This window comes from Carassius gibelio, chromosome A20 (genome assembly GCF_023724105.1).
Source record: "Carassius gibelio isolate Cgi1373 ecotype wild population from Czech Republic chromosome A20, carGib1.2-hapl.c, whole genome shotgun sequence".
NCBI classification, from domain to species: domain Eukaryota; kingdom Metazoa; phylum Chordata; class Actinopteri; order Cypriniformes; family Cyprinidae; genus Carassius; species Carassius gibelio.
Window position 1 is genome coordinate 25,008,468 of NC_068390.1, and position 72,089 is coordinate 25,080,556.

The 72,089-nt window shown below is 36.1% G+C and overlaps 4 protein-coding genes across 5 annotated transcripts; 2 read left to right on the top strand and 2 right to left on the bottom strand.

Moving 5' to 3' along the window:
* The first annotated feature begins 7,329 nt into the window (after positions 1 to 7,329).
* LOC127938502 (trichohyalin-like) lies at positions 7,330 to 11,527 on the top strand. 2 transcript variants are annotated; one of them, XM_052535166.1, is made up of 5 exons: positions 7,330 to 7,509; positions 7,729 to 7,775; positions 7,867 to 7,960; positions 8,374 to 10,055; positions 11,035 to 11,527. In XM_052535166.1, the coding sequence occupies exons 1-5, from the start codon at positions 7,464 to 7,466 to the stop codon at positions 11,086 to 11,088; spliced, it is 1,923 nt and encodes a 640-aa protein (XP_052391126.1). In that variant the 5' UTR covers positions 7,330 to 7,463; the 3' UTR covers positions 11,089 to 11,527. The 2 variants fall into 2 exon arrangements, with proteins under 2 accessions (XP_052391126.1, XP_052391125.1); XM_052535165.1 differs by having other exon boundaries at positions 7,331 to 7,509; positions 8,362 to 10,055.
* Positions 11,528 to 11,536: 9 nt separating this feature from the next.
* On the bottom strand, positions 11,537 to 17,786 carry LOC127938503 (tRNA (adenine(58)-N(1))-methyltransferase non-catalytic subunit TRM6). The gene is made up of 11 exons (XM_052535167.1): positions 17,491 to 17,786; positions 16,862 to 16,992; positions 16,666 to 16,775; positions 16,131 to 16,222; positions 15,959 to 16,042; positions 15,082 to 15,206; positions 14,480 to 14,805; positions 13,533 to 13,618; positions 13,139 to 13,241; positions 12,799 to 12,885; positions 11,537 to 12,075 (listed from the first exon to the last, which is right to left on the bottom strand). Exons 1-11 carry the CDS (start codon positions 17,598 to 17,600, stop codon positions 11,911 to 11,913), a joined length of 1,419 nt encoding a protein of 472 aa, XP_052391127.1. The 5' UTR covers positions 17,601 to 17,786; the 3' UTR covers positions 11,537 to 11,910.
* Positions 17,787 to 18,603: 817 nt separating this feature from the next.
* On the bottom strand, positions 18,604 to 34,228 carry LOC127938501 (fermitin family homolog 1-like). The gene is made up of 15 exons (XM_052535164.1): positions 34,101 to 34,228; positions 32,295 to 32,464; positions 29,447 to 29,680; positions 28,893 to 29,015; positions 28,205 to 28,394; positions 25,200 to 25,302; positions 24,992 to 25,099; positions 23,545 to 23,676; positions 22,865 to 22,914; positions 22,397 to 22,521; positions 22,208 to 22,314; positions 21,270 to 21,494; positions 21,010 to 21,134; positions 19,492 to 19,633; positions 18,604 to 19,312 (listed from the first exon to the last, which is right to left on the bottom strand). Exons 1-15 carry the CDS (start codon positions 34,202 to 34,204, stop codon positions 19,139 to 19,141), a joined length of 2,112 nt encoding a protein of 703 aa, XP_052391124.1. The 5' UTR covers positions 34,205 to 34,228; the 3' UTR covers positions 18,604 to 19,138.
* Positions 34,229 to 66,247: 32,019 nt separating this feature from the next.
* On the top strand, positions 66,248 to 71,048 carry LOC127938505 (bone morphogenetic protein 2-like). The gene is made up of 3 exons (XM_052535168.1): positions 66,248 to 66,697; positions 67,832 to 68,205; positions 70,038 to 71,048. Exons 2-3 carry the CDS (start codon positions 67,845 to 67,847, stop codon positions 70,910 to 70,912), a joined length of 1,236 nt encoding a protein of 411 aa, XP_052391128.1. The 5' UTR covers positions 66,248 to 66,697; positions 67,832 to 67,844; the 3' UTR covers positions 70,913 to 71,048.
* The last annotated feature ends 1,041 nt before the right edge of the window (positions 71,049 to 72,089 follow it).

Genomic DNA, 72,089 nt, shown 5'->3' on the forward strand with positions numbered 1-72,089 from the left:
ATCAGATTATCTGAAAGACTGGAGGCCGAGATTATGAAATGTTTTTAAAATACAGAGTTATTTTCGCATGGTTCTGCAGAATGGATTGCAACTGTTTCTGTTGCTGCATGTTTGCAGATTTCTAGTGTGACCAAATTAAAATACTTCTAAAATAAAATCTGGCATAAAAACACTCAATCTACTTCAGCTAGTTGTCCAGGCAACATTTCACATCTTCATTTAGAAACTTGATGTACTTAAATAATTAAAACTGAAAAATTTAAAAATATAAAAATGACAGAACACAGCAATATTACTAAAATTACAATTGACACAGAAAAATGTTATTCACATACTGTATGTATTTGTTGATTACATGAATATTAAAAATATAGAAAATCAACTGAAAGAAGTTGAGCAAAGATATTTAGCATTTTACTGCATAAAGTACTTTACTGCACTATTATTGCATTGTCAGTTTGCTGATAAAATCCTGTCTGCTGTGCATAATAATCTAATACCTGAATAAAAATATCAAAGATTCAGTTTTAGTGACGGATTGGCACTTAGTCATCTCTGCTGAAAAAGTAAAAGATACTATAACTTTTTAAAGATTTCTGGATATTCTGACAGTACAATTTAGATACATTATAGCATGCAAATGTTGTTTGTATATGTATATATAATTTACTTGTTTTGGCAGCATTTATTTCCGCCACTGTATATGACTGATCCAAAACTATCTAAAAAAAATATTTTTTTCTGAGATAAGAAGTTCCTTCTTAATGAAAAACCCTCTTTATTGTAATGTTGCCACTTTTGTTCCCAAGTGTCAAGTGTCAAAATGTGTATTTAATTAAACCTCCACACACTATTTCTCTCTGGATGCTCATGTACTGCACCAAAGTAAGTTTGCAGTGAAAAAAACTGCTGCCTGCATCTTGGATAAAATTTAAAGCGAGTTCAAGGAAAAATAACTTTTCTACCAACCAGTTCTACTGTCTACTTCAGTTTCTCTATAGTAGTCAGCATTATCTAGTCTGTCTGAATGCTTCAGCTCTCACACATATTCCTCCCAGGGGCTTTGATAATGAGAACAGGACTCAAGGCTGGAAAAGTGCAGATGTTTGCAGTCTTTCGGCACCTGTCTGTCTCACTTTGCCACTGTATATCTGCTTACTGTATGTATTTCTCAGATCAGATGCTGTGGTACATTTATTAATAAACACACAATTGCCTGCATGATCAATTGAAATACTACTGTAAAAGTTTTTTTTTTTATAATAAATAAAATTTTCAAATTAATGGTGTTCTTTTGAACTTTCTATTTGTCACAGAACCCGTGTCTTGGTTCCCATAATTTCTTGAGCAGCAAATCGACATATTATTATTATGATTTCTGAAGGATCACACGACACTGAAGACTGGAGTAATAATGCCGAAAATTCAGCTTTGATCACGTTAAAATACTTTCAAGTAGAAAGCAAGTATTTTAAATTGCAATAATATTACTTATAATGTATATTATTGTTTTACTTTATTCGTGCTAAATAAAAGCCAGCCTAGGTAAGCATTAGCATACAGCACACTTCTTTAAAAACACTGAAAATTATAGTAACCTTGTACAGTAAGAAAAGTCAAAATCACCTCTGAAATGTATAGTAATTGATTGCTGTTACGCTGATGTAATAAAATACATCAGGGTTTGTTCTGGCAGGGATATCTGATGAGATCCTGATCCATGTTAAAAAGGATGCTATATTTGTGTGTTATGGGATAAAAGAGTTGATTCAGTCCCAGATGATCACAGAGCAGGTTTCAGTAGCTTCTCATCAGTTAATGCACAAAAGAGCAGTGTTTTCTCTGCACACCTGCAGCAGTGCTTGTACTATAACAGACTGCACACAGGTCTTTTTTTGTTGTTGCACCATTTACCCTGTAAAAACACCTGGACTCTCTAAACCTGCTCAAAGACCTATTGTGTTCACGGCTCCTTTTACATAATTTCTCCCTGTTTTGTTTGTTGGATATCCATCTGATGTAGACCAGACACCCACAAGAAGAAAATGATTTGTGTCTCAAATATAAATAAAGCCTGAGGGTGCCATGTTGGCATATAAAATATAGGCTACTATTTGATATTGTAAATCAATGAATAACTCTTACCTGTGGCAGTTAGCTGTTCTTAAATATTAAATGAGTTAAAACAAACAAATAGAGAATGCTATCTTTTACATGTATTATATCTGAAGCAGTTTGTGATATAATCCTAATTTTACTTGAAATATGAGTTTTAAATGTAAGTTTAGTGAGCTTATGGTGCTCCTGTAGCTCAACTGGTAGAGCAAGCAATCAAGCAAGCGCAAGGTTGGGGGTTCGATTCCCCGGGAACACATGATATGTAAAAATTGATAGCCTGAATGCACTGTAAGTTGCTTTGAATAAAAGCGTCTGCTAAATGCATAAATTTAATTTTAATTTAATTTATGGCAGCAACAAATGCACATCTACAGCTGAACGCTGTAATTACTACAGTTAATTCTGAAGTCGCAAAAATACACAAAACTACATACAAAAAGTAATGCACGTATAGCATTTGAGTGTATGTACAATATTTTCATAATTTGTATTTATTTAGGACAAAACAGGAGCTTCTCCTGTGCCATATTGTTTTAAAGGATGTGACATATAATATCTGACATATATGTGGTGTATATGCTGTCAAAGCGCTTTGGAGTTTCATGAGGGAGCTGTCACACAATAGACTACCACCCAGCCTCAGACCACAGACAATATTGAATATTAATTCAGCAATATAGCTTGTTTTATGATGCAAAGGATGTAAAAAAGAAATAAAAAAATGGAGAAGTTTGAAGCCAAGAATCTTATGCCTGCCACTGTCTTTTGTTCCTGCATGCAAATGTCTTTGATTAAATCCAAACAAACCTGACAATATTCGGGGGACCCATCTGAGCTCAACTCAATTAGCAAATCAGCTTGTATGCACTAGGTATCCTTCACTTTGCACCCTGCATCTTATCCTCCCTGTTTATCGTGTCTACATATGACTCCAAAAGCTTCATGCTTTTTTGTCTGAATAAATTATGAGCAGGGATTTCGGCTGTAGAGGAAAGATGCCTGTATAATTGATTGCATTCGAGCTTCACAAGCATGATGGATATGTTGTGTTTTTTATTTTCTATGCGTGCCAGAGATTCGGATTTCCCCAGGGAGGGAGAGAGGTGACAATAAATACGATAAATACTGGGATGCTACAGACATTACTTGCTTCGTGTTCCGGTTTCTAACATAAAACAATAGTGCATGTTGAAATCCATTGGCTATGTAAGTATCACTTATTTATTCATGAGACTCATTATGCTGTCTTTAATTAAAATACATTTATCAGTGCTTCTCAGAGTCCGCCTGATAGTATCATAGCTCAGACAGATATCTAATTTGTCAAATGCAATGCCAAGCAACTAGTTGAGTTTTATTAGAAACACTTTTGAGTTTTTGATTCTTAAGAAAATGTTTAGTTTAAACATTAAACTGAAATTATGTATATATATATATATATATATATATGTATGTATGTATATATCATACAAGCAGTCATTATCTGAGTCACTTCTGACAAGTGGACAAGTTCTGACACTTAATAATAACAGCTGTACTGTAATAAATGTAACTAATGACTAAACTCTAAGTCAACACCAAACATCTTAAAGAAACATTTAGAAAACGAAAGACGCACTTTAAACGTGAATATGTAAACAGACTAAAGTGATGATATGACATTTTTTTGCACCCTGTAACCCTTATGGGTTACAAAAATATTACTCTGAAACAAATTAGACATTTTGTCAGATAGAATGAAACATCACTTTTGGAGGAGTTAGAAGACTAAAATGTGCATTTTTGAGGGTAACAATATATTTTACCTACTGTCAGTTACTTAATTGAATTTTCTCACATGAACATTTAATGCCAAATTACCTTTACTTCTCGTGCGTGAGCCAGAAAACATCGCCACTAGATTCCCTGTCGGGGTTTGACAGACTAAAATGTGGCCCTTTCCTTGTTCTGCTTGTGTGGATGATAAATTAAAGCTTCTTTTTAACATTTCAAAACTTCGACTGCCCCGTGACGGTCCCGTTACCAAAGCAACCACAGCATCCCAGGAGCAATCCTTCTACTGAAACCAAAAATGAGTTTGTATTTTCACAATTCCCTCATGACACACACCATCTATAAACAGGGGCGGATCTACCGGGGTGGCATAGGGTGACAGATGACACATTAAAAGAAAGCCTTGCCACCCCTGCTGCCACCCCAGTTGGGAGCAACGAATTAAAGGTTATGGCCAATTTGAAAATTTACGAGCGAATCTTTCGTGATTCGTGATCCCGCTCGGAACTCCCAAACTGATTCAAATGATTTGCGATCCCCAAACTGACTCAAATGATTCGCGAACCCGCTACGAACTCCCGAACGGATTCAAATGATTTGCGATCCCCAAACTGACTCAAATGATTCGCGAACCCGCTTTGAACTTCCGAACCGACTCAAATGATCCGCGAAACCGCTACGAACTCCCGAACTGATTCAAAAGATTCGCGATCCCGCTCCATACTCCAGAACTGACTCAAATGATTCGCGAACCTGCTCCAAACTCTCGAATTGATTCAAATGATCCGCGAAGCCGCTCCGAACTCTCGAAATGATTCAAATGATTCGCGATCCCGCTCCGAACTCCCAAATTGACTCAAATGATTCGCGATCCCAAAAACTGACTCAAATGATTCGCGGTCCCGCTACGAACTCCCAAATTGACTCAAATGATTCGCGATCCCCATAACTGACTCAAATGATTCGCGATCCCGTTACGAACTCCCGAACTGATTCAAATGATTCGCGATCCCCAAACTGACTCAAATGATTCGCGAACCCGCTCCGAACTCCCGAACTGATTCAAATCTTTTGCAATCCCCAAACTGACTCAAATGATTCGCGAACCCGCTCCGAACTCCCGAACTGATTCAAATGATTTGCGATCCCCAAACTCTAATAATTTACAAAATATTAATATACTGTAATATTTTTTTGTTTGTTGTTGTTGTTGCTATAAAAACAGACCTAAGCCATCATTATCCTTTAAAATGGCTTAAAATGCATTATATAAAAAAATTATGAGGCAATAATGATTGGTTAATAATAACACTGTTAAAATACATAATGTAGGCAAATACAAAATAAGCTATTTACATGTTATTACAAATTTCATGTGATTGCTGTTACACTTACAGGACAATCAAATCCTTGTTTAGGCTACTGACCAAACATTTAATTCAAATATTCACTTAATCTTTCATTTTTGGCCACCTTTTTGCTATAGATGACACAGGATTTAGAATTTCTTCAACAAAAAAAACGTGCATATCTATAAAATAAATTAGAGTCATAATAAAGTTATAGCCACAGGTAAATGTCAAGAGCTACAATTGTGATTTGTAAATTATACAATTTATTCATTTAGTTTTTTATTTGATTAAAGTTATTTTTTCACCCCTATAGTAGTTTTTTTTTTCCATCATCATATTTGAGGAAGGGGGCACAACAATAAATCCTGCTTATGGGAACCCTTAAGGTGTTGTTATACACGTCTCTGGGAATGTTCTCTACAAACACACACACACACACACATACACACAGAAGCACGCGTGGTGTTTTCAGCTCTTCACTATATTGATGCATGATGTATGCTACACATGTGTACGTCAGTGCGCTATGAGAGGATTTCACCATTTCATTTGATAAAACTATCGTCATTCATTTGTATCGTATACACAGACTGACAGAAACGGCAATGTCTTTACGACAACCTGTCAAAATAAAATTTCGGTATAACTTGAAGAAATTCAAACAGAAATATAGTACTATTGCACAGTAGAGTATGCTATACTTCCTATTAGCTAATAATAATAGTTAATTAAAAAACGCAGAAACTGTGGTTACAATCCACCAAAATAAAAGTTTGGTCTAACTCAAAGAAATTATGTAAGAAATTGCTTAGTAAAATGTACTTTAAAAAAAAGATATACTAAAACATTATTTTAAAGGAATATCAAATAAGTTTTCATAGAAGTTTTAATTTAAGCTTGCCAAAACAATAACACCATATTTTTCAAAAACACATTTGTTTTTGTGCCTATAATGTTTATTTATTTATTATTATTGTCAGCTATGCTTCAGAGTCAGAGTCAGAGACCATATTCATATAACATCTAAGGCTAAATGTAGCTCTTGACTGGTTGAGTTAGATGATGATTAACACTAAACAGTAGAAAATCAGTTGAGTCTCCCCAGCTGGAAATGTCATTGGCTGTTAAAATCTTGTGTTACTTATGATAAATTGACATATTGATAACACTGAACCTTTTATAATGCTCTTAATTACATGTTGATGCATACTGCATGCATTAGTGAGTGTGGTGGTGCTTATGGAGTATGGTCACTTATTCCTTATACGTTTGTAATGTTTGTTATAACTGTTTCAAATGCAAGACATTGATTGCATGAGATTAAGTTTGTAAATGAGAGCCTGTGTCCTTTTGTAGTGTGCACATATATTTATCATCAAACTGTGATAACTGTGACTAAATTCAGTATATATACGTCTTCCATATGTTGCCACCCCTCAAAAATTCCTGCCCCCTTCCCGCCACCCCATCAATATTTTTCTAGATCCGCCCGTCTATAAATAAAGTGGGCGTCGAGAGTTGCATAACATTCTGTTCGATTTCTAAGGAGATTGTTTCTTATTATGTACGATAATTTACAATTAGGCTATCATTATTTAGATATACGACGAACAATTAATTAAATTAATAATATTGCGCTGCAGGATCTCAAAGGGATTTAATGTCATTATTAAGGCGATGGTTTAGTGGTAGAGCATTGCGTTAACAGCGCAAAAGGTCATGGGTTCAATCCCCGAGCACACAAATGTATAGCCTAAATGCCCTGTAAGTCGCTTTGGATAAAAGCGTCTGCTAAATGCGTAAACGTATCTTTTTTTCTTGTAACTAAATACACAAGATCAATGTCCTGAAATATCACCAATTACTGAAAGGTCGATTTTATGTAATTCAACACAAACTCCTGGGCTAGATGACACAGCTGAATATAAATAGAAAAATGTAAATAAACATGACAGCCTACTTTTCAATGCCATGCCTAGGCTAGAGTGATTTTTTTAATCATTAAAGCGGGGGTGCTGGGGTCTCATTAAGGATTCACTTTAGTCGTGACGTAAGCAACTCACGAGCTCAGACCCTGCGTGTCCCACCGCGAGCTCAAAACAGACGCAGCGCGCGCTCCTTTCTGCAGCACGCGAATCGGAGGTCCTCTCTGCTGTTTGAGACTGTACAGGCAAAATCAGTTTCGGATAACATCAAGAGTCGAAAACATCTGTGTGCATCATGAAGTTTGCAGCTTTAGTCTGCTTCGTTGCTTTCTTCGCTGCAGGTAAGTGTACACAAATACTAATTGAATAAATGATTTCAGCACCACGGTCAGCGACAAGACAGTTTGCTGCGGAACAAATAGTAGGGCTACATCACGATGGAAATTTTCTTTAAGCGGCCTTTGCACGAGTAAAACGTACGGATAATTGGTGATATCGAGATGAATAAGCTTTTGCATTGCGATTTGCACAAATATAATTCAAGGCTTTTACTATCCCAGATGGAGGGTCCAAACCAGTTGAACAGCAGAGCCAAAGAGAGGACCTGGTATGCTGTAGCTTCTATGTCTATAAGAGAAAAATAACCAATCCATTTATTGTTGTACTCCTTTTGGTTAAAGTATATATTTTAATTTCAGCTTACCCAGTGTTTAGTTCACATCCTTTCAAAGGCGCTGTATAAGAGTGATGATACTCCGCTGGATCCAGAATGCAAAAACATCCTTACATCAGGTATGTTACTTTGCACTTTCCCACTGTGTTACTTTATTGTGTTATTGAGGAGAACATTTGATTTATAAGTAAATGAACTCAAATGGAGAATTTGTATCGAGGTTATTTTTAGCATAACTCTGTTTGATCTTACGTCTAAATTCATTAAATTTATCCTTTGGACATATAACGTGAGAACAGTCAGACAATATTATCGTCACATGCAGTTTCTAACCTCAATACATTGTGCGAGGTGGATGAGACTGTTATGGGTCAGTGGTTTCACTCTAAGACTGTGGAATAATAATTGGATGTATTCATGCCATGTATAAGCAATGGAGTGAAAATGAGTTATGACTACGAATCATTTGCATGAGTGTTTTGTGTCCATTTTTTTTATCTCTCCATGAATCTTGGATAAGGTCATTCCTTAGTTGTGAAAAAGGAGGAAGACACTCTAAAACCAGCTCAAGAGGAGCTTAAAAAACTAAGAGGAGAGTCTACAGTCAAGGAGGAGAAACTCATAGAGGATCTTCTCAAAGCTGACAAACGGGAGGAGCTGGATGACGAACGCAGCCAGGAAGAGTTCCCAAGTTTTGTTAAAAGAAGAATCAAAAACAGCCGTGAGGAAATGGAGAATGAACGTAGCCAGAAAGAGATCCCAAGTTTTGTTAAAAGAAGAATCAAAGACAGCCGTGAGGAAATGGAGAATGAACGTAGCCAGGAAGAGTTTCCAAGTTTTATGAAAAGAAGAATGGAAGAAAAACGTGATGAACTGGATGATGAACGAAGCCAGGAAGAGTTTCCAAGTTTTATGAAAAGAAGAATCAAAGAAAAACGTGATGAACTGGATGATGAACGAAGTCAGGAAGAGTTCCCAAGTTTCTATAAAAGAGGCAACAAGCATAAAAGAGAAGATCCTGATGATGAGAGAAGCCAAGAAGAATTTCCCCAAAAAAGATATTTTTCCGTCCTCTACAAACGGGATAATCCTGATGAGGAGCGCAGCCAAGAGGAATTTCCTGTATATGAATATAAAAGGAGTCATCTTCTGACCAGCAGAGAAAAACGTGAAGAGCCGGACTATGATAGAAGCCAAGAAGATTTCCCAATTTACACCCACAAAAGAAACCATGGGGATGGAGAAGAAGAGGATGAGGAGAGTGAGGAAAGAGAGAAGCGGACCTGGAAGCCATCACATAGATACCACCACAAGAAAAAGCACCACAAACGCAATGAGAATGAGGATTTTGAAGAACCAGACTATGATAGAAGTCAAGAAGACTTCCCAAGCTACAGCCAAAAAAGGAGTCAATGGGATGAGGGGCACATCAAGCCAAATAAACACCTGCAGAATGAGCAACTTAATGAGGACTTAAACTCCCAGGAAAAGAGATCTGAAGAATCAGAAGAGGTAGATGAGGATATCGCAAAGCGATACTGGAAACCCACCCATAGATACCACCATAAGAAACACCACAAACGGGACTCATCTGAAGAGGATTATGAGGAAAGACCCCTGGAAAAAAGGAATGAGGACTCAGAGGAGAGTGAGGAAATGGACAAAAGGATCTGGAAGCCCACACACAGATATCATCACAAGAAGCTTCATCACAAGCGTGGCGACTCCATAGAGTCTGAGGACGAAAATGAACCCATCTCAGAGAAGACTCAGAGTCTCCATGACTCAACAGATGCCGCCTTCAAGCACCATTCACCTAAAGAGGAAAAACAGGAAATTGCCCACGAGCTTAATGAAAAGAGGCATCCATTAACCACCCAAGAGGAAGAAGATGAGCTGAAGAAAGGACACCAGAGTTCAGCAGAGGAGAAGCAGGACAGAGATGCTGCATTGAGGTACCTAACAAAAAAGAAGAATGAGTTACAGGAACGTCTCCTTAACAAAGGTGACGTCTATGAGAAGCGTTCCCCATGGATTAACAGAGAATACTATCATCCAGCCTGGTACAAAAGAGGCCATAATGTGGGTGAGAGCACTGACCAGCACCCCTACCATAAACTAGAGGACCTCGCCGAGACTCTCCGGTACAAAAGAGGCATACTTACTCAGGAGGAAGAGGGTGTCCCCCAACAGAAGCTAATTACACCAGATGAGGTATGGTCCGATGTGTCCTATTGACCGTACACACAGTTTTTGAACATTTTGTCTGACAACACACATATTTTTGGGGTCTCCTTATTCTAATTCAACTCATAAACTTGTTTGTAGAGACACCAGGTCCTGAACGGGTGTGTCAGATAAGAGATATTCATAATCAGCACTGTTAGGGAATTTTTGGGAATGGAAATACACCTGAGGATTGTTTAAAAATCACAGGTGGATGTGTTGTAGGAGGTTGGAAATACGCTGTCAATTGCACTAGGTTTCACAATCCCAATTTAACAAATGGCCCCACTGAGCCCTAAAGTCTACATGTTAAATTACAAATTTGAATAAAGAAAGCATTCGCTAACCAAAGTCGATTATTACTAGACAGGGATGTATTGGAAGCAACAAACAACATTAACACAGTCAAGATTTGCTTCATGGAGTTCTTGAAAAACAAGGCCATATTTTTTCCGCTTCAGGGAACTTTTCTGTATCTCTGCTTGCTAGACTACAACATGGATAAGTTGACTGAGTGGACGTGGGTAGACTGTAATTCTCCTTTCAGTTCTTCAGACCATTAAACTCTAGCTGCACCAAAAAGCGTTAACAACCTCCTATCAACTCTCAGATGACTACTTAAGCCAAATGTTGTGCTATTACAAGGACATCAGAGTTATCTGATATACATGCAAACTACAAAGTAATATTGCATTTACTTAAGGGTGTAGAGGGATAGGCTAAGAGCATCATTCCTCTTCATGACAGGGATACTGAATAACTAAAGGTACTTCTCTATGACTTTCCAACTGGGAATGTGGAAACAGGATATTTAATTGACTAGAGCAACCAAATTTCTATCAATCATAAAGAAACAACCCAATTTATGCCAGACTGCAACAATGGCAAAAACAGCACAAAACAACTCTGGGGACTGATTAAGGCAATTGTTTTTAAGAATCACTTAATTCTTGTTCTTTTCTTTCAGTTAAAAGAACTTGAGAAACTGGCCTCTGTGGATCAACAGAAGGAGGCAACTTAATCATTCCTAGGATCCGCTGAAACATCATCTTCTTACGCTGCCTGATTTGATTTGCCATGTGTGCTTACTTGGGCTGCTTTAGATGAATGCATTACTATATGTTGTACCCTATTACAACTGCATTAGACTTTTGTTATTGTGTATATCAATGTTTAACGTGAGTCTTAGAAGCAAGACAGTCTATAAAAGGAAGAAAAAAAAAGATTGATGATGTTATGTGCATCATTTTTCTCTTTATTACATTCTAAAATAACATAAAAAAACAAAATGATCATGTACTATTGACTGCAAATTTGACTGAATTTTAGAGCATGCTACTTTACAACTGTGAAAAAAACACAGTATGTTGAAACATTTCTGTTGTTCTTTATGGCCTTCAACAGAGCCTCTGCTTACATGATTGTTTGTGTTTAATAAAATGTGTAATTATGGGACCAAAGCCGATTAATGCATTTATTATTTGTGTTTTAATGCGGGAAACCTTTTGAAAATGATTAAAAACAGATATATATATACACAGTCTACTTGTGCAATGATGCATTTTGTAAGCAAAACTTGGTTATTCGCCAAGTGCAGAGGATGCCGAAAAAGCAGCATATTTCCTTCCTCCACATCTTGCTAAAAAAAAATAAAAATAAATAAGGATGAGAACATTTATTTAGCTCTTAAATGCAAATCTATTAAAATAAAAAAACACAGTAGATAACAGACTTTGAATAATAAAGCTGTGCAACTCATAAAGAGAATAAAGCACTGGCTGAATGTGTGAGTCCAACGCTGATTTGGTTTTTTTTCCTCACTTAAGTTAAACTAACTAATTGCCTAGGCAGAACTAATCTCATCCAGTTTCAGCCTCTTGGCAACAGGCTCCTCTGATTTGTGCTGATTCCTAGCTTTGGCAGCATCTGCAGCGACCGTGGTTCCTGACAGGAGATACCCTCCACCTCCACTCATGAGCAGCACTGGATGAGTCCGATTGGGCAGCACCTGAAACAATGACACAGAAGTGAATACCAAGTCAAAGCCTTTTAGGGGTGGGTGGTAAGATCAAAATCTTAATTCACAGCATGACTCATCTAATATAACAGTAATTACATCGAAATGTATCTGTTTTTGCTGGAAATGCAACAAAAAAAGGTTTACACATATACAACCATGCCAATGCAAATTTTTGCATAAATGAGCAAATATTAAATAATGTACACTACCTTTTATGTTTTTTTATTATTATTATTATTTATGCTTACCAAGGCTGCATTTATTTGATCAAAACACAGCAATTTTTTAAATGTATTAAAAATTATTTTAATAGATGTCAAAATGTCAAAAATGTTTTCCGGTGATACAAAGCTGAATTTCCAGCATCATTACTCCAGTCTTCAGTGTCACATAATCCTTTAGAAATCATTCTAATATGCTGATTTGCTGCTCAAGTGACATTTATTATTAATGATATATCAATGTTTAAAAAGGTTATGCTGCCTAATATTTTAGCAGAAATGGTCATGCATTTTTTTCAGGATTAATATAAAGTAAAAAAAACAAAAAACAGCATTTAATCATCAATTTGATGCATTCTTGAAGAATAAAAGTATTCATTCCTTTCTAAAAAAAAAAACAGTGTGTAGTGTAAATAAAAAGATTAATAACAAAAGGTCTGGGATTAGAGCAAAAACAACTCTGTGTGTATAGGATGAAGTAAAGAATTACCTGGTAATGCCTGAGCCAGGAATCTGTTAACCTTAGACTGATTGCTCCTCCTTGTTCCCTGAGTTTTGTGTAACACTCAATCAGTGGCTGTCCAAAAGAGATCAGACAGTAAATATTGCAGAAAGACCTTATTAAAACACTTGACTCAAACTGAATATACAAATCTTTTTAAAGCAATGGTACACTCTGCTTTTATGGTAATGTACTTTTTAGGCCTTCTGGGAATTTGACAAAAAGTGGCAAAATACATGCAAAATACCAGACATTTCGACATTTTGCTAAATAACAAGTTTGGAAGAACCGCCTCTATAACAGCACTTTCCAAACCAATCCGTTTTACCTCTCTGTACTGGCAGTAGACTACGAACGGTCGGGATGGAGCGATGAACTTCAGCAGACACATTAACACAGGACAGGGGTGGAAGCGACTAGCTATCACCAACCTGAAACAAACAAACCTTTCAGTCAGCTTGCCTGTATTAACTCGGTGAATCACTGGAGGACTGCTTACAAAACAGCTTAAAAATCAATGACAGGACTGGACTCATCAATATCACCATACATCACATTTACCTCTTTTGAAATCATATTGAAATCATGTTATGGACTAGTAAGAGATTTAAAATGTTTACAAGTTTTAAATGCATTTAGGGTTGGACAATACAGTTCAAAATAATCTTGTTGCTTTATAAAAGAAAGCGCATTTATTATTTCTTTTACAACACAAAACATACCCATCTGCATTTCTGCCCTCTAATAGAGCTGCAGCTGAAGCTAACTTCTTCCTCTTCTCCTCCATCTTCACCTTTTTCTCTTGAGCCTGTAAGGTTAGAAAGATCAATTAAATGTGTGTGACATTTTAGAAAAACTCTTAAAAGACACTTTTCCCACCATGACTAGTTTCCCATTGAGAATGCATCGCACAAACGCTCACACATTTCACCTCAAGATGCTCTTCTTTTAATCTTTTGTCTCCTTGGTAACGATGTAGAATTTTGAAAACTATCAAAACGGCAAATTGATCAATCATTGAAAAAAATTACACCACAACAGAGAAACAGTTGTAATTTGGGTACAGAATAAAGAAATTACTTTTTTTTTCTTCGTTTGTTTATTCAGTTGTTTGTTAAAATTATTAAAATATTTATATTTTAATTAATTTAAATCACATTAATATTTTAAAATGGAAAGGTCTGGGCTTGGATCAAATACAATGCATTTTGACATTTATTTTATTGTGTTTATTTAGATTTGTTTAAATTATGACATATATTTAAAATGATTTAAATTATACTGTTATTTTAAAAGGGACATTTTGGTCTTGGAACAAATGTAATACATTTTTAAATAGTTTGTGTTTATTTTTGCTTTTTGTTTAAATCAGCAACTTTTGAAAGTAATAATTATTATTAAATGTATTTAAATTAAATTCATATTTTACAATGGAAAGTTTAAGTCTTTGCTTATATATATAGCTTTTTTTTAATTATCATATAATTATATTAAAAAAGTTCTAACTAATATTTAGAACTATTTCAATTATATTTATTATTTTAAAATGGATTTTTAAAAAGGTTTGGTCTTAGACGACAATAAAGCAAAAGCAGGTAAATGATGAAGGCATGGAAAAAGTTTCCAAGATTCTATTCTATTATTCTATTAATAAAGAGAAAAATCGTACCTTCTTTTCTCGCAGTCTTTCTCTCTCCTCTCTCCTCATTTCCTCTTGCGGGTCGATGCTGACCTCCATGCTCTGAGGTTCTGAGCTCTTCTCCTCAGACACAGCTGAGGTTTCCTGAGTGGACTCCGATTGACCGTTCCCGCTGCCACTGACCTCAGAATCGGCGTCCTTCTCTGACAGATCCAGGGTTCCCGCCAGCAGAGCGTTAACTTTGCATAACGGGAACTCATGCAGCGTCTCATGGAAGTGCGACGGAAAGCCAAAGCTCTCCATGCCGGCTCTCGTTGGGCCTCCACCGGGATACATCTGAATCACTGAGCCAAAACCTGAGAAACAGAAACATCTGGATCTTCAGCAGTGTAAGGGTGGCTGCCTAATACAAGATTTTATAAATAAGGGTAACTAAACAGTTGATGGTCCCTACTATTTTTTGTCATATTATGGAAGTCACCAACTGTTTGGTTACCCATATTCTTCAAAATAGTTTTTTATGTTCAACAGAAGACAGAAACTCATACAGGTTTGGAGCAACTTGAGGGTGGTTAAATATGACACAATTTTCATTATGGGGTGAACGATCCCTTGAAGTAAAGTGTGATTACCTCCCATTCGCTCCATCACCGAGCCCAACACAAGTCCAGCACAGGTCTCAAAAACAAGGATTTTACTGCCAGCGTGGATGTTACCCAGAGTCAAAATCTGAGCCAATGTGTCGTACCGTAGGTGACTAAAATAGACACAAATATTGACAATAGAGTATAAATGCTTTCAAATGTACAGGTTTTCCAAAACTGGGAAATCACATTAATGTAAAAAAAAAAAAAAAAAAAATTCATATATATATATATATATATATATATATATATATATATATATATATAGTGTTTTTTGTGCATGTGATTTGACTATTAACCAACATCAGAGAATCACATTGTTGTTAATGCTAACTTAAATTAAATATAAAATAATAAAATGATAAAATAGAAATAAAAATTGAAAAACTGATATATATAAAAACTGATAGCTAAAAATATTTATTTATATAAAACAAACTAATAAATTAATAATAATAATAATAATAATAATAATAAACTAAAAATGTCAAAAGCACATACAAATTAAATAAACAGAATGGTAACTGAAAAAAAAAAATGCAAATTATTAATACATACTATACATACTGTTTATATTTAATATATATATATATATATATATATATATATATATATATACACACACACACTATTTATACTGCATATAAATAATACTTAAAAAAAAATAATAATAATAAAAAACACTGGAGAAAGGTGACAATGCAAATATGTTTATAACTTGGCAAAATATCAACCTAATTCTTCCAGTAAATTTTTCAAAGGGGTTTGGATGCCAAATAAAACCTGTACTAAAATATATATTATTTAATTTAACGCATCAATTATGTAATGTAAATGACTGAAGTATTTCTTTAAGTTCACATGCCATATTTTCCCTGGTTCTCTGCCGTGGTACATCATGGCAAGGAGTCGAGTGGAGGGTTTCAGGATTGATATTTCACTCTCGTACCTGTACACATAAAAGCAATGTAAGATAAATAAGATTTATATTTTCCATGTTATTGCTCAAATAAATAATAACAATGGTTTAAACTCACTTTTTCTTTTTCTTCTTGATGTATTTCTCTTGAGCAAATTCAGTTTTGCCCTTGAATGTTGTACTGTTGTCTATGAGCTGCTGAACAATCTCCTTTAACACACATGCAAGGACACTATTTGTAACACCTTCATGAATAACAGCACAACTTTCCCAGCCTGCTGTCGATATATATAAATAAGTAAAGACTAAAGAAAATATTTCTACAACTCCACAAGAAAAATTAAGTTGTATTCACATATTTATATCAAGCACTTATAAAAACAACTATTAGAAAATAATACCTAAAAAAAAATATTATTAAAGTAATACATAAATCCTTTGTGCAATATCAAAAAGGGTGAGGGGATGGGAGGTATTTGAAAAATAATTAATGTGTGTACATATATATAGATAACAGCTAGTAAAAAAGATAAGGAGCAGTTACTTTTTCAAATTAATAATAATAATAATAAAAAAAAAATGAAAATAGAAAATCAAGCTCAGAATGGTTTTCGTTAAAATGCATCCTTGGAAAACTTTCCTCAGGTACATACCTGACCCTTCAGCCCTTGCTCTTTCAGAGTTTCAATATCATCTCTGGTCAGTTTCTGAGAACTGCCATCATCCACAATATGTCTGTTATCCTGGCCTGCTTCCTTAGAATCTGTGACAGTAGAAACATTAGATCGTCTCAGCAGAAAGAAAATAAACTTATACACAGATAACAACATAAATCCACAGCATCATTACCCAAGGAGTCTCCGGAGTGTTTAGCTGCCTTGAGTTTGAGTGAACCTCCGGCTTCGATTTCAAACCTGGTCCCGAACAGCTGCCCGACCGCATTGTCCAAGAAGAACCACTGCTTCTCAAAGACCACTTTCCTGAAAGACAAAATACACAACGAGTCAAACCAAAGCAAATGAGGCGAGCACAAGCACTTAACAGGAGTCAAATGTGAATATTAGACTTTGTTCTATGAATTATCACATTTAACAGATATTACTACTAATCACTCTGTACATTAATGGTTATGTTTTACAGTGTTTGCCTTTAAAATATACACTGGGCAAGACTACTGAAAACAATATTTCTTTCAGAACAATTTGAGTGAAAAGTTTAGTATTAAAATTGACATTAAGTCTTAATATTTGTTCTCTTTTTGCAGATACAGAAATATTACAGAATCCAAAAGCCTTCATGTCTTGTTTGATTTACATATTAGTATTTTTTTTAAAGTCATAAACCTTTCATGTACAAATTTAAATCAGCTTTTGCATCCCAGAACAGAGCTTTTAGATCCCATTGTATACAAAACCCCAACTCCTCTAGACTAAACTCATAAGATCAGATTTAATTCCAGTTTTATTTGTTTGACTCACTTTTTATTTTCGACCTGCACTGATTTGAAGACATCCCCTCTCTTCAGGACAACATAGTCTCTGTAACTGATTCTGCTCTCTACATCACTGTCATTTCCACACTCTGCCATTTACTGCGATCGACTTGGATAAATATCGACCGGAGGATATTTAGAAACTAGTTCACACTTTAACTAACACAACGCAAAAGTGGTAATGTCTATGACTGCAAATGGATCAGTAATTTCACACAAGAGATGTTTCTTTCCCCACGTGTGTTCTATCACTTCCTGCTCAGAAAGGCCAGTTAATCGAGCGCTGATTTTTTTTCCAGAGCACCAGCCAGGAAGACTAGTACATCACAGATCATAGCGATTTTAGTCAGTTAAAATTAACATGTGTTTAATCTCTTATTTATTTAAATGAATGAACTTCACATTACGTTTATATCAACAAAAAACATAACCATGGTTATCTGGAAATTATCACGTGATGTAATTTCTGTACTGCCACTGTACTTCATTTATGTAATTTCTGTACTGCCACTCCACTTCATTTATATGAGTAAAAAAATATGATATGATCTATTATGGTCATCGTTACTAAAATATGAGTACTTCCAACATAAAAGTGGAAATATTACACGTACATTATGTATGTATAATACAGTTGTATCCTATTCGGTCCTATTATTCAAACTAAAGGGTACATTTATGTCTGATTTATCCTATTAAAAAATCATATTCGGCAAGTGTGACTACAGGACTACAGGACTACAGTAATTTTCGTTACTTCTTATTTTCATTAAGTAATACAATAAATAGACAACAACAACAACAAAAACTAATTTTATTAAATAAAGGAATAAAAACTGAATATACATTTTAAAAACTAATAAAATTGACAAAAAAATAAAACACTACAAAATATCAAAAACTAGTAAAATTTAAAGAAAACTGAAAATTTAAAAATAAAAGTGAACTACAAAAACTATAAAAGTATTGATGATACTTAAAATGCACTGCTATATCGTTTTTAGAAACATATTAAATAGCCGAAAAAATATATTTTAAGTGTAATAAATTGTCAGTGCAGGATTATTAATTTTAGACAAGTCAAAATTGGACGTCATAATGAAAGTGATTGGATTTATTTAGACTATTTTTAGATTTTTCAAACAACATAATGAAAACAAAATGACACTGAACAAAATAATATTCAGACAGACTTTTAAAGCACAACTAAACTAAAAAATAAAATACAAAATTTTCATAAAACAAGAAAGCACCTAGACATTTTTGTGAAGCATTTAATGTATACATATTTACAACTGAACTGTAAAAAGCACATTGTTAGTACACAACTTCAAAGAAACCTAGCTAGAAACTAGCATAGCAACAAAATAGTTTCAATCCAAACCCCAGCATATCCCACATCTATTACGCAAATTCATGTATGAAAAAAAAAAAAAACTGACAATAAAGATGTCAAGAGTCAGCAAATATTTAGTTTCAGATCCTAAATATGGCTTGAATCCTTTGATTAGTTTATTCTCTTGTGCACAAGGCTTCTGTGTGTCTTAAAACTAATATAAAACAACTTTGTCAAATAAAATAAAAAACACCATCAATTTATTCTTGCTTTTCTTAAGGCTGATGTTGATTTGAGGTCAGTCTGGTCCTCCCGTGAGCTTGTGGAAGAGTTCTTCACGTAATGTCTCATTTTGGTCTTTTGAGCGCGTGGAAAGGAAAATGTAGCCTCCGATATACTCGTGAACCACTTTGCAATCACAGCTCTGACAGGAGAATGCAATTGAAATGCTCTGGTCAAACTCAATGGTCACCTGTAACAGCAATAACACACTCAGAAATTAAATGCACTTAACCACGCAACAATCCTAAACACACACACACACACACACAAAATCTCCTCTGTACTTCTCTTATCTAGCTGGTTTCTGGCATTGTGCAAAGCATCTGCTAAATGCATAAATGTAAATATTCACACCAGCCTATTATTCACCTGTTTGATCTCCCAGTTGACATTCCATTGTTTTATGTTGGAGAACCTCCAGGTAGTCACCGGCAAACCAGTTGACATGTCGATGTGGATCAGCTTGTTGTAGGAGATACCCAAGAGCTCATCTTTCTTGCTTCCTCTGAATCTGTGACACAAAGTGAAAGAGATTTGAGTCATATTTGTTTTAATCATATTGAAGAGATCAAAAACCAAAGACTTAGAAGGATGAAGGATGTTTCTAAGCGATACCAATCACAAATCAGTCTGTCGTTCAGCAAAACTGTCTGACACAATGCTTTTTATTAAAAAAAATAAATAAACGATAACTTATTCAGAATGTGTTACTAGTAGTTATTATATAGTTTGTTCAGACTTCTTTAAATTATCTGTATATTCCATTTAAAGCGACGTAATTTGTCAGCAATTGATTATTACATTTTTAAAAAGTCCAAACTGGACTCAAAAAAAAGTCAAAAAAAAAAAAAAGTTAAAAAAAATGACCTTTAAATGGAACAACAGCACACTATTAAATCTTAATGTCTCAAAACAATACAAATGCACTTAGATATTTTAATTATGAGTATAATGCAAACATATTAACATCCAAAAAATTCAACGTAAAAAAAAATAAATAATTACATTTCATGGGCTCAAAAACCATATTAATTCTCAGAAGGATGCTCCTGAGTGATACCAGACACAAATTAATCTGTTGTTCAGCAGAACTGTTTGACAATATGGCAAATTTGTGTCTAACTTATAATTAAAAGCTCATATTTAGCATATGTTTGAATGTCTACATTCCTTTTGAAGCTCCATAAATTGTCAGCGCTTGATTATAACTTTGACAAAAAGTCAAAATAAGACTCATTTTTAAATTCTTCAGAACATACTCAACGAAAACAAAATCAGAAAAAAAAGCTTCAAATGGAACAACAACACTCTATTAACCCTTGTGCTGTGCTGAAAGTTCTTTACCTCATTTGATGTTCCCAGTCAAAAATGACCAGCTTTTCAAAAATTTTACAAATTTCACATTATGATATAAAATCACCAAATGTTGTATTCAATATTTTGTCAATTTAGCAGAGTTTTTTTTTTTGTTTGCTATGATTTATCATTGGGCGCATTAATCCGATCTTATGCGCCTCAGTTTTTGAGTGAAAAGGCATTATTTGCAAATATTTTTGCCAATGTTCAGGCAAACACATGTGAGCAAAGTTATACCACATGTGAGCAAAGTCAGTAAATTTTAATCCAATGCAATAACATTAACTAGCATTTTCAGGAAGAAGAATAAAGAATATCCTCTCTGGGTCAAAATGACCAGAACATAACAAGAATTATTATAATCCATATTTCAGAAAATAAACCAAGTGCACCTAAACATTTTTTTAAACATAAATAATAAAAAGCACTTTGTTAGTCCACAGCTTCAAAGAAACTCATATTTAATGGTTGAGCTCAAAAACCTTAATCAGGCTTCAAAAAGTTCTAGGAACAAAATGAATCTGAAATTACCTGACAATATAGTATTTGATGCCAAATTCGGGCAGGGACTGCCATGCTTGGATAAAACGCATTTTGGCCTCCATGAGGGAAAGTTGGGAAATATTGTGAAGGGCCTCTAAGATTCGAGTGGTCAGCTGAAATGAGAAGAATAAATAGGACTTTTTTCCCTTGTAGCAAAGAAATGGCAAAACAGATCTCAGATATCCAATGATGGATCCAGTTCAAGCCAAATCTTGTCCTTTCTGTGTGTGTCGAGATTGTAATATCACCTGTTTGGTCTTGTACTTCTTTGCATACCGTGGAGAAACGAAGCACTCGGCATTCATCTCCATGGACTCTACGTCAGGCGCTGCCTGGCCAGGAGGAGGCGCTAGACTTTTCATCTGCAGGAAGGACTGGATGTTCTTCACCTCAGTGCGGTACGAGCTGTAGGCCATCGTCTTTCCTTTGGAGGCCAACATACAAGCAGCTTTCCACTTGGCATACTGCGTTTCCTGTTTTCAGGAGACGTTTATTTTAAGCAAAAGAAACAAATGAATGCATGCGCCTCAGTTTGATTGATCATGAAGCTTCTGATTATAATTGTCAAGCTTGGCGGAAACAACAGTCAGAAAAAACATCAAATGAAACATCTTAAGACAAACTATATATACATATATATACATTGAAAACATTTTTATGTTCCTTATAATTTGTAACATCAAATTCAGAAATTATTATTATTTTTTATGTTATTACAATCTCCAGTCTAAGCAAAAATATGCAATTTGGTGCAGATGCTGATATTTATCTGAATTTTTATACCAGTATAACAACTGACATTAAATGCATATAAAAATCAGTCACTATATCGTCAAAGAATATGTTTTAATATTACATTTAAAAGCTTGTTTTATGATCAAAACTCCTTCATTTTAATTGAGGTTAATTGGTGCAAAACATATAAAGCAATGCAATAACACTGATGACTGACATATTAACAACTGAACATTCCTCAGAAGCCTGTCAAATCATTTTTGAAACTCATATTTTATTCTGAAAAAGGCTTTATGGATAATCAAGTAACTTAAGTTTCTTAAAACCAGAAAATATTTATCTTAAAATATTTATAACAATATAAAAGTTTATTTTACAATTAATATTCAAGATTTCACAGCAAAAAACACACATGCACCACAATCTGAATAAAACATAAATATAAACTCACATTGTCGCAGCGAATATAAACCTCGTTCATTCCATCAGCCGTTGGGAGTAACAGCTTGAGTCCGAACTTCTTCTCAGTGACGTTGACATCGGGAATGACCTCACATCCTGTACAATTTATGATGTGATATATCATTCTGATGCATTGGCTGTATTCAAATGTATAATCTTTCTCAGTTTGGCTGCTCACCTCGTAGATGGAGTTGCTCAATGGGCTCTTTATTCGCTGACTCTTTGTTTTTGAAGTAAGAAATACTGGTGTCTCTAAAAACAAACCAGTATTCCTTATACGGCTTTAACGTCAACCGCTTAGGCCTGTAAAGCAAAGAAATGAACAGGTAAGTAAACTATGCACTGTATAGTCTGTCTTACTGCAGACTGCAAATGTCACTGAACATGATGGACAAAAAAAGTCCACTTTTTGAATGCTTACAGCAATTTTTTATCAACCATGATTGTCTGAGAGTTTTGAATAATGATTTTTCTCAAATAATTTTTTTTTATCTTATTTGAGAATTTTTTTTTAAATAGTTTATGAACTACTTTTCAACAGATTATTCATTAACAACGTCAAGCATTTTAAAAGAAAAAAAAATCTATAACATAGTTTTAGATTAAATTTTTTTTTTTTTAGCAATTTTGATAATCTTAAACTCACCTAAACAATTTAAGTGTATCTTCCAGCTTCGGGATGTCAGTGATATCTTCCTGAAAAAATGAAAGAAAAAGTTAATTAAAAAAAAAAAGGTTTTTTTTTCTTATTTTTGAAAGAAGTATGTTATGCTCACCAAGACTGCATTAGTTTGAACAAAAATACAGTACAAACAGTAATATTGTGAAATATTATTACATTAACTGTTAACTTAAGTGTCAAATAATCCTTCAGAAATCACTTTCCAATATCTGCTGCTTAATATTTTTTAGGAAATCTGAAATCTTTTATTATTATTATTATTATTATTATATGAATTAAAAGTAAAAAAAAAAACAGCATTTATTTGAAATATAAATGTCTCTACTGTCTACTGTACTTTTGTTCAATATAACACATTCTCGATTATTAATTTCTTACAGTAGTAATCTTACTGACCGCAAACCTTTCGACAATAGTTTCTAAACTAGCTTCAATTTCAGCCAGATTGATTATCGATGTAATAAACTGGATGCTACAGAGTAATCTAAAATCAGTCTCTCATTGTTACTTTTGAAATTAGTGCACAATCATTTGTCGAAACAGCAGATGCATCCCAAAAGCAGGCTGGATATCAATTCAATGCAAGTACCATTGGAAAGCAGACATGTTCATGAAAATATCTAATCATCATTTCATAAAATCACCAAGATCTTATCAGCGTTTCGTCCTTCCAGGGTGAATTCTAAGTTTGAGAGCGCAGCCTCGACCTCATCAATCTCTGGTTCGCTGGAACTGGTCAGTGGCTCCGTTGATAAGGTCAATTTACAGATGTGATACTAGAGAAGATGCAAGTATTTTACAACTGACATGCCAATTTAGATGCATTACAATAAAACAGTCAATGACAAAATTACAAATTTCACCTTTCAATTTTAATATATGGGTAAACATAATTATGAAGGTGCTCATTAAATAAGTATGTTACAAACTTTATTATACTGTACACTAACCTCACAAACCTAACCCATTGTGGTTTTCAGTGCAATTACATTAACACTGCTTGAGAGGCAGAATGTAATTAATGATTACGTAGAAAATAATGTGGAAAACAAAAACAAAAAAATCCTAAAATATCTGTGCAATGCATAGTTCTGTAATCTGAGAGGTAGTCTGTGAAATACTCGGCCTGTTCTCTTGTGGATTTGTTCTAGATCTGCAGACACACGCTCACATGAAGTCCTCACTAGGTTTGGTTTGGTTTATTAGTACCATGTTCACCTATACATTACATCGATGTGTTATTGAATGCTATCTTGTTTTAGCTGTTGAATGTCATATCCTTTGTCCTCAAAGTAATTTATATCATAGCTTCAGGTGAGAAAGTACAGTACTAAAGAATTTGCCATAATTCAACACCTTAGCAATGTAATGCAACCAAATACTATGACACATTAAAGCATACCTGTAGGATGAGCTAGTCAGGAATACAGTTAACTAAAAATATAAAGCACAGATGCATCTATAAACAAAATAAAGTTAGCTGGCCAGGTAACATTTCTAATTTTCATTTACCGTATTTTCCGGACCATAAGTCGCACTTTTTTTCATAGTTTGGCTGGTCCTGCGACTTATAGTCAGGTGTGACTTATTTATAAAAATTAATTTGACATGAACCGAGAGAAATGAACTAAGAGAAAACATTACCATCTCCAGCCGCGAGAGGGCGGTAATGTTTTCTATTGGTTCTTGGTTCTAAATAAATGCGACTTATAGTCCAGTGCAACTTATATATGTTTTTTTTTCTTTATCATGACGTATTTTATGCGATTTATACTCAGGTGTGACTTATAGTCCGAAAAATACAGTAGTTAACTTGATGTACTGAAGAAACTAAAACGTAAACTAAGAGTGAAAAAAAAATGATTAATGACAAAACAAAATTATTAAAACTTTAAATAAAATCAAAATAGAGGATATTTTAAAAAGCAGTTCGAAATATTAAATAAAAACTATAGTACGTAGTATCTCAAAATAACACAGGAGCCAATGACTGTCTGAATACTTTTCTTGCTTTCTGGAGCTCTGAATTAAACGAATGAACGGAAAATCAAGGAATAAGTTCAGTTTATGTTGTGAAGAGGCATCCCGTACCTGCAGGGATGCAAACATGAGCATCTCTTCTTCAGTGCAGTCGATCTCCTCCAGCAGTATGGCCCATCTGGCCTGTTCATACAACTGTGTGATTCTCACAGCATCATACTATGAGAAGAAGAAAAAAGGCATGCTAATTTAGACATATCGGGGCCATCTAATGAATTTAAAAACATAATGTGGTATGTAGGAATAGTTGATTTCTCACCTTTGGGTCGAGGTCGAAGAAGCAGTGGTACTTGAATCGCAGCAGGAGTCTGTCGTTTTCCTGAATTTCCTGTTCCATAAGTGAGCGAGAGGAATCCAGCCACCTGAAGAGCAATGTCTCAGTTAAAATACACAAACACAGTGACTGAAACGCATCTGATGAATAAAAACAGAAATATATATAACCAATAAACCACCAAATGCTGTGTGCTACAGTGGTTTTACCATAGTAAATAGACATTTTTGGGAATGAGGTGATATAGCTTGTATAAAACTGTAGAGCAATATGCTAAAACATTTATTCAATAAATTAAATATTGTATATACTCTCAATGGAGGTAAAAAGCTGTCACCGAAGCAGTACCCTAAAGTACAAAAGCTAAAAGGTACGTCTTTGTACCTTAAAATTATGTATTAGTTACTAAAGTGTACTCATTAGTTACCTTTTGAAGGGACAGTGCCCCAGTTACTGTTTTGTAAAAAAAAATGTTTTTCCTTTTTTTTGAGTGTTTATTTAAAAATAGTAACATAGTCTGCTAGCTCTGCAAACTATTTCAACAATGTAACAATCAGAGATGTAACAATACAAATAGTGTAACTGGTCACAGCTGTGTGGCTATTGTAATGGTTTTAAATGGTTTCGAATGAATGTCCAGTCAGATTTGAGAAACAAATCTACCAGTGTTAGAATCTGAAATCTGAATATAAGATCTATTAAAACAATCATATGCTTCCTCTAATCTTTCTGATGTCTTTGATTGATCTTTTCCTTCACTGATTCTCTCAACATTTCACTTTTATATTATCTGACATTTCCAGTTAAGACTAGAACTGTACATTTCACTCGCACTTCTCCCTGGTTTACCCTTGAACTTTGTATCCTTATGAGCTCTGGTTGACGGCTTGAGCATCTCTTGAGAAAAACTAACCTCATTGTTCATCACCAAGCCTTTCTTGAACATCTCAAAAATTACAAATCTGCTTTACACTTAAAGTGTTATAGTTTGTCTCTGCCATGATTAATAAAGCCAGTACCAGGCCTTCAACACAGTAAATAAACTTACAAAAACCCACACCTCATGATGCTGTAGGTGTAAATGAATTCTGCTGCTCCTTTCTAATTTATCATTCACCAAGGCTTTTCGAACAATGCTATCAATTTTAGCTTTGAGCCTAATCTTTCTGGTCATTCCCTGTCCTGCTTTTCTCTTACCAATCCGTCTTCTGTCTCTGAGCTTATTTCAAAATCCAATTCTTCTTCCTGTCGACTTGACCCAGCTCCTACTTCTCTTTTGAAACTGTGTCATTCAGTCATCTCTGCACCTATCTCTCATTTCATAAAGGCTTCTCATGTCACTGCTTCTTTTCCTCAGTCACTTAAAATCGCTGCAGTTACCCCAGTTCTCAAGAAACACAATCTCAATCTTACAGTTTTTTATTCAGTTATCATCCAATTTCAAACTTACCATTTATTGCTAAATTATTGGAGAGTGCTGTAGCTTCCTATTTTCAGTCTTTCCTAGTTGCAAATAATTTCTTTGACCCATTTCAGTCTGGCTTCCATTCACAACATAGTACTGAAACTGCCTTGTAAAAGTAGCGAACGATTTATTACTCGCATGCGACACTGGCTCTCTGTTTTTACTTCTGTTACTTGACCTTAGCTCTGCCTTCGATTCTATGTGGGTATATCTGGTACTGCTCTTTCCTGGCTCTCCTCACTCCTGTATGACAGACAGTTTTACATTTCGGTTTGGGATTTTAGATCCCCTACTGCCCCCCTGAAACAAGGTGTTCCCCAGGGTTCCGTTCTTGGGCCTTTGTTGTTTGTTATTTATATTTTACCATTGGGTCAGATACAACGGCGTGATGGCTTTAGCCATAATTTTAATGCTGATTACATTAAAATTTTCACGTAATGAAGGCCTTCCCTATCAACCCAAATAGACAAAATTTCTGTTTGCGTGCAGGATATAAAAACATGGCTTAACTTTAATTTTCTGAAACTTAAATGGATAAAACTGAGATCATCATTATTAGTACCCCATCACTTACCATCAATGTTCCCGCTGACTTTCCTTGCAATATCACTGGCAGTCTAATTGCTCCATTTAGTATCATTAGAAACCTGTAATGTTTGACTCGTCTCTTTCGTTTCAGTCTCATATTAAAGCTGCGGTAGGGAACTTTTGATGCTCTAGCGGTTAATAAACAGAACTGCTTGCGTCTTGCGGAAGAACATCGTAGCCGGAACTACTTCTCTCTGTTTATGTCTATGAAGAATCACAAAGGTACTGGGTTACTCCGCCGCGGTACCCCCGAAGCAATCTAAAATAGTCCAAATATAAACATTTATTATAGGTGCACCATAGTGATTCAGGACAAGCCAAAAACACGGTTTGGAAAATGGATTCATGGTGTACTCGCTTATAAATTTTTCTTCATTTTGAACACAAACAAAGTTAGGGACCGCAGCTCTGATTGGTTGTTTCTTACCGGGAGCGGTCCATAACTGCAAATGGCAATAGGACCACTGGGAGGAGCCAGAGGAGCTTGATTTTTTTCACAGATTATCTATCTCATATTCTACTGTCAGGACATAATGACAGGTTTAATAAATATGTAAAAAATATTTTTTTACAAAAGTTCCCTACAGCACCTTTAACTCTTTCTCTAAATCAGCATTCTTTAATTTACGTTGAATTGTCCAGCTCTGTCCTTTCATTAGTGCTATGATGCAGAAACTTTGATTCATGCTTTTGACTACTGTAAATCCTTTTTCATTGACTTACCAGTTATGTTATATCTTTCAATTCATAAATAAAAAATAATTATTAAAATTAATATTAAAATAATTTATGCTGTTATTTTAATTTGTAATAAAATATCACAATATTACTGTTTTTACTGTATTTCTGTGGTCAAATAAATGCAGCTTTGGTGAGTTAAGAGACTTCTTTTGAAAAACTTTTGAATGGTAGTCTTATTTTGTCTGTCCTTTCTTACCCAGCATTAATGGCTGCTTTATCTTCCAGGGTAAGAGGCTTGTAGAGTTTGGCCAGTTCCTCTGGTGGAAGGTTGGGTTGGCAGGTCATCAGAGTATTCTCTCCGAACCAAAGACTGGTGGAAGATGCAGGTGACCCGCTGTCCGGGTCATAGGTCGGAGTCATAGTTTTACTGTACAGACTCAGGGCTCCTGTACAAAGCATGAATATAAACTTGTAAACTATTGTTTAAGACTTATATGTTTATCTGAACAGTTGCTTCTTTTATATGAAATGTATTAAATGAAGTGGAAGCGTATATGCATAATGCGTCTGTGACTTTTTCTAGTCTTAAAGCTGCGGTAGGTAACTTTTGACGCTCTAGCGGTTAATAAACAGAACTACTTGATTTTTTCACAGATTATCTATCTCATATTCTACTGTCAGGACATAATGACAGGTTTAACAAATATGTAAAAAATATATTTTTACAAAAGTTACATACTGCAGCTTTAAATTTAAAGTGAACTTCATTTTCAACAATTTTTTTTTTTTTTTAAGAAAAATAATGTATGGTTAGTGTAAGAAAGTACATTTATTTGAATGCATAAATATATATATTTTGTTTGTTAATTGGTTATGATGAAATGTTTCATAGTTAAAAATCACAAAAATATATTCAAGGCATCTTCAAAAACAGCAATAAATACCTCCTGCCATGTCCATGTTTAATATGTCATCAAAAGCTGATTCTGTGCCCTTGTCTTTTTTCTTTTTCTTCTTTGGATCATCTGGTGGTTTCAGTAAAGAAAGTTCTTCTGAACTTCTGATGTCTGTCAACAGAGATGGAAAACATGCAAAGTTTAGTAAAGATTCATGAGCAGAAATAAATTATGAAATATTTCTTTGCATTTTTTTCCACATGTAAAAACTAAATAATTAGTAGTTTAAGAAATTCCAAAAAATATTAATAAATCCATGAATATATTTTAAAAAATTCAGAAAATATTCTAACCATTTTTAAATTAAAAATGTATGTATTAAGTATTAAATGAATATGTGATCCCAAATTTATGCATTAGAAATATTAATGACAATTCTTGTTTATAATGACAGTGTCTATGGGAGATGTTGTATCTAAATTGCACAAAATGACAAATTTGTATTACATCTATTTACAATTACAATACTTTTATGTTACAAAAATATTATATTAATAAAAATGAATAAGATAACAAATATTTTCCTCTGCACTTGCACTTACTGAGTGCTTTGCAGATCTCAGCCACGGCTTTAAAGACCACACAAGAGAAGCTAACAGGGAGTCTGATGGTCTTCATGTTGGGCAGCTGGATGCAGAGGGGTTTGTGTTGTGGAGTGTAGCGCAGGTCAGCGTCTGCCTGGACTCCATACTTATCCAGGGTCCAGTGAGTCTTCAGCAGCCAGCAGTTCTTCTTCTCCCACCAGATGGCATGATCAGACCAGTCCTGAGGAGCTCCTGAAACACAGACAACCACAAACTGTGAGAACATGAGCCTGAGACAATTCACACACATGCACAAATATAGAGTGTGTGTCATTCAATCCCACAAAACAATTCTACAGTGAAACAGATTTTTGAGACCTAACAAGGAGCAGGCCATCAATTGCACTCTTTTTTTCAAATATATAGTATTTTTATATATATTATTTACTTTATCACACCACCTACAAAAACATACGGTTTATTACATTTATTTATTTTATTTTATTTATTGAAGTGGATTTATCTGAGTACTCACTGAGTTTATATGGAAAAGTTATTTTACTGTAAAGACCAAAAACACCAATTTCAATTCAGCATTTGGTTTAAACAGTTCAGTATTTATAATTTAATTTAATTGCAAGTATTGTTGTTGTTAACTAAACCTATTAAAAATAAATGTTGAAATAAAAATTTCACAGATTTATTTCAAAAATAAATAAATAAAGCTGAAATGAAACAAAACAACTAAAAGCTTTTAAAAATTAGCAATGCCTTGGCAACTAACTGTTGAAGAAATACAATTAACAAAATATAAAAAATATCAAAAAATTTAAATAAAATAAAAATGGCAAAAGCACATGAACATGAACTAAATCCTAAATAAAGCTAAATTAATAAAAAACTTACACTGGAAAAAGGCAAATAATTCCGTAAAAATGATTTAAACTGAAAATATAAAAAAGCGGTTCCAAATATTTGACTCTGAACAACTGCTTTATATGTGAAGTTAAAGAGGTTATATTAAAGAGGTGAACTGGAATGAATTTATGTGGAGTGTTTTAATGTGTAGTTAAACTGCATGACGTTACACCTGAATAAATCAGTTCAAACCAGTCATCCCTGAGTAACACAAACATGTCTGATGACATCCTAATTCCATATAAACTTTCATGCTTCCTCTTTTACTCACATTTTCTTCATCCTTCCGTAGTAATCATCAGACTGACTCACTCCTGTAATTACCTACTAAAGAAATTTTCTCTACTGCTGTCTCTACTATAATACACCTATTAAACCAAATGAATGGCTACAGCCAATAAAAGACCTTCATGGCAAACCACAATATTTAGTAATTAGGTCATCTGATGAGTCTGTAGAAGAAACCAGGATGTTTTGCTAATGTTTCCCAGGCTGACACAGTCACACAGTGAACTTCAGACCCTACGTCTGCAAACAACACCTGAGTCAAAGAACAATAGCTCTGAGCACAAGCCATGCACGAGGCACACATGAGCGCACCTGAGCATTTCCACCAGTGATTACACTCTAGAACTACACTGGGATTTTAGCTTTCACCTAGCAAACAAAGATGTGTTCTAAGAACGTTATTCTAATGTTTCCATTAAGTTCTGAAAATGTTATGTCTCTAAAAATTCAAAGTATTTCATTTTCTTGGTTATAAAATGTTAAGGGAACATTTCATTCTATCGGTTTGCAAACATTATGGGAATGTTACTTTTGAATGTTCTATGAACATTCTGAATAAGTAACATTTTAAAAATGTTAGACAAATAAATATTTTAGAAGAAAAACATTCCATGAACAATGTATAAATAATGTTTTCTTTTTGTATGCTAACATTTTTGAAAACATTATCAAAGACCAGATAACTAACAATTTTGAATAACTGAATATGTTATTCAATAAAAATAAAAAAATTAATATGAAGTTTGTTCATAACTTGGAGAAAACGTTGTGAGATTGTTAGCCAAAGTTTGAACTCTAACTGTTCTTTTGATTTTATCAAGCCATTTTGACCTTATAAAACCTTATTTTGAAAAGCTTTTGATGTGCTCCTAATGACACTGTGCTATTTTCAGAATTACAATTTAATTTTCAACCAGTTTTCAACTAGGAAACAGAATTTGCAACAAAAATTTAAATAAAAAAAGAATGCTGTGAGTATAGTATAGTAATTACCATTAAGTGTTTTCATACACACAACATCTGAAGTAATTCCAGAAACATTCAATTATGAATAATAAATGTTTGAAATGCAACCTGTAAGGTTATTTCATTTATATATAGTTAACAAATTAATACTATAGAAAACACTTAATTTCCCAGAATTCTTTAAATTACTCAAAATATAGTATAGTTAGTAGATTTAAATTACTAAATACTTTTCTAAAGTAATATGTTATATACAATTATATATTTATGTTATAAATTATCTGTAAGCTGAAAAGTATGATTCACTTTGATACAATTTCACTTAAAATTTGCTAGTAAATTTCAGAAATAATAATAAAAAGCACTGAAGTAAATGAAGCAGGAAAAATTTAGAAATATTTCTTTACAGTGTATGGCTAAATTGAATGCTTCAAATATTTTTTACTTGTTTTGATACTTAACTCAGAAGGCAAAGAAATAATAAAATAAATAATATGAACAAATTTTTTGACACAAAACTGTAAATCAAACTACTCCGACGTGTGCCTAACTTATGAGCAAATTCAACTTCCTGACATTGTGATTCAACATCCCTTGTGATTATTCAAATTTACACTCATGAAATGAAAGCTTTTGATTTTTAAATTCACAGTGTGAACTGGTTCTTCAACACAGAACTCTGTAAAGTACTTACTGATCTTCTCCACGAGTTTGAGCATGAGACCTCCGATGTGAAGATCCCCTTTGACCCGCAGTTTAAACTTCATGCCTTCATCTCCCTCACGCTGGTCCACCTGGATGCTGAGATCCCAGGAGTTGTGCCCGTACCCAGCAGCAGTAGCCATGACTCTGCCTGAAATCAAACTACAGACAAACATAAACAGTAACTTTTGTTGCATAAACTTTATAATATTGTGTAATAAGAATTAGTCTGACCAACTACAGTGTATAGTGTACGTCCAATCTACGTTTTTATGTAACTTACTTGAAAAAGTTATGTCCAGTCTTACAGAAAAAAAAAAAAAAAAAACATGAAAAAAATCAGATGACTCACTTGTAAGACTAGTCTAAGCATTTTATGCAACAGGCCCAGGCTGCACTTGCACAGGACTTGACAACACAGTCTAGGAGAATGTAAGTTTTGTGTGCAGGTACGAATCTATGCAAATTACAGCAGAAACAAATGCATGTGTACAGCTGTACACTGTAATTATGACAACGAGTTCAAAGTTGCAAAAATAGTGTTCTGCTATCTATTCAAAATCAAAATTAGCACTTTGTTGAATGGCTTCTATGATTTGGAATATGAGCACACATGGCATACAGACTCCTTTGAATGTGAATTTTTTTTGGAGCATGTTGAGAACCTCTGGTCACTCTACACACTCAATGACAGAAGTTTATTTAGAAGTAAAAGCAGAGGGAGTGATAGACAGGGAACTAAAGGTACAGGGTGGAGGAGGGATGCGATTACAGAGACTTCAGCTTAAAATTCCTGACAAGCAGAGACAAGACCAGAAGCAGAAAGAGTAACAGAACGACTCTGTTCTGTACACAGACCCATCCTGCTGTTTGTGCTGGGTTGCACATCAATAAACAACAAAACTCAGGTTTTACACACAAATACACAGTCGAGCTCTTTAGCGTAAACTACACAGTCTGAGATTTTAAGGCTCTTTTTGTGACTTAAGATGGGAAACTATGAGTGTTTTTATTCATAAGTTGCATTTGAGTCCTCAGTTTTATCATTTAAAAATCAGGTCTATTCACGTTCATTAAGAAGTGTGAGGGAGGGCGAGAAGTTTGACTAGATTAGAGATAACACACAAGCTCTGAACTACCAAGACAAACTATTTATGCAGCCCCAGCGTAAACTTGGTAAGTGAGTAGGTTAACATGTCCGCAGGCATAGAAAAAAGAATTTACACCATCCTAGTGTAACAGCCAGATACTTGAATTCAAATAAAAACATGAAGATAAATTCAACAGCTCATGATTGCATTTGAAAATCATATGCAACAATTAAATGAGGACTTAAATTATTTCCCTTATATGGACTGTGCACTATACTTAAGAGGGCCAAAAGATAATAACCTTTGGGGGGCTTCTTAATCAGATAACTTTTCAAGAACTTTTTAATCAGATAAAACCATACATAAACGAGAATACTATTGCAAATATGCAGAAAATTTGTAATCTTCAATATCTCTGCTATATAGAAATATTACAACAACAATCCTTATTTATTTCAGAAAATACCTAATTGTATTAATCTTGCCTATAGAAAACATTCAGAATATATTGAAATGTATATAATCCAATGTTTTTCATGGTATGAAACAATTCTTTAACAGGGCATCTTATATAAAACTTTAGCAACTTATTGTAATCAAGTTTGTGCAATTAAAAAAAAAATAGGGTAGGGCAAACGAACCCGGAAACGGTTTTAATACTGTAATTTGAGTAAAACTATAGGCTAAAGGTAAATTATCCCACTCACCTGAAAGCGTGAAACCTTTGGAAAGTGAAACAGCTCTCCTGCCCAGCTGTGCGCGCTGGAGGAAACCCCGCCCAGAATCCTACTACGACAAAGGCTGGGCTCATGAATAATTAATTAAGTAGAGCAGCGGCCCTGAGCAGAACCCGCAAACTCTCCAATCACGAAGGGGTATGCTAATTGCGAGAGTGTGATGTTGCGCCATTGTTTTGTGAATATTAATACTGAGTTATAAAGATTATGAACAGTCTTCATCCATAACTTCGGTGTGTAACCTTCAAGAAGGGCATGTAACGGAAGTGACTAAACGAGCCCGACTGAACACTGTGTTGTAATTGTTGCTCAAGCTTTAATGACCACACAATGACCAACTTTAGTGTTGTGTTGTAAATGTGAGATTTTTACACCAGTTCTAGCCAACTGTAATGATTTAAACAGCTGTAGACAAATCTTACTGTTATGATAGCCTTCACAGACTACAAAATTAAAATATTAAGTTTAGCACAAGCCACATGTTATTTAAATCAAATAAATCTATTATGTGAAATATCCAGACGATAATAGAGAAATTTGGTCCACGGGTATTAATTTACATAATAACAGTGATGATAAAGATGTTTGATGCTCATGTTCAAGATGATAAGCAATAAACGGAATTTAAATCAATAATTTTCAATAATTTGAACAAATAGATTTTATATCCAAATCTTTACAAACCTATTTGCTTATTTGTTAGAAGCTGTGAAATTGCGTTCGTTCATTTGTCCAGCAGAGGTCAGGATCGCTATACTGGAAATAACAAAACACCTTAAGATTACAAGAAAAGCTTTATTTAACCAGTAAAATAACCCTTATGCTTTGTTTGTTTGTTGTCATCGTGAGCATTCTTTGATGTACCTTGGAGTAGCATGCAAATACCACGATATGTGAATGAGGTAATCATGCAATAGCGTAAATATTACTTAGGATTGATGAGAGATATAGATGGTCTTTTTTTGTCACAAACTGGGAATAGGAAACTTTTAGTTCATGAGAAACAGACATGCTTCTAACCACATTTTCATATGAAAGCATACATTTATTATTAATTCCACATATTCCACATTCTATTTATTCCTAAACAACTACAATTTATGCACGACATTTTAATACAAAAATGCCCTAAAACCCTGGTCCGGTGGTATTGCAGGTGGGCCGCCAATTACTATTAAAAGAAACAATAATATTGTTCATATATGTAAAAATGTCTAAGTCATAACATAATAACACCATTTCATATATATAATTAAATAAATAAAAAAAATATACATATTAAACTGATACTATGCTTCCACTATTCGAGCTACCTGATTGGTTTAAGAATAAACCACCAATTTATCTTAGATATTTTTGCTGCATATGCTACAGAACAACAAATTCAAACATGCATAAATGTCTGTTGTGTTTCCTCCTGACTGCTTGCTCCAGTGACTATCTACCCGCTGCAGAGCTCTGCCTGGATCTGGTTTTCCCCTTTTTGCTGAGGGGTGCCAGCCCGACTTGTTTTCTGTTCAGCTCCAGTTCATTTTAGGGCTGTGTGATGAATCGGAATCGTTATAAAATCACGATTTGAACGTGCGCGCTTTCTAAATCGCTTTATAGCACGATTTTCCGCTGACCTGACGTCCCGCAGTATGCTATCTGATCCAATCAGAATGCAGCGCTCCTAGCGCGAGAACAGAACTCCAGGTTCACACACTGTCTGTGATGCGCGCCTTTTTTCCGAGCCCATGTTAATGGATCAGAGCGTTCACACTGCACGCGGTAAAAGGCTAGAAATAAAAACGTACGAAAATAATTAATATTTAGCACATGAGCATAGAGAGAGCATGAGAGGAGACACGTTTTAAGTGCTTGCACTCTCTGCGGGAGAGCAGCGTGTATGGGGCCGTTCACATATCACGTCTTTTGCGCGCTCAAGTTCATTATTTCCTATAGGCACATGGTATGCGCGCTCATAATAGAAGCGACGCGCCAGTTTTGTACAGGATTTGATTGTCCTGTAAGTGTAACAGCAGCAATCACATGGCATTTGTAATAACATGTACATAAATTGTTTATTTTGTATTTGCCTACATTATGTATTTTAACAGTGTTATTATTAACCAATCATTATTGCCTCATTATTTTTTTATATAATGCAGTTTAAGCCATTTTAAAGGCTATTGATGGCTTAGGTCTGTTTTTATAGCAACAACAATAACAACAAAAAAATCTTACAGTATATTAATACTTTGTAAATCATTCGAGTTTGGGGATCGCAAATCATTTGAATCAGTTTGGAGCGGGTTCGCGAATCATTTGAGTCAGTTCGGGAGTTCAAAGCGGATTCGCGAATCATTTGACTCAGTTTGGGGATTGCGAATCATTTGAATCAGTTCGGGAGTTCGTAGCGGGATCGTGAATCATTTGAGTCAGTTCGGGAGTTCAAAGCGGGTTCGCGAATCCTTTGAGTCAGTTTGGGGATCGCAAACCATTTGAATCAGTTCGGAGCGAGTTCGCGAATCATTTGAGTCAGTTCGGGAGTTCAAAGCGGGTTCGCGAATCCTTTGAGTCAGTTTGGGGATCGCAAACCATTTGAATCAGTTCGGAGCGAGTTCGCGAATCATTTGAGTCAGTTCGGGAGTTCAAAGCGGGTTCGCGAATCATTTGAGTCAGTTTGGGGATCGCGAATCATTTGAATCAGTTCGGGAGTTCGTAGCGGGATCGCGAATCATTTGAGTCAGTTATGGGTATTGCGAATCATCTGAGTCAGTTTGGGAGTTCGGAGTGGGATCGCGAATCATTTGAGTCTGTTTGGGAGTTCGGAGCGGGCTCGCGAATCATTTGAATCAGTTCGAGAGTTCAGAGCGGCTTCGCGGATCATTTGAATCAATTCGAGAGTTCGGAGTGGGTTCGCGAATCATTTAAATCAGTTCTGGAGTTCGTAGCGGGTTCGCGAATCATTTGAGTCAGTTCGGGAGTTCAAAGCGAGTTCGCGAATCATTTGAGTCAGTTTGGGGATCGCAAATCATTTGAATCAGTTAGGGAGTTCGGAGCGGGATCACGAATCAGAAAGATTTGCGGCTGTAAATTTTCAAATTGGACATAACTTTTAATTCGTTGCTGCCAACTGGGGTGGCAGCAGGGGTGGCATGGCTTTACCCTATGCCATTTTTCTTTGAAAATTTTATTTTATATATATATATATATATATATATATATATATATATATATATATATATATAAATTTGCCATAAGTCTATAAAGTTTGTTATATCTTTACTATAGAGATTATTTTGATTTTATTTATGACTGTAAAACATATCTCTGTGTGTCAAAATTGTGATTAAAATCGAACACACAACGTTCATTCAATAAATACAGTTAACAAACTAGTTTCTGAGTACTAAGTTATTAACCCAACAATAGCGGGGTCAGTTAATTTTTTTTTGCAGTGGGCCGCGCAAACATATGTTTGGTTGTGTGGGCCACGAGTTGAAAAATGTTGGGAACCACTGCTCTAAAATGTTTCAGTGCTGCATTTCTGAAACGCAACACATGGTGGTGCTGTACAGCCGGTGTTCTGCCAGAGCTTAGCCACAATTTCAGATAAAGACTCACATAGTTTCTGTCTCCCAATGGACATTATTTTATGGTTTGGTAAACCTAACTCAAAATGTGGACTTGACCAAAATCTCAAATGTCAAGGCTCAGGAAAAAGACCCTAAATATGCCCCGTTAAAGCAGACTCTCGTGGGAGAAGTGTCCTCTTACATTTATGCTAATTCAAACCATGTCCAACGCTTATGACCTTTTGTTTTCTATTTCAGAACTCTGAGACTTGATTAGATCCCACAGGAACACCAACAAGAGTATCTCGCTGAGCTTAAACCATTTAGGCAGCTCATTAAAGTTTGATCAGGCAGTCAGTGGCATCTGAGTGTCAAATAGAGAGACATTTGAGTGGACGATTAGATCCCAGTGTTAAAACTCAGGTCGGGTCTGATTGCGATCTAAAACCTAAATCCTTGCTCGGAATCCACACACAGAGGCCGGTGGGATCAAGCTACGCTCGTGGTGTGCTCTGTCCCTAAGTGGATCAGTCCATTAAGAAAGAAGAAAAGAAAACACGGTTGTTTACATCCTCCGTATGACCTCATTTGACCTCTCCGCTCCAGCATTCCTGCCATAGTTTTGACATTTAAGCGCAAGTACACGAGGCGGACAGGGAAAACAAGGCTTAATCACACCCGAAGGGTGAGCGGGAGATAACAAAACAACTTCTTAAGATTAGAGTTCAGGGAGGTGATGGATGATGCCACTCTATCTGTGCATCAGTCTTTTAATTTTCTCTCCTCCTTCTTCATGCGAACCCGGCAGATGATTCTTTGAAAATTTTAATTTAATAATTACGACCGCCGAGATGCGTATGAACTTGAGTTTTGAAGCTCAAATAAGTTTCCACAGTGGGATGAAGCATGAGCACAGAGCGACAGGAATATATATGTATGTATTAATACATACTATAATAGTATCTCAGTGGTACTAAATAGGCCTAATGATTGTTCTCCCCAAGTTATATATAAACATTCTTCCAGTAACCTTACATTAAAGGTGCACAGATATTTAAGTTAACATACTTATTTATCTGAAAAACAATGCTAAAGTTGGTTATTCTCCTTTGAAAATGTGTGTTCTGGGCCGGAATGTCAGTCTCTGTTTTGGTTTGTGAAACAATAATATATAAATATTAATGTATAAATAACGTTTTTATTTTGTATTTTTTTATTATTTTTTAAAAAAAAAGTTTTAGTTGGATATTTTCTCACGTTTTTTTTAAAGGTTACTACTTGCTTCAGAATTCTCACATTTAAAAGTAGCATTCTCAAAATGCTTGCAAAATTATCTAATGTAATGTTTCCTTAACATTTGCATAACAAAGAATAATTTCTAAAACATTCAAAATTCTGGTTAATTAACAATTAACAGTTATGAACATTAAGCTTGGTACAAGCCACATGTTATTTTAATCGAATAAATCCATATAATGAAATATCGTGTTGAAAACAGTTTGGTCCCAATTTACTATTTAACAATTTAAAAATAACAGCAATTAAGTTGTTTGACATTAATGTTCAAGTTGTTTGACATTAATGTCTAAGTATTTTTAATTCATTATTTACATTTTTATTATTATAAGAAGAATACAAACACATTAGCTTTTCTTATTAGAAGCTGTGATGGTGAGTCAGTTAATCTGTCTAATGTTTTTTTAATTGTTACTTCTTGTAACAGAATGTTTGGAGAATATTTGCATATCGCGAAAAAAAAAATTCGGAATAATTTTTTTTAATTCATACATTTCAGACGGTTTGAACATTTCAGAGAAGATTCAGAAACAGCGTTTTTCCAACTTAATGAATGGGAATGTATGCCAATCGTTTTTGGAAGTATTTTTGTTAGCGATGGTGACCTAGCTCTTTAGATGAATCTGTCCAAGATAAAACACATTTACTATGGTAAAGACAGCACTGTGCAAATGCAGTTCACAGAGGGCTGATGCTGAGAATTACAGTTTACAGACTCTAAGCAGTGCAGCATTCTTTCTAGTTAAAACTTATTTAAGCCGTCCCGACGTTCCCACACTCATTATTTGTGTACAACTTCCGTTTTACAATGTGCCTCTGCACTAGATTAGCAACAAACCCCCTCTAGATTTCTCATTTACAGCCACTGATTTAATTAAAGTCAAACATGTCAACATGGCTTAGGAAACAGTTGAGATCACTTGTGTGCACGGATCAGGCTTGGCTAAGTAAATATTACTTGCCTGTAGTGAAAATAAAGCTTGGCTCAGGTTACGATAGAATTAAACTAGCAAATGTTTGCTGTAGTGACGTTGGCATGTGCGCACACCGTGCAATTATTTCACAGACCTCACTGAGTGAGCTAACTGTCTCTATCTCACACACACAAGCACAAATTACATAGTACAACCACGCGTATGATGATACATGCTCGGTTACTGGACTGAATTTCAGCTAGACGAGCTTAATATTTAGAATACGGAACCCTTAAAGCAATAATTCAACCCAAATGGAAAACTTTCTTTCATCCGTGGAATATAAACAAAGATATTTTGCAGAAGCTGTTATTTTTTATACCAAAAAATAATAATTTATGCTTTTGAAGGTGTTTTATACAGGTGCTGGTGAAAGTAGAACTGATACATTTACACTAAATACAACTTATGAAAAAAAAAGACCTGATTCATATAAGAGTAAAAAAAAACGTAGCATTTAGCAACTGCAAAATAACATTTGGTGGATACAGTTGTCATGGCATACGTACTAACCGGTAATATTTAGATATATTTCTATTTTTAAAAAGTTCCCTCCTGCATATCTGCATGCTAGCCTCTGAGTGCTTAAAGCAATAAAAGCCTGTACGTGTGACAGTCTAATTTAGGAAACGGCTACCCACGCTGGATCCAGTGCTGTACGGGGCTGAAACGTTCAACAGTAAAACAATTCTTCACTGCCTCTCTGCAGACCTCTACCATGTTTCTGAAACCTTACGAAATGAAAGCCAACAGGGGGTAGTGTGCAATCATTCTCCTCCATCTGGCCTGTCCACTTAAATTAGCCAGGCCTTGCATCCAACAGCATCTGTTTCCAATATTGTGCATGGACGGAAGGGTGGGTGCTTGGCTTTGCAGCGGAAAATACAGCCTACTGTACTTTTAAATAGCCCACGGGAGAAGCGGGACGGATGTGGTCCATAGATCGCCTTATCCCCAGATTCCCTGTTGCTGGACTGCCACTTCTTCGGCTTTGAAAGATGTCAAATATACAATTAGGGAGGAATTTGTGTAATGCCGTCAGTGCATGTGAGCACAGCTCTAGTGGCACATGTTTCCCATGTCCCATACATACTTTGCTTTGAATGCTTGCAAATAAGATTTTAAACATAACTTCTTGCATTGATTTAAAAGTACTTCAGCTCACCATAATAAAGACTTTTATTTTAAAACGTTTTAAATTGAACAAAAATGTTAGACTTTTTTTTTTTTTGGAGCCAACTGCATGCTTGTCCGACTGTTGGTGCAGCAGTAAAAAGAAAGAAAAAGAAAAAAACACTAGACTAGTGACGTTATCTTGACATGGCTACAAGCCTTTATATAGCTGTCACACATCACTTTACGCCTCTGCCTGAACAAAAATATTTCTGTTTTTACATACGTGCACATTCTTTTTGCGCTAAATCATAAATCCATAGCCTTTTTTCCTTTTTAAATTGTTCTCAAAGGCAGTAAAGACATGCAGTTCATACTTCTGGACTGCTTAGACCAGCAGGTTCAATCCCTCATCCAGAGATGCTCAGACATTTCCTGTCCCATGTTCCTGTCTGGCTCAAACCGCGGCTTAAGCGGAGCTCTGCGGCAATTTTTTTCTGACATTATACAGAGACCAACAGTACAAGAGCTACTTGCAAGATTCTTTCTGGGCACCAAACGTTTTTAATAAGAAAATTTGAAATGTGGTTCAGTTTTTTGAAAATGAAATGAAAAATGAAAATTTTCTGAAAATGTACTCAAGCTCAGGCCGTCCAAGACATAGATGAGTTTGTTTCTTCATTGGCTCAGATTTGGAGAAATGTAGCATTCCATAATTGCTCACAAATGGATCCTCTGCAGTGAATGGGTGCCGTCAGAATAAGTGTCTAAACAGCTGATTAAAATATCACAATAATCAACAAGTAATCCATATGACGGCATTTTAACTTTAATCCATTGCTTCTGGCCAAAATATGTGTCCATAATCCATAATAATGCTTTCCAAATTATGCACCAATGAAGAAACAAACTCATCTACATCTTGAATGGCATGAGGGTTAGTAAACTGTCAGCAAATTTTCATTTTGGGGTGAACTAAAGAGCTTGGGGTGAACAGCATCACAAAAAATTGTCTATTCGGCTTGCATGCATTCCTGAAGCTCAAATAGTAGAGCATGATGCCAGCAATGCCAAGGTCATGGGTTCAATATGCATGAACTGATAAAACATACTTTGAATGCTATATAAGTTGCTTAGGACATAAACGTCTGCCAAACGCATGAATGTAATACGGCAAATATTCTCAAGTACAGACTAAATTTAAAGTCACTGTTCACTAATAATCTTTCCCTCCACTGATTTTTTACTTGAGAACCATTTTAGTGAACTGAACTGGAGAACCAGTTGCTGAAAAGTCATAAAAAAATACTTTTAGCATCATTTTATGGTGCTTTTATATCCCTTTTTAAAGTCTGCATGCTCCATTGATTTAATACATAAAGCAACTGTAACTTTAACAGTACATTCTGCTCAAGAAAGAAAGGGTTTGGAATGACAAACACAAACAAACAATCTAAAAATGACAAAATGTAATTTTTTTGGTTAACTACTTATTAGAGAAGACCAGTAAATAAACCAATGGATTTGTTTAAACATCTTGACAAATTAGTTAATATTCAGATGGTTTATATTTCTTTGTTGTAATAGAGTTATTATATCTCAGTGGCAAGTTAGTGCTAAACAAAAGATTGCTGTGAAAAATTATTTGTTATTGTACATGTCTCAATGGACGCCAAGCACAGAATGCCACACTGTCGTGGTTTTACACGCAGAGCTTAAATGGTAAAGCTAGGTGTTGTGTGAAACCATCTGGAAGAGATCTGGCATTTTTCAAAATCCATTTTTGTTTATCCAGAGGCAAAGACACACATACTCGAAGCGCCATACAGTTTCCAGTGCTGAATGAATGAATTCCATTTTTCCATTCACACTCAGGAAGGAGATGCACTGCACAATCTGATAAGGCTGATGACAAATCAGAAGAATTGCTGACAAGCTCCTGACATTTTTTGGCATGGCTTCCCAGAGCCTTCCATGCATGCTGAAAAATAGATCAATTTAGAGGGTTCCCCTCAGCACAGAGATACTCAAGAAAAATAAATGAAAATATATATATATTTTTATAGAATGATCAAGGCTGCAACAACAGCTGTAAAATAAATGAATTAGTAAATCTAAAAACAATAATGTGGTTTAAACATTTAAATTGAATGTAATTTAAAAAAAAGCATTGTTTAAATGTATTATACATTTTTAGCATTTGCTTTTTTATATATTTTTTACATACATAAAACATTATTTTAATATTTTTGTCTGATTAATCAAAATGTTTAGATTATTTGATTATAAGAATATCATGCACCAAACCATTTTTTGTTCACACTGCTTAATACATATATTTAATTTGTTAGAAAATTTGATAAAAACATGCTGTTACTTGCTTGCCTTAGAAAATGCAACTATTGCCATTATGTCTATATTTGGGGTAAAATTTTCAGTTGCAGTTTTGAACTTGCATAGCTTACTGTCCATTTTTGCTTAATGTTTTGACTTTTTTCTAAATATTTATTATGATGAACAGCAGACAACAATGAGGGATGCTAAATGACTTAAAAATACACATAATAGGTTAAGACAAAAAAAAAAAAATAATAAAATAAATCAAAATAAAAAAACACTACAAGAACTAACCAAAATGTAATGATAAAATGCACTTTAAAAGCAAAAAACTGAACAAATCATTTAAAAAGCTAATACTGAAATAAAGAATCATCAAGGTGGGCCTGGTAGACAAAAATGTAAAAACACAGCAGTAAAAATGTTTAAGTTTGCTGCAATGCTTGAGGCAAGAAGTGACAGGAAATAAGATTTATGGATTGTAATTTACTCTTCTATGGTAAATTTGTTTCCAAGTAAGGAATAAAAGTAAATATTTGAATGTCTCGCACACTTTATCAAGTGTCAGTTGAATTTCTGCCATGCACTTCAAGTTTAAATATTTCTAATGCTTCTGGAATTGGTTCCTTCCTGTTCCTATAACCATGGCTACAGTCAGATAATCCACAGACATTTGTTGCAGTTGCGAATTTTGAACTTCAGGTTGCAGATGGCAGATTTCTCACACATGGAGAAGGAATTCAGGCCAATGAAAGATCCCCGTCCCACACTGTTTTGAGATTAAATACTCAGATATACATATTCAAGTGTTCTCCACATGCTTCGGACCGCCCTATAGCAAGACTCCCCACAGTTTTCAGTCAGATGACATGCCGAACTCATCAGTGGTCATCTTCAAAAGAGCCAAACGCCTCCGGCAACACCTCCTTTGTGTTTATGCACCGCCTGAAACATGTTAAAAGGTTTCATTTCTCATTTAAGGCAAGCATCGTCAACGTAAGCTGTTTGTAAAATATTCACTCCACCTTATATTTGGCAGTCAAAGGTCAAGAGGATCCATCAGCAGCAACATGGGGATTATCCCGTTGACATTCCAATTTCGGAGTCTTTTCTCTCTGACTCATGGGAGAAAGGTCTTGCTCTCTGTGCTGGCAAGTCAGGCATCAAGGAGCAATTACTGTCGCATTAGGGATCATCATGACATGTTGCTTAAATACACAGAGAAGCTACTGTTTTCATCTGTTCCTTGAATGCATGTCCATCAGGTAGAAACATTTAGCCTGCCTAAAGCCCGCCTGGAGAACTTTGAAGTGCGCTCGTGAGTAACAAAATGCACAGGTGTCCTCTAGTTGAACCTATAGCAAATGATTTAGCACCTCTTGGCACAATTTTTCACTTCATTATTCATATACCCAACCACTGTCCTTTTAAGAAGAAATATGGCTACAGTATATTTTGTTGATGGGATGTTATCTTTGGCTGGGGGAGAGGAAATGATTTTATCTGAAAAATTCACTACAAAGCTTTGGCTAATGATTGCTTCTCAATTACATCGAATTATCCCCTGATGTTACACAGTTTGTCAGAAATGTTTATCGACGCTTGCAGTTGCTGCTACTAAATAAGATGTAAGCAATCCAGGATTTATCTGCTTTGCACTTTAAATATGTTAAAGGAATCACTACAGATCATTTGCTGAAGATTTCTTCACGATTATCCTGAATTATCATGTTGCATTTTTGAGTTGCATGGCGTTTGCACTTTTGGCAGCTGGAAGTGCAGAAATAAGTAATTATCAACTTTTTCATTAAATAATATGCTGAATTTCTCATTGGGATAGCATTTGCTAACAATGGCTTCTCAATAACCCAAAGTTATGGCTTTGCGTTATGCATTTCTTCAGAAACCTATTTAAAATATTGCACTTTCTGCCACTGAGAAAAAAGTGCATAATAATAGAATTACAAGCTTTTTTACCATTTGCTAATGATTGCTCCTCGTTTAGAGTGACTTTCCATGTTGCATCACAGACTTTGTAATAAACATTTGTACAGCTCCTGACACACAAAAAAATAAAATAAATAAATAAATAAATAAAAATTTACTCGAAATGGGTTTAAGTAATCATTACATATCATTTGCTAAAGATTTCTACTCAATCAATATAATAAAATTCCAAATTAAATCATGGAGTAAATCAGAAACGCCTGCAGACGTGATGCAGTTGACAGTCCACTGGAATCTAAAATAAAACTTAAGCAACAATGAAATTATCAGCTTTTCCTTTTTTCTTCAAGTGAAAGAGCATCGGAATTCTTGACATTCCTGTCCAAGGTAATGGATCTCAAGATGGCAGGTCTGTATTGTAGCAGCTCATCTGAGATGTTCTGGGATAGCTCTCGGCTTACAGGAACCTCCCTGAAATTGGCCTCGGGTGCAGGGATTACTGCTCTTCTGTGTGCTGAACAAAACCCAGGCCGAGTTTCCCCTCTCACCACCAAATCCCACAATGGGAGTTTACATCATAACCACAAGAAATAAATGATGTCCCACCAAACAAAGTGACTTCTTAGACTTTCATTAGTTGTGGATGCAACGAGAGAGGATTGAGCGATTAGATGATTGTCCTCAGGGTACATCGCTTCAGATCAGTTTTTGTTAGGCCATTTATTGTCACATTATTGAATGAGCAAAGTGATACGAGCTTTCGCTGCATCACCAACCCCCAAAGTTAATGTTTAAAGCTGATGTTAACTTTAAAGTTAGCAATTAAACACATCGATCCATAATTTCATAGACTCTTCATTCTTCTGACACTTTTGGTCTGGGTAATGTTACACAGAAACCGGAACCTGGAAAAATATCTGCGTAATGGCACTGGAATGGGCTTTTAACCTATACTGCGCTCGCCATTTAGTTAGTGGTCACTCGGACTGTGATTTTACCACAGCGGGCCTTGAAACCATTTCCGCAAACACATGGCATCAAGGCTGTTTATGGTAACAATTAAGGCTTTAAAGATGCCTGGACAAAAAGACAAATTAAAGCCCATCCTTCCTATACACCAACCAGCCCACAATGTCTGGAGCTGGAGACCCCGTCCCAGAGCTTTCATCCCGATCGCTCATCTAGCAGAAATTGATTAAAGGCTCTCTAGATTACTTCCTTTTCACAAAGCTATTATTTTCCAATAACAGGGGTCCAGTTTGAAGACTGTTTAACCATTGTGCCCCTCCGCTCATTCTTATTTGTGTTTTTGTTAGTAGTAAATGAAGCGGCCTCGCTGTTTTCCCGCTCGTCATCAGGCTCTAATACCGGAGCTGCTCGGGTAACATTAGACGCTTAAACGTCTCTGAGCACCAGACCTGTCACGACTCTGAGTGAAACCAGTCACCCTCCAGACCTCGGCACAAAGGGCCCGGGTCACAAAAGGTTCTCTGAGAGAGTCTACTGTTGTATTTAAATGCTTTTGAAGTCGCAAACAACAGAGTTCATCTGGATAATAGTGGTCCCTCATGACTTTGACCTCTCTGGGACAAGATTCCCCCATGACTGTAAGGCTTCTTTTCTTCCTACCGCTCCACTCATCACCTACGAGTCATGCTATCCCTTCCGGGGATCATCGGCAGGGTTAGCAGGGTTAAAGGATCAATGCAATTTCTGCTGCGCTTAACAATGGAAGCAGACCTGCCATTCGGGGATAAAAAATGTGGAAGTGAAAAAGACTAACTAGACTATTAACACTAGATTAGTCTGGCAACGAAGGGAAAAGTTGGCTGCCAAAATAAAGAAATAAAGAGGATTATGATAGTGAAGCTACATCTCAAGTTCTTGATATGGTTTTTCAAAACATAGGAAAAGGAATACGTCATGCTTTCTGCTTAAAGGGATAGTTCCCTCAAAAATTTAAATTCTGGCTTTATTTCTTCTAAACCTGTATGAATAAAAGTTCAGTCTTTGAAAGATATCTTGGCCACTTTTCAAAACAATAGAAGTGAATGAGGACCAACAACAACAACAAAAAGATAAAAGTGGTCAGTAAGACTTGTACACTTTATTCATATGACATGTGATGCGAAAATTTTGACATTATTATTTCAAAATGCATTTAAAATTTTTAGTGGCAACATTTCTGCTCTGTTCACAATGCAAAGGCATGGAATATATTAAACAAGTCTTATTTTGCTTTTGGAATTTTTGGAGTCCACCATTGTAATTGCACAGAAAATGACCAGTGTATTATTAAAACCTATATTCCTTTTTATGTTCCATAGAAGAACGAAGTGAATCTTCATTTTTGAGTGCAATAATCTTTAAGAAAAAAGCTGAAAAGATAGAAAAACAGCTGGCTGACATAAAAGATGAAGATAAAGAAGAATGAGACACTTTGATTCTTGAGAGGAACACCAGAAGAATGCTTGGCCTTTCAGAGTGTGCTTGGCAAACAGGATGTTCCACCGCTTTAAATACAGCAGTTATCCAAAACACCTGAAACAGCTGCTTTTATCTGGGTTCGGTATCGAAACAAGAATATATTTTCCATTCTTGTTCACCTGTGTATGGCAAATTCAACCCATTTAAGTCTCATTTTGGCAACATAAAACATCTTAAAAATACGTGCATGAAATATAAACCTCAAAAGAGGGGGAAGTCCGCTTGGGGAAAAAAAAAAGATATGCTTATAAATGGTTTTGCCAAGAAAGCATTACAGTACATACGCACATGAAGGTGGTCCCAGACACACTACACAAACAGGCGCGTTTGATCGGACAGCAACTCCACTGGTGGCTTTGGTGATTAATCTGATGGTGACTGACTTTTATCTGGAGACACCTCACTGTTTGGAGACAAGTAACAGCAGGTACTGTTATGTCTCATGTCGTAGGCTTCTATTCTCCTCAGTTCAAAAGCATTGTGGAGGATAGTACGGGTCAAAGAAGATGTTTTGAAAAATAAAAATAATCACACAATTGACCTACTTGTGCGCTTGAGCATACTAATAACTTCAATGCAATTTCCTCACACTCTTTATAATAAAGGTTCCAGGGTTTTGCAACGATGCCCTTGAAGAAATATTCTGGGTCCTCAAAGAACCTTTCAGTCAAGAGAACTTCAAAGAACCATTTTTCTTGGTGTGAAGACCATTTTAATAATCTAAAGTAACCTTTTCCACTGTAAATAACCTTTTGTTGCCTTGATTAGGCATCTATGCCTCTGTGTGTCACACTGAGTATAAACATACAATGATCATTTTGTTGCACAAATAAAAATGATATATATGATGTTTTATCATGTGCATTTGAAGACAGGCCAAACTAGGATATTGCAACGTCCCCATTCACTCAATGTTTATGTAAGCACCAGTTTCACTAATCGCACAAAGATATATACCTTAATGCAATTAAAGCAGATTTTGTTGAAAATTAACTGATTAGAAGGATGCCACCATTGAAAACAAGCTAATGAGTTAATGAGGTGACTTTGGCGGGAATATTGGGAAGTTTCCATGGAGAGAAAGAGATGAGAACAACTGCAAAATGATATTAAAGTGTGAGTTACGAGTGAATTGGTTAGATATTCTGCAGACATCTCAGCTCTGTTGCTTCTGCCAATAAAGACTAATTTTGACATCTGGAACTCTGCGACATGAGTGATTTTCGCAGGGAAGAGAAGGCTTCCTCAAGGACAGTGTCAAATCTTCTTCTTGGAACCATCAATGCCAATAAAGGACCTTTACCTTTCTTTTCTGAAGGTATTTGAAATTACAATTTCTGTTCCGAGCAATAATTCAAACATACTTCAAAGCAAAAATTTTCTCCTCTATGCCCCGCCTATGAAACGCGTTGATTTTTTCAAAGCTCATCGCTCTGAAAAGCGAGTTGTGCTCTGATTGGCCAGATATCCAGTGCGTTGTGATTGGCCAAATTCCTCAAGCGTGTGATGGAAATGTAACACCCCTCACCATACTGTGATGCCGTGTCCCGGCATGATGAGACAAAAACAATAAAACCCATTACAAATCAGGGACATTTGTAGCATCCAGTGGGGACATAATTACTGATTATAATGAGTTCCTTAGAGTTACAAATGATCTGCTCTTATCATCTGATCGTGGGTGTATCTCTCTATTAGTTTTATTGGATCTTAGTGCTGCGTTTGACACAATTGACCACAACATTCTTTTGCATAGACTTGAACACTTCGTTGGCATCAGTGGAAGTGCATTAGCATGGTTTAAATCGTACTTATATGACCGCCATCAGTTCGTAGCAGTGAATGAAGATGTATCATATCGATCACAAGTGCAGTATGGAGTACCTCAAGGCTCAGTACTAGGGCCGCTACTCTTCACGCTTTATATGTTACCCTTGGGAGATATCATAAGGAAACATGGTGTTAGCTTTCACTGTTATGCTGATGATACGCAGCTCTATATTTCCTTGCAGCCCGGTGAAACACACCAATTTGAAAAACTAATGGAATGCATAGTCGATATAAAAAATTGGATGACGAGTAATTTCTTACTGCTAAATTCAGAAAAAACAGAGGTGTTAATCATAGGGCCTAAAAACTCTGCTTGTAATAACCTAGAACACTGTCTAAGACTTGATGGTTGCTCTGTCAATTCTTCGTCATCAGTTAGGAACCTAGGTGTGCTACTTGATCGCAATCTTTCCTTAGAAAGCCACGTTTCTAGCATTTGTAAAACTGCATTTTTCCATCTCAAAAATATATCTAAATTACGGCCTATGCTCTCAATGTCAAATGCAGAAATGTTAATCCATGCATTTAAGACTTCAAGGTTAGACTATTGTAATGCTTTATTGGGTGGTTGTTCTGCACGCTTGGTAAACAAACTACAGCTAGTCCAAAATGCAGCAGCAAGAGTTCTTACTAGAACCAGGAAGTATGACCATATTAGCCCGGTCCTGTCCACACTGCACTGGCTCCCTATCAAACATCGTATAGATTTTAAAATATTGCTTATTACTTATAAAGCCCTGAATGGTTTAGCACCTCAGTATTTGAATGAGCTCCTTTTACATTATACTCCTCTATGTCCGCTACGTTATCAAAACTCAGGTAATTTGATAATACCTAGAATATCAAAATCAACTGCGGGCGGCAGATCCTTTTCCTATTTGGCGCCTAAACTCTGGAATAACCTACCTAACATTGTTCGGGAGGCAGACACACTCTTGCAGTTTAAATCTAGATTAAAGGCCCATCTCTTTAACCTGGCATACACCTAACATACTAATATGCTTTTAATATCCAAATCCGTTAAAGGATTTTTAGGCTGCATTAATTAGGTGAACCGGAAACACTTCACATAACACCGTACTTTCTACATCATTAGAAGAATGGCATCTACGCTAATATTTGTCTGTTTCTCTCTTGTTCCGAGGTCACCGTGGCCACCAGATCCAGTCTGTATCCAGATCAGAGGGTCACTGCAGTCACCCGGATCCAGTACGTATCCAGACCAGATGGTGGATCAGCACCTAGAAAGGACCTCTACTGCCCTGAAAGACAGCGGAGACCAGGACAACTAGAGCCCCAGATACAGATCCCCTGTAAAGACCTTGTCTCAGAGGACCACCAGGACAAGACCACAGGAAACAGATGATTCTTTGACCATGACTTTGCTGCAGTCTGGAATTGAACTACTGGTTTCGTCTGGTCAGAGGAGAAACCCCCAACTGAGCCTGGTTTCTCCCAAGGTTTTTTTCTCCATTCTTTCACCGATGGAGTTTCGGTTCCTTGCCGCTGTCGCCTCTGGCTTGCTTAGTTGGGGTCACTTCATCTACAGCGATATCATTGACTTGATTGCAAATAAAAACAGACACTATTTCAACTGAACAGAGATGACATAACTGAATTCAATGATGAACTGCCTTTAACTATCATTTTGCATTATTGAGACACTGTTTTCCAAATGAATGTTGTTCAGTGCTTTGATGCAATGTATTTTGTTTAAAGCACTATATAAATAAAGGTGATTGATTGATAATGTCTTATACTGTCTTTAAATATAGAAACGTATTTACAGACTATGAGTCAAAGCGCCAAACTGTCCTTGCAAAGTTGTAATTGCCCCACTTTATAGAAACAGATACCGTCATTGTAGGCTACTCTCCCAGGAAAGGTAAAACGTGCAGCACACTGTTTTGGAACAGTGTTGTAAATACAACTTAACTACTGATTTCTAGTTGTGTCCTCTTTTGGAAGATCAAACAAAGTAGTTTCGCTTCCACAACGAAACACACAGCATATTTACAGATATTCTTTATGCATCCAGAGCTTGTAACACTCCAAAGAAAATGACCCCTTTAATTGCTGTCTTTTGTCGATTTTGACCACTTTCCTGGTTTCTTTGAGGGGAGGCCTTTTCTGATCTTTCAGTCTAATATTGTGAAATAAACTTGTGCAATTACATATGAATTCAAAATAAGAAAATGATTCGGATAGCAGCAGCTTTTGTTTCTGCTCTAATTGTTGCAAAACTATGCCGAATGCTGGGGGTTTATGTTAGAATGGGTTTGTGTTGGGAACACTGTACTTTTTTGCTTTCAAATCAAACTTAAGATTTAAGATGGTAAAGTTTAATGTTTGAGAATCAGGCAGAGGCAGAGAGGAGGTGATCTTTAGTGGATGTTCACATGAGTGTTGACTACCTCAAAAGTGGACAACCTGAAAATGTTTCAGACCACATTTACACCTGTATTTAGCATTGTCCACTTACATTTAGTAATTTTTAAATTTAGTCATTCTGCAGATGCTTTTATCCAAACAAACTTACAACTGGGGAATACATAAAGTGATTCTTCTTAAAGAGGCGAACAGCCACGGGAAGTGCTCATAATACCAAGTTTCAGGCATTGTTCAAATAAGTACAATCTAGACAGAAAGAAATAAATAAAGAGAAAGACCTGATACCAACCGCAACCGGTAGCCAGCGCAAGTCGATAAAGAGAGGTGTGAAATGGGCTCTTTTGGGCTTGTTGAAGACTAGTCATGCTGCTGTATTCTTTATCATTTGTAGAGGTTTGAATGTGCTTGATGGAAGTCCAGCCAGAAGAGCATTGCAACAGTCTTTGAAGGTCATCTGGTCATCAAGATTTCTGACTGAAGTTGATGGGGTGATTGTAAAAGAATCTAGCTGGATGGTGAAATCAAGCTGTAGAGTTGGAGTGGCAGGGAAGACAAGAAGCTCAATCTTTGCCAGGTTCAGATGTAGGTGATGTTCTTTCAACTTGTGATCAAATAGACAAAAACGAATCTGAAACCAGGTGTAAAAAGGGCTAAAGTTCGGTCGCAAGCATAGCATGCTTTCTGGAGCTTCTGAAGCAGATGATATGACTTGTGTCTCCTGAGCGGACCTTTCATCATCAATTTGAGCGTCAAAAGAACGAGCGCGTTTAAACGAGGAACCACAGCATACTCTTTGACAGAGGGGAACAAAGCTGGCTTTTGTGAGCCTGTTCTGGGAGGCCAGTAGCTCTTGTCATGTACATGTGAAATTAATTATGAGGAAATACTAAAACACTTGGGTGGAAATTGCTTTTTACCAGATGTTCCGCATGTGAGGATCAATTTAGTATTCTTAGCAAAGCGAAATGACTCCATAAGTTTGATTCTAGCCCCTTTGATGGAAGCCAATCTGTCACTCAAAGCATGTAAAAAAAGGAGCTAAACTTCTATGCTACTGTTTGTTCCACTTTATAGAGCCTGAGGTAATATGATTGCTTAACCAGGTTAGGAAAATAGAATGTTTCATTCTTAGGTAGAATTTGACAAGGGGGCCCAGTCTTTCTCAATGATCCATACACAAACCAACCGAGAGGGCCTCCGATCTCAGTGACGGGAACAGGGGCCAAATGAATCAAAGATGAATTACAGCCATATGAAATAATTAATTACCCGTCTTATTTACTTTTAACAGGACTTCTGTCTCCTCTCATTGAGTTTCTCTTCTGTCTTCGGAAAACACTGCATTGCTCAATACAGAATATTGAATTAAGGTTGGGAACACTGCCTGTAAGCCAAACTTAGATTTTCATGAATGAATGAAGTCCTGCTGGAGTTCACTCTTTAATGCGTCATAGGATTTCTGTTTGATTAATAGTGTTGCCACAATGCAGAAAAATTAGGCAATTAAAAAAATTCTGCATTTAATGAACAGAGTAATCTCAATTTATTTTTGCTTAAATTAGAAAAAGAGCAGAATATTCTCATGTGTCTCATCTAGAGTTACAGAATTAGACTGAACAATGTTAAAAACTCAAAGATTAACTCAAATATTCCTCAAACTGAACTGAGAACAGGTGTCAATAAAGAATTAGCATATTACAATGATTTCTAAAGGATCGTATGACACTGAAGACTGGATAAATGCAATATAAATTGCAATACTATTTCAAAATATTACTGTTTTTATTGTATTTTTTTTTTCAAATAAATTCAGCCTTGAACATAGGACTTCTTACAGACTTCAAACAGTAATGTATCTCTAAGCAATAAAATGTTCTTCTGGTTTTAGCTTTTAGGGAATATTTTAGGTTATTTACAACTCTGTCTATGGGCAGCATTCGAGGCATGCTAGCGATTACCACAGACAAAAGCAGTAAAACAGCAGGCAAGAGGACAGCACCGTGAATTAACATTTCAAGTATGTGACTATCACAGTGTTTTTAAAGTATAACCATAACATGTGTTTGCTTGAGACCAGTGTAATAGAATCACTTCCCAACTTTGTCTGTCCAAAGTTTAAAACAATCTTTCCACACCATGATCAGCTAAAAACAATAAACCTGGTTGGTTACATTTACTTACACTTACACTTGCAATCCGGCCATGTTTGGAATAGCATACTATATCCAACCATATCCAATACAAATTGTCATCAAAGTTATGTGTCACTTTTTAATAAATAGGGCGAGCATCAATATCTCAAACTGTAGATATCTAAATCGGTAAACACACTGCATAGTCTGCAGTAAGCAGTGTACTAGTATTTATTCAGAATACAGTGTTTGTCCACATAGGGAAAAATGTGCAATCGACAATCATGCATATTATGTAACTCAACCATTCATATTATACATGCTTAAACAAAAATAAAAGTGTATGACTGTAAATACAGGACAAATCCACTGAGGGACAGTGAAATTATTTTCTTATATGTGACCCTGGATCTTAAGTCTCTGGGGTATATTTGAAGCATCAGCCAAAAATACACTGTATGCGTCAAAATTATCAAAACTTAATTTCTGATTAGTAATATGCATTGCTAAGAACTTCAGATGAACAATTTTAAAGGCAATTTTCTCAATTTTTTGAATTTTATTTTTTTTTGCTCCCTCAGATTGCAGATATTCAAGTTGTATCTTGGCCAAACATTGTCCTATCCTAACAAACCATACATCAATAGAAAGCTTATTTATTCAGTTTAAATATCATGTATGAATCTCAATTGAAAGAAATGTACCTTTATGACTGGGTTTGTGGTCCAGTGTCACAATGTAATCGACTACATGCTATCCACAGACAAGTTGTAAATAACTTGAAATATTCCTTTACAGCTTTTTATTGCTATATTTTGAAAAATTTAAAGAGAGACGAGCAAGAGAGTCTGGCTATATTCAGAAAAGCATATACTCACACTACTTTTTCAGCATTCAGTATGCATACAAAGTAAGCATATTTTCTGTATGCATGGAATACTCAGATAAACAATTAAAATGAATCAAGTATTGAGTATGCAATAAATAAATGAAAAAATTTGATTAAAAATGCAAAATGACCATATTTATTTCAAAGTGTCATAGTCATTTGACAACAACATAGTACGCCACTGTTTGAAATGTTGCTGCTTGCCTACTGTTTCTCTGACTCAGAATTCAGTACAAAGCAAGATACTAACTGAACATGGCCTCTTCCTGTTTCCTCTGTAAGTGGTCTCTGAACATCAGGTGGAAGGGGTACCAGCAGATTCAGGGAGGTCTTCGAACCCGGATCAAAGAGGTGTGTTTTTGAGCATCTGGGGTTTGTTTATGACAATGTTAGTGGCACATCACGGTAATGGAGTGTGTGATGATGGGGGTGGGGGTAGAGAAAAAGCGAATTACAGGCACAGTATTTACCCATGTGGATGAATAGACATCAGCCACTATTTGATTCTCTGCTGTAATTTAAGGCAGTGTTTGATCCAGCTGATTATCCTCTGCACTTTGTGAACCCAGAGCAGTTTTTCACAGAGATAAATAGAGCAAACATGCAATTAAGTCACATGACCCGAGAAGGCTGGAAACTTGCTGTGAGTTCTGTCTTAATTTATTGTCTTTCTTTTTTTCTGTGAAAAGTGCTGGACTCCTTCTCCATGATAAAAAGAAAAAATAGCTAATATGATTAAATTGTGTATATTTGATGTGCATGTCATTATATAATACTGGCTATTTTTCTGATTTTGCTTTATTTGCCAGATTCAAAATGGAAATCTTTTTCACATTATAAATGTCTTTGCTGTCATTTTTGATCCATTCAGTGCATCTTTGCTCAATACAATTATTAATTTCTTTCTTTCTTTAAAAAAACAAAAACAAATCTTTGTGTGAAGTATATTGTTAACACTAGGCTGGAAGTTTTCAAGACCCACGACTCAAGTCCCATTCTTTACTGGGAATGCAACTACATAATATTTGAAAATATAGACACAGTTTCATAAGGCAGATTAAATGAAACTGTTAAATTCCTACAGCTGTTCGCTATGAAACATCACGGTCCAGGGTTATGTCAATATCAGCTACGATGCAAAACAGACAAGTGCAGGTATTTAGATAAGTGTTGATAAGTGCACAATCGCATCTTACTAAATACACAGTTCAACATGAGTATCCCGTAACGTGCCACAAGAGGCGTGCTCAGTTAAATGTTTACACAGCTGCTCTCAAGATTATTATTATTGTGAAACCACACACTTTTAATGTTGCTGTGTGGATGCCAAGACGTGTCTGCTCTTTACCTCCCTTCTGAGCACTTCCAACTCTTCTCCATACAGCATAGAGCTCAAAGTGACAGATTCATAGGAGAGTCGATGAACGTTCGGACATTATATTACACATGTCTCCGGACGTGTTGTAGAAAGATAGGTTTAAAACAAAAAAAAGGAAAGCTACTTTAAAACAATGTACTGTACATTGTGCAAAGTGGTATATAAAACTTAATATGACTTAATATGACTTACATACGTAAGCTTGTTAATGTCACAGGATTTTAAAAAAAAGAAGGTAATTGCAGTTTTTTTCTTGCAACTCTGAGAAAAAAATCTGAATTGCAAGATATAAATGCAAAATTGTGAGATATAAACCCACAACTCTGAGAAGTGAGACAGAAAATTGGATATCCAATACAAAAAATTCTAAATTGTGTTTCTTTTTATTTATTAAATTTTTTTGTGGTGAAAACAACAAAAACATGATTGTGGAATGTAAACTCAGAATTCAGAGATAAAGTCAAACTCACAATAGCAAGATATTACCTCAGAATTGAGAAATATAAACTCGGAATTGTTGAAATTAAGTCAGAATTGCAAGAAAATATGACCAAATTGTGAGATATAAATGCAGAATTGCATTAAAAAAGTCTGAATTTTGAGCTATTAATTTGCAATTAGATTTATTTTTATTTTTTTATTTAATGGCGGGAACGGCTTACATAGTTATATGTTATTTGTGTATTATTTACTGCAAATCTTGTCTTGAAAAGTGCTTGACAGCTGTAGTCACCATTCACTTGCATTAAAAAGAGTAGCTTGGACATCCCGGAGAAAGAAACAAACAAAAAGGGTGAGTAAACAACGACAGAAGTGTATTTTGGGGTGAACACTTCCTTTAAGATCCCAGGTTTGGTTTTTAAAGCCCAAAAGCCTTGACATGTTTTCGTACCATCAGGGGTGAGCGGAAGGGCAGAAATAGATTTGGACAAAACAAAGCATTATAAACTCAGAAATACTTGACAATCATGCCTCAATCAACAAGTCCATCTGAGGTATGGGATCTACTTGTAAAGACTGGATGTAAATTGTGTATCTTTCCATGAAATAACACAAGCCTCTCACAGGAACTCTCCCCATTCCATTTGACTTGTACCCAAATGCAGTGTTTAGGGTTGTCTATCTTTGGTATGTGCACTTAAGGTTGCCTCTCAAGTGTAAACCTGCAGGCCAGGTGACACAACCCACCATCAGATGCCTCCAAATATCCCTCTGTGCAGACGTGGTGTCAGTCAGTCGAGCTCAAGTGTCTGCTGAAGACTTTGTCAAAGTCTAGAAGAAAGATTAATGTCTTGTTTTCTCTACTTGTCAGATGATATATGTGGAATAGGTACGAAGTAGGCCGCCCATTTCGAGGTCACGTCTAACCGCAAGCAGAAAATTATATTTGTGGGGGAAAAACAGAACACTTGGCCTTTCCTGAGAAACTCCAAAGGGCCGCGCACCAGCCACGTCCACTAGTGCATGTTTGCTTTCCAATGTCGCTTTGACAAACGTCGAACGTACAGCAGCTCTTTTCGTAGTGTGGCACGTTTTCCGTAATTGACATTAAATTTACCACTGCATCCATTAATCTAAATGAGCCCCCTCCGGGTGTTTTTTTTAAAGGTTTCTGCTGCTATGTATAGCTGGAGCTTCTTATGTCTGCGGAGGAGTCTATAAACAGCTGCATGTGCTTAAGCGGAGAAATGTAAATCTTGACACGGGATGTTTATGCAGCCCAAGCTTCTAATCATGCGAACGTATAATTCAGTGACATGTGGTGTCTTTACGAGAGCAGTTTGATTCAAAGGGCAGATCCCTGTATTTACCAGTCTCTCTCTGAACCCCGAGAGCGTTATATCTCTCATCTCAACTCTTCAGATCTACTCAAGTTTTCTGTAGTGGTAGGAAACTCTCTAAAGCCCTTAGAATAGATTACCAAAAATGTAAATTAATATTTTTTTTTCCATATTAAATTATCCACATAAAAACTCCATACAAATTGTGCGCTATTGCAAATCTTCTGAATTCATATTATAGAGTGAAACTGATGTCATTCACTGAACGTGCCAGTTAAGTTTGACATCAGTGATTTATGGAAGCCCATTTATGCCACTGAAAAAAAAAGAGGTAATAGCGACTTTTTTATCGCATAATTCTGAGTTGTGAATTAGTTCTATTTTTTACTCTCGTGCAATTGCGAATTTACATTTCGAAATTCTGGCATTTTTTTCTCAGAATTGCGAGATGTAAACTTGCAATTGCGAGAAAAAAGTCTGAATTGTGAGATATGAACTCGCAATTTGAAATCAAATCAAATCTACAAGACTTGCGATTCTGACTTTATAAAACACAATTGTGAGTTTCAGAATTCTAAAAAAAAATGTTTTTCGAATTTTGAGAAACTTTTGTGACGTAAAAATTCACCATTACTTTGTTTTATTTTTGTATTCAATGTCAGAAACAGGCTTCCATAGTGGTGTTTGGTTAGGACACACAGATGACCCAATTTATTATTGCCGAACCTGAATCACAGCCACTATATTTGAAAGCAATCACATAAAAGAAGCTTTTCATTAAAAAAATACTTCTGGTCTATTACTAACACAAAACTACCAAGTGATTTCAGAAGACTTTGTGTAGAATACTACAATACTAAAAGTACAATGTGAGTCATATGGATCACTTTTATTACTTTTATGGTGTTTTTGGCCTTGACAGATGTGGGGACTATGAAGTGACTCATGGAAACTGCTGCATAAAGATTTGTCAAAAAAATGTAATCTTTGCTCCTCTGAAAAGAAATAACATTCAGGTTTAGAAACACATGAAGATGAAATAAGGACAGAATTTCACTCCTATTTTTATTAATATTTCACTGCATCACACTGTTGTGTGAAGAGAGCTACAAAACCCCAACATTATGAAACATTATGAAGCCTTCTCTATAAAATATTTAAACATCATACATTTTCTTGGAAGTGATGAAAGCCTGTGTCTAACTTGCACTTGTTTAATAATTTGCTTGAACTTTACCACCACCCGTCTTTTGTTCTTTGACAGACTGTTACTATCCATTTTAATATTTCTGTAATTGCTGTCTTGTCCTAGAAGGATTTCCAGTGCTAAATATAGCACTATATAGTCCAATGAACCCATCAATATAACTCTGAAAAGTACAGAGAGCGTGTCTATAACTCAGAGAACTTCAGCCTGAAAAGCAATACATATAAATATATATACAGTACAGAACAAAAGTTTGGACACACCTTCTCATTCAAAGAGTTTTCTTTATTTTCATGACTATGAAAATTGTAGATTCACACTGAAGGCATCAAAACTATGAATTAACACATGTGGTATTTTATATGGAATTATATACATAACAAAAACGTTATAAGTTATATGAAAATATGTCATATTGTAGGTTCTTCAAAGTAGCCACCTTTTGCTTTGATTCCTGCTTTGGACACTCTTGGTGTTCTCTTGATGAGCTTCAAGAAGTAGTCACCTGAAATGGTCTTCCAACAGTCTTGAAGGAGTTCCCCTAGAGATTGTTTAGCACTTGTTGGCCCTTTTGCCTTCTGTCTGCGGTCCAGCTCACCCCTAAACCATCTCGATTGGGTTCAGGTCCAGTGACTGTGGAGGCCAGGTCATCTGGCGCAGCACCCCATCAGTCTCCTTCTTGGTCAAATAGCCCTTGATGCCTTCAGTGTGACTCTACAATTTCCATAGTCATGAAAATAAAGAAAACTCTTTGAATGAGAAGGTATGTCCAAACATTTTGTCTGTACTGTATGTACTGTATATATATATATATATATATATATATATATATATATATATATATATATATATATATATCCATTGTCTGTGTGTGTGTGTGTGTATATATATATGTGGGGTGTAACGGTACGCAATAATCACGGTTCGGTACGTACCTCGGTTTTAAAGTCACGGTTCGGTTCATTTTCGGTACAGTAAGGGAAAGAAATGCAAACATTAAACTGCAGGTTGTTTATTACTATACACTTTTTTTAAAATACTTTTTAATAAAATATTTATAAAATAAAAAAAGAATAAGAAATAAAATACTGCTGCAAAGCTCTCCACTAAATAACATACTCTCAGTCTCAAACCAATATCATATAATAAAATATAATGAAAAATATAAATAAATAACTATGATTACAGTGCAGCATTACCAATCCCAGCTTGTAGGCCTGCTTCACCAGAACCAGGCCGTGCCTGCTGCTGTAGGTAACAGGGAGACCGCCGACAGACCAGGCTCTTGTCTTCATGACAACAATATCTATACTTCATGTTGAGCATAAATATAAAGCCTACTGATAAAGGACACTGTCAACAGTATTGACTGCAAAATAGACTAAGTTTGACAGGTGCAATATTTGAAAATCGATCATTATTAATTTATTTTTTAAATTACATTTATATCTGAATTTATGTCAACCTATAGACTTTCAAAGTGTCATGAATTAATATGTATTTGTGTACAAAATGACATATAAACATATTTATTCTATGTTGCCTGGAAACGCTTCCAACACGCTTGCGTGTCACATGAAAAATAGGCGTCAGTTCTATTTCTAGCATGCACGTGTTTTCCGTTGCGCGTCTCACGCAGGCAGTCTGCAAGCTCTAACCTGTAAACATGGGAGCCGAATTAAAAACAGACACACCACGCAGCTGAGACGCTTGCGCCACGCATCCAGTGTCTCGCCGGCCTTAAGTCAGCTACAGGGCGGGATTTGCGCTGAACGCGGAGAAAACACGAAAATGTACTTATAATCCGCGCACAAAATATTGCATTTCCGAACCGAAAGCCATGTACCGAAACGGTCAGGTACGAATACACGTACCGTTACACCCCTAATATATATATATCCTAGAACAATATTATAAAACAGTAATTGGCTAATTGAATTGAATCACCTGTTCAATTTCTCATTAATGCAATAATCTAATCAGCCAATCACATGGCAGTTGCTTCAATGCATTTGGTGTGTGGTCCTGGTCTAGACAATCTCCTGAACTCCAAACTGAATGTCAGAATGGGAAAGAAAGGTAACTTAAGCAATTTTGAGCGTGGCATGGTTGTTGGTGTCAGACGGGCCGGTCTGAGTATTTCACAATCTGCTCAGTTACTGGGATTTTCACGCACAACCTTTTCTAGGGTTTACAAAGAATGGTGTGAAAAGGGAAAAACATCCAGTATGTGGCAGTCCTGTGGGCAAAAATGCCTTGTTGATGCTAGAGGTCAGAGGAGAATGGGCTGACTGATTCAAGCTGATAAAAGAGGAACTTTGACTGAAATAACCACTCGTTACAAGTTATCGAGGTATGCTGCAAATCATTTGTGGAGCCACAACAAGCACAACCTTGAGGCGGATGGGCTACAACAGCAGAAGACCCCACCGGGTATCACTCATCTCCACTACAAATAGGAAAAAGAGGCTAGAATTTCCACGACCTCACCAAAATTGGACAGGCGAAGACTGGAAAAATGATGCCTGGTCTGATGAGTCTCGATTTCTGTTGAGACATTCAGATGGTAGAGTCAGAATTTGGCGTAAACAGAATTAGAACATGGATCCATCATGCCTTGTTACCACTGTGGTGCTGGTGGTGGTGTAATGGTGTGGGGGATGTTTTCTTGGTACACTTTAGGCCCCTTAGTGCAAATTAGGCAACGTTTAAATGCCACAGCCTACCTGAGCATTGTTTCTGACCATGTCCATGCCTTTTTGACCACCATGTACCCATCCTCTGATGGCTACTTCCAGCAGGATAATGCACCATGTCACAAAGCTCGAATCATTTCAAAGTAGTTTCTTGAACATGAAAATGAGTTCACTGTACTAAAATGGCCCCCACAGTCACCGGATCTCAACCCAATAGAGCATCTTTGGGATGTGGTGGAATGGGAGCTTTGTTTCCTGGATGTGCATCCCACAAATCTTTTTTTTTCATTCACTATTTTCATGCATGGTTCACAAAAACACTGACTCTAAGCTTGAAAAGTACAATGGCATATTGTTGCATTTGCTTGAAATGACCAGTGGGGTCCTAACCATGATTAAGACTCATGGTGGTGGTCCAGGTCAGATTTGAAGGGAACCAAAGACAAGACCGTGGAATTTTAGTGAAGCGTCCTGCCAAACAACTGTTAGCACAATGTAAGGGGCTCAGTCTGCAGAGTCATCTCCATGCCTTTTCCCAGACAGACCCATGGAATGTAGGTGATGACAGAAGCTCCACTCAGCTCCGATGGAGGACAGAGGAGAGACGCTCTGGCACTTTGATGCTCCTTAATGATGGCTGCTCTTCATCGTTAGCCGGAGTGCTCAATAACATACTGCTTGCTTCATCAATGCAGACAGATGACTGACAAAACCCCATGTTCTACACTCACGGAGGTTTGGGATGGAGTCAAGAGGATTTGTGGGCGGAATTCTCAGATTTCGTTCTGCATGCAGCTTTGTGCATATTGAAATAGCTGTGATGGTTAGGAAACCAAAATTCTTTGACTGTTGTTCTGAGTTCAGGGTTTGCCAGGCTTAAATTGTCTTGGATTTATTTAAGGTCAGAAAGAAAGTGACCATAAGGCAGTAAATAAAAAGTCTTAAGAGCTGAATGTTCCCTATGCATACACTGTACAATTTTTTTTCTTTCAAATTTGTATAAAACATAATTGAAAAAAACAATAGTCAAAGTTAAATAAAACTAAGATTACTGGAGTATTTTTTTGGCACTTTCACAATATTGACTTTAGCTCAACCATTGGTGTGAGTTTAGGGTGGAGCAATCAGTTTTCCAACCAATGGAAGGAAAACTATTCCTTAAAGGAAAACTATTTGGAAACAATCATTTTTCAAGTTACATTAGTTGATCTCTAGTGACTTTAAAAATAACAATCAATCTATTAAATATATCTGTTCACTTAAATATATGTTATCTCCATACACTGATGGACAGATGTTTGGAATAATTAAGGTTTTTACGTCTCTTATGTTCACAAAGGCTGCATTTATTTGGTTAAAAAATAATTTCTACAAATGTATTTTAAAAAATATGAAGCAGCACAACTGTTTTTTTTTTTTGTTTTGTTTTTTTACATTGACGATGTTTCTTGTGCAGAAACATTCTCTGCTCTCCCAAGCTTTAGATCAAAGATTCTGCAAAGCCCCTGAAAGCATAAACACAATATTTCATATAGGTCCATTCTTCATTTGTAATTTAAATGAGTGACAATATTCCCACCAAACCAAGCTTTGGAGCAGAATTTTTTCCCACAGGCCGTAGGCATTTGTGTAACAAAACAGATAACTTTGAGCAAATAATGAGATGGAATTTAAAAGATAACATTTTATCCCATCAGAGAATAATTAGATGAACCATCAATTTATTAGATAGTGACTTTAGGTTTTTTAACAGGGCACTGGGGTAAAATTGAAGCAAACGAACACCTCGCTCCACACCAGCAGACCTCGTGGACACAATCTCCTCGCCTGGGTTCAGCCCACACTAGACAATAAGGCAAAGATAAACATTCTTTTCACTCTCCGCAGTCCTCTTGTTTTGAGTAATTAAGGCTACTTAATATGCATTGTGAAGTGTTATCCCTGAATCTAAAGCACCTTTGGCCAATGGTGAGATTAGGGCACTGTGTTAGACAACAAGGTGAAAGTTAGGGGAGCAGCAACTGGAAATAAAAGCACATACATGTTTTTTATTGCAACTTTAATATTCCTTATAAAACTAGTGCAACCGAAAGCTATCTGTAATCATTTAAGTGATCATCTGATTTGTGCACTGAGCTCACTTTTACTGGCCAGGACTGGTAGAGACCAGTATCACCTGAGGAATGGAATGCATCAGTGCATTTTAATTGCTAAGTGGATGATCCAGGGATCATCCCTCATAAGATGTTATTGCCTTGGAAGCACACAAAGATGTCTTTTGATCTCAATGGGGTTTAATCTACTGCTGTCTCTCCCATCTCAATGGCCCAGTTGCTTTTGTCAAAACAAACGTGCCATCAACACATAATTGAAATGAACACCTTGACCGATGAGGGGTTTTCATATGCGGATTCCTTCCACATACGTGCTGTTGACTAAGCAGACGTCCGCAGATTTGTCTAATAGTAATGGTTTCAGTCTGACTTTCCTAAGTCATGGCATCAGACATGCACAGCATGTTTATGTCCCACCTGTATGCCTCTGTGGAGCACAAAACAGCATTTTATTACCCATAAACTTGGTATAAACAAAATCTAGAGTAACTATATAAACATCTATTTTTATCAAAGGGGTTTTAAAAGCTGCTTCTCTCTTTCTGTTTTCTTGTTCTAAGTCTGGATTCAGGAGAGGAGGTCACTTTTAAACCCCCCTGGTCTGAGAGAGCAAAGGGCATTGCAATTGCAAACCCGTTAATGAGCATAGTCGTAAAACTAGATTTAAACCAGCCATTAACACATCTTGATCAATTATAACCAGGGATTTAACTTCTTCACGAATGGCCAAAAGTATTGCGTGGCTCATCTTCTAAATATGGGTTAATATCATGTCATGCTTCAAAAGGCGTTAGCCTTTTTATAATATAGTATGTTTCCTGAGGGTTCAAGAGAAAAAAGTAGAAATTATTTATGCAAAACAAACACAATGTTGCGTAACAGACACATCAGCAATCAATTCACACATATCATTGTTATTCAAATAGCAAAGAATCTAGGATCTTACTGTGATTCACACCTTGATAGTGTGAAATGTTTGTGATATAAGTATTGTTCTGGGTAGATATATTTATATATAACATATATTAACATGTAGTTGTAAAATATAATGTTTTACACTATTTTATAGAACAATTACACATATTTTATATTATATTAATACAGGGGATTTACAACTGAGGGCCAGGGACTTCCAGGGGGCATTAAGGGGTGCTAACTTGTATTTTTACGTTGCCTTAGGCAATATTTTCTATAATGCTGCTTATTTTTTGTGTGACAGAAATACATAGAGAAGTAATATAGAAAAAAAATAATTTAATTTAAATTAAAAAAAAAAATTTCACAATCTTGTCCAGACAATATTTTAAGAAACCATTTCAACAAAATACAATTTGAATATTTATTTATATTTTACATTACATTTACTATTTTTCTATGTTGGCATATTAAAAATGGCTTTTTATAAATGTGAATGTACAGTTGCCTTTATATTATAACACGGGAAATCATCATATTTGGGAGTGTTTTAGCATGATCAAAATGTCTGCAAAAGATAAAGAAATGTATTACAAAGGGGTTTTAGCCAGTGATATCCTTCAGGCAACATTTTCTCTAAAGCTGTTGTGAATATATATATATATATATATATATATATATATAAAGAATATTCATTGTCAATCTGAAACAAAACAAATATTTTACAGGAAATATAATGCAATGACAAAAAAATATATTTATTTATTTATTTTTCTACATCACGTTTATTATTTTCTAGTATTATATGTATGGGGCTATTTACACGTGACAATTTACTATGTTATAGTAACGGGACTAAAATAATTGGAAGCACCATAACGTTTGAAAATCCCTAATTGTAAATGTACTGAATTTTAGTGAAGTAACTGTTTAACTGAAGCATTTCTACATTCCTTCCCTGTTAAACTACTAACATGTTTACAGTGTAGAATACATAAAATCCGCGCAAGGACAAATTCGATCAATCAACATGCAACTGTGGGCCTGTTCAAACGTCTGAATGAAGAGAACGCGGCGCGTTTCAATGGACTTGAATGATGACAGTCATTGTGACATCACCAGACAACAAAAAGACTCGAGCTCGCGGAGCGAAGCGCTCCAATCAATGGCACAGACGCGGCGCGTGCTGGACGCAGAGACGAGTCTCCAAGCAGCCTTCAAAAACATCTGTTGATCATCCTTTTTTAAGCGAAAAATGACAGATCCAGGACTTTGCAAACTCGCGCTGTCACTTTTGGAATTGCTGCTTTCTTTGCCTTAAACGCTCGTGCACTTCATAAGAGTTTTGTACAGTCTAGTTTTTTTGAAGCGTTGCAAAAGTATGAACAAGAAGAGGCGATTTGAGTTGCGGCGACTCTCTGTCGTGGGATAAAAAAAGTCACTTGTGGAATAAAACACGAATACATGAGGAATTTAAGAGAAAACGGGAACGCAGACCGGCCACAGCGCTTCCACCTTCGGTAACGCCACATCTTCTTTCTTTAATATAAAGTTTTGCAAACAGTGCGCGCGCTTCAAAACCAGCGTTGACCATATCTATATCTCGGTGTATTGTATAACACTTCATAGAAGTGCATACATGTAGTCTGTATAAGGCCAGAAGGTATGCGCAAATGAAAAGAAAACACCTCTCTGCTTCCTTATCTTAAGATCTCTTTGTCGTCTTTGTTGCTTGAGTTGTTTTGCGTAAGATCTACCACCTGTAGCCTCACAACCCTAGCTCTACCTCAGCGAACCGGCTTTTGCTATACATTCAGTCTTTTTGAAGACTTTCCTTTCATGATCTAAAGGCAGACCCCCACCCAGACACTGCTGTCTTATCTCTCTCTAATTGCAGACTCCATGTCTGCTGTCTTCATGTCTCTCTTCTTTCGATTTCTTTTGATTCACTCTTTCCTGTTTCATCACATTTGTCTGACATCCTCTTTGGAGTCTCGTACTTTCACTGTAGATCAATCTCTTATTATACCCTGCGGCAAGAATATTGTTCTTAATCTTTTTGCATGCGTGTGAGTTCATTGCCTCAAAGACATCTCCAAAAGATCTAGATATGTCTGTGGTTTGAGTCAGCCGCAGGTTGAATGTGGCTAGGGATCTTTTCCATGCATATAAGTGGTTGGAACTCTGGGCTGGTATTCAAAATGTTTTAGGACTTAAAGGAGCAGGTATTCCATAATAACCAAACAAACTTTAAAATTCTATGAGTGATTAGAGGTCGGAACCTCTCTAGGGTGATTTATGACCCATTGTGCCAGCACTTGACATCAGATTGCTCAAGGGGGACTGTAGTTACAAGAAATGTATCGTACATTTAAAAAAAACAATGTTCTTTAATGGTTCTTTGAAGGAATATATATATATATATTATTGTTCAAGTTTCTTGAGATGTTACATTACAGGTTCTTCAGATCAGTGTATTGGTTTCTGGCTTATTTAAAGCAAATGGTTTTCTAAACAAAAAGTTATTTGTGGAAGCTAAAAAGGTTCTCCTATGACGTAATGTTTTTTTTTTAACCATGAAAATTTTTCTTATAAGAATGTTCTATGCTGAATTTAGAGTATCAATTTGACTAATTAGCATTTCCTCTTTGCAGGAACTGACTGAACATGGTCGCTGTGGTCCGCGCTCTCATGGTGCTGTTGCTCGGTCAGGTGTTGCTGGGAAGTACCACTGGACTCATTCCAGAGATCGACCAACGGAAATACAGTGATTCAGGGAGACACCCGCCGGAGCGATCCGATATTAACTTCCTGAAAGAGTTTGAGCTACGGCTGCTCAACATGTTTGGACTGAAACGAAAACCCATGCCGAGCAAATCGGCAGTGGTCCCTCAGTACATGCTGGACTTGTATTATATGCACTCAGAAAATGATGACCCGAACATCCGGCGCCCAAGGAGCACTATGGGAAAGCATGTGGAACGGGCGGCCAGCAGAGCAAACACAATACGAAGTTTTCATCATGAAGGTGAGGCCTGATTTTGGTTGTGAATATGCTGTTCCAAATTTATTTAAAATTCAAATGTTTTATTTTGAGGCTTGAAAGAGCATTTGTTTATTCCAGGAACATTCTAAAATTCTAAGGAATGATGTGACGAGACCATTTGGAAACTACTGACATTCCACAAACAGCTCTCACTGTTATTAAAGAAGCAAAAAAATGCATCCTAACGGTGCCTTTACTGCAAATAATTGTTAGTGTCTGTCTTTTACAGTAGTTTTCTAGACAAGGTGTGGAGTTCATGCACTAGTTATTTTCCAAGAATCCGCAGATAAGCGGATATGCCATCTTTCGTACAGATATTGTATATTGAGTGTTTAGCTTTGCTCAACTCTTTATCACATGATTAAGATATTCTAGTCCAACTGTTTGAGCCAGTCAGGGGATTGTGGGTGGCCTTGTTGAATGGTCAGATTTGAATTCACTAGAAACAGAATCTGTATTTTATAATGAAATCATCCTGGGTGGCATGTCAGCTGAGTCACTTTTAGGCATGTTATCTGATTTAAATATGCCCTCTCTTGATCTGGAAGATATGAGCCTGTGAAAGTCAATGGCCTTGTTCATGAAGTCTTCTGTAGAGACTGTTTAGAGGTCAACATAAACTACCGCACACAATTTAGAAACATTTCATTTTAGTTTCATGGTAACATAGGAAAAATCATGCTAACCTGCTGTACTGTGTTAAGGAGAGGGACCCATACGAGAGTCATTACAGGCTGTTTAGGCGGCCCTGTAAAATGGCACAGATTCGAATGGATGACATCCAGTGGTCAAGCTGACACACTGCAAACAATGATGCTTTTTGTGAGCTGATGTTGAAACAAACAATTTAACAAATGCAATAATCGTCATCCTTGTTTACTCCAAATGAGACTTTTCTCATGCCCTCTGTAGTAATTGAGCACCTCCTATGCCTCAGGCTTCTCTTATTGTTTTAATATGGTTAACTCGGTGGTTGAGGACCTGACTAGATTTTTATCACAGCCCTCATAAAGTTTTTGATGTAAAATTGTTTAATAATAAGTATGGGTAAGTTCCATCCGATAAGGCACTGCTGAAATAACTTTGATTTGACGTTGAGATTCTGAGCTGAGATACGCAATCAGTTTCAAGGTAGCCATCATAAATGTACGACTTGTATGATTTGCTGTTTTGGCATAATGTACAAACAGAAATTAGGAATGTCAATAGACTCATAACTGTTGCTGACTGCTTTCGACAAGCCCCAACATGTTCACAGTCACTCCCCCTCAAGACGGATTGACTGGGAGAAAAAGGAAAAGGTGAAGAAAGACAGACAGAACGAGGGAAAGAAAAAGCTGGGCTTTCCCACATCAAATAAAGCGTGCTTATCTTCTGTAGGCTCTTTGTGATTATGAAGCAGATAGGTTGGATTATTGGGAATGGAATTTCCAAAACGTCTCTTTTCAAAAGAGATTAAGCGAGCTCTTTGGTCTGAGAGCGTTTTATTTTAGGGCATTGAGTCGTAGGAGTATCTGTTCTTTCGCTGATTGCAACCTTTATTCAATAAAGACTTGGAAACAAGAGAATGTTGTCACTCTACAGCCACACAAACAGCCTCACGCTCGCAGCTAGCCTTTCATTTTAACACCTGGTTCTACCATATAATCTCTCTCTCAGGCCAGACAAGAAAATGCTGAGTGGAAAATCCTATTCAGACTCAAAGCAAAAATGTCAGGTTTCAGCCTGAAGTTCTTCAGAATCCAACAGTATTCTTTTGTTGTAGCCCAATTTGTTGACACGATCCTAACGCACTCTTTCTTCTGCCCTTCCAGAGGCTCTCGAGGCACTCTCCAGCCTGAAAGGAAAAACAACGCAGCAGTTTTTCTTCAACCTTACCTCCGTTCCTGCCGAGGAGCTGATCACGGCCGCGGAGCTGCGCATTTTCAGGGACCAGGTTCTCGGTGACACTGGTGCAAGTGGTTTCCACCGAATTAATATTTACGAGGTGTTCAGGCCAGCCCTGGCACCTTCCACAGAGCCTCTTACCAGACTTCTCGACACCCGTCTGGTGCAGGACTCTCATACTCGCTGGGAGAGCTTTGATGTGGGTTCGGCAGTGGCTCGCTGGGCCCATGAATCCCTGCATAACCATGGGCTCCTGGTGGAGGTGCTCCATCCCGAGGAGTCGGAAGGATCCGCGGAGGTTGAGAGAAACCGGAGGAGGCACGTAAGGGTTAGTCGCTCCCTTCATGCGGACGAGGACTCGTGGGTGCAGGCCCGACCCCTGCTAGTGACCTACAGCCATGACGGTCAGGGCTCCGCCGTCCTAAATTCAAACCGAGAGAAGCGGCAGGTGCGGCAAAGGCCGAAGCAGCGCAGGAAGCAGCAACAGCGCACAAACTGCAGGCGGCACGCTCTCTACGTGGACTTCAGCGACGTGGGCTGGAACGAGTGGATTGTGGCGCCACCCGGCTACCATGCTTTCTACTGTCAGGGCGAGTGTCCCTTCCCGCTGTCGGACCACCTGAACTCCACCAATCACGCCATCGTCCAGACGCTGGTGAACTCGGTCAATTCCAATATTCCCAAAGCGTGTTGCGTCCCAACAGAGCTTAGTCCCATATCGCTGCTATACCTGGACGAGTACGAGAAAGTCATTCTTAAAAACTACCAAGACATGGTGGTGGAGGGCTGCGGGTGCCGATGAGAGCTACATCTCCCCAATGAAGACTGTTATTTATATAAAAGAACGTTCAAAGAGCTATTTTGGAGGAAGAAAAGAAATATATATGAATATATTTATGTTGACTGAAAAAAATGGGAAAATAAATATTTTAATGAGAGTGTTTGCTTTTTCTAGTGGCTTTAAAGATGTTTTTTCCCTGTCCCATGTACATTTCAAAATGAGTGCAATTGCACATGAAGTATAATGCTCAGATTTTTATTATGTATTTATTGCATAACCACTTTATTTGTAAATGATGTGTATTTATCATGAAAAAAATATATGATCTTCATTCAGTGTGCATCTGGGAATACATTATTTGAAACCAAAAAATAAACCATGGATGGTGTAGTTCTTTAAAATTCATGATATAACAAACATGCTGTTGCATAAATCCCTGTGGTTACTTATGTAATATTAGATTTCATGCAGACAGTGAGATTCTGGTTTGAGTAAAGGCCCATTCACACCAAAGACAATAACTATAAAGTTTTAATAAAGTTTCTTATTTAGAATAGGTCCACAGCACTACTGTAACTAATGGCATCATAATAATATTGGAATCCCTTTCAGAATGTTTTTTTTTCTTCCAGCTGATAAACAATAAAAACATCGACAGCCGATCAGACTTTACCTGATTGCAGCACATGCTTATAAAAATAGAACTTTATTGTGTGTTGATGTGGAAGCTAATATAATTATCATTATAGTTATCATTCTTGGTGTGAACGGGCCTTAAGAATTAAGCAGGTGTAGAATCAAGACATGGCAGAAACCAACATGCCATATACAATGAAGGCAATATCAGCATAACTATTTCATTTTGTGACGACTTTCCATTGATAAGGGGCAGTACAAACTATGAACATTTTTTTTTAATATTAAATAATAATAAAAATGGGAAACAGTTTATTTTGCCACTACATGTCAACTAGCAGTCATGAAAGTATTATTAGACTATCTGCTTAATATCTAATAATACTTTATTTTGATGATCCCACAAAAAAACATTCTACTAACTAAAAGTAAGTTTGCAAGTACATGTCAACTTATTCTAGTAACCTTAACCCAACTCCTAACCTAACTGTCTAAAGACATCTAACTGTGCATTAATTAGAGTTAGCTGACATATAGTTACAAAGTTACTTAATAGTATGGC

Excerpts from the sequence above, each read along its gene's own strand:
- LOC127938502 (XM_052535165.1), top strand. The coding sequence starts at position 7,464 with ATGAAGTTTGCAGCTTTAGTCTGCTTCGTTGCTTTCTTCGCTGCAG. Across the intron at positions 7,510-7,728 it reads CGTTGCTTTCTTCGCTGCAG|ATGGAGGGTCCAAACCAGTT; the intron begins GTAAGTGTACAC and ends TTACTATCCCAG. Across the intron at positions 10,056-11,034 it reads AGCTAATTACACCAGATGAG|TTAAAAGAACTTGAGAAACT; the intron begins GTATGGTCCGAT and ends CTTTTCTTTCAG.
- LOC127938503 (XM_052535167.1), bottom strand. The coding sequence starts at position 17,600 with ATGGCAGAGTGTGGAAATGACAGTGATGTAGAGAGCAGAATCAGTTAC. Across the intron at positions 15,207-15,958 it reads AGAGAACCAGGGAAAATATG|TCACCTACGGTACGACACAT; the intron begins GCATGTGAACTT and ends TGTCTATTTTAG. Across the intron at positions 12,886-13,138 it reads TCTACTGCCAGTACAGAGAG|CCACTGATTGAGTGTTACAC; the intron begins GTAAAACGGATT and ends TCTTTTGGACAG.
- LOC127938501 (XM_052535164.1), bottom strand. The coding sequence starts at position 34,204 with ATGAGCCCAGCCTTTGTCGTAGTAGGATTCTGGGCGGGGTTTCCTCCA. Across the intron at positions 22,915-23,544 it reads GAAACGCTGATAAGATCTTG|GAAGATATCACTGACATCCC; the intron begins GTGATTTTATGA and ends TCATTTTTTCAG. Across the intron at positions 22,315-22,396 it reads TGAGCAACTCCATCTACGAG|GATGTGAGGTCATTCCCGAT; the intron begins GTGAGCAGCCAA and ends TAAATTGTACAG.
- LOC127938505 (XM_052535168.1), top strand. The coding sequence starts at position 67,845 with ATGGTCGCTGTGGTCCGCGCTCTCATGGTGCTGTTGCTCGGTCAGGTG. Across the intron at positions 68,206-70,037 it reads ACGAAGTTTTCATCATGAAG|AGGCTCTCGAGGCACTCTCC; the intron begins GTGAGGCCTGAT and ends CTGCCCTTCCAG.